The sequence below is a fragment of the Tachypleus tridentatus genome, chromosome 7, assembly GCF_004210375.1.
Source record: "Tachypleus tridentatus isolate NWPU-2018 chromosome 7, ASM421037v1, whole genome shotgun sequence".
Classification (NCBI taxonomy): domain Eukaryota; kingdom Metazoa; phylum Arthropoda; class Merostomata; order Xiphosura; family Limulidae; genus Tachypleus; species Tachypleus tridentatus.
In genome coordinates, this window is record NC_134831.1 from 40,086,497 (window position 1) to 40,157,957 (window position 71,461).

The window sequence follows — 71,461 nt, forward strand, 5'->3', positions numbered from 1 at the left end:
CATCGAATTCAATCATCAGTTCATAGTAAGCTTCACTTTACTTAGTAGGTAATGTACTAATTTCATTTGTACCATTGCTTGTTTTCTACTTAGTGCAGGGATTAACTAGATCGTCTAAATAGCCCTAGAAAACAAATATGTATATTAAAAATTGTAACATTTTAGCTTAAAACAATAAAATCTCTGTAACAATCAGCTTTTGTGATAATAAAATGTACAACAATGTAGCTACTAAAATCAAATATTTGTTAAGTATTTGAATTTTAATTGGAAAGCATAACACAGTAATTCCAACGTGTTTGTGTTTAGTCGATTGTATTAAATAGGTATTATAATCATTCAATTTGGCTAGTTCTGAACATATTCAATTTTAGATGGATTCCAGAAAACTCGTCTATTTATAGAATAGTTCCTTTTGTTTTGTAAGGTTTGGGCTTAAGGTTATCTTTCCCCAACCTATCTTGTACTTTCCATAAGCTATCACAAGCATTATCAGAGCTTTTACCACTTTTGACAATTTCTTTTAAATACATGAATATGACAATCTAGTTGTTGAAATTAAGCGCATGCATTACATAATACAAACGGTAAAACAGCAAATTGTTGCAACCTCTTCCCCATAGTATAGACTTTCTCTTAATTTTCTGTCATTCTATAATTTCTTGTCTTAATCTTGCTGGTTTTATTTTATTATGTGTCTCATTCCTCTAATTTTCTGTCACTTATTATTTCGTAGTCTTCTTTGCATTCTTCTTACCTCTGTTCAGTCATTTTCTAACACATTTTTGAACTCATTTCGAGCACACGTCACCATCTTCAAATTTGGTCTAGGTTCTGTTTTATTTCTAAAACAGTTCACCTCCTGACACCCGTATTGTAACGGTTTCTTTCATTGTATAAGTTATTTTTGATTATTTGATAAGAATATCCCGTTCACTTATTGATAAGGACTTATTTCTTACTGGTAGGCCTAAACTTCACACAAACAAAAACGTTTCAACACAACTCCTGAAATCAATGATATGCTTAACTCATAAATATAATTCAAGTCACTTATTTCCTTGCAAAACGTCCTGTCATATCTATGAGATAGCTCAAAGTGGTTGATTAACACACTCGTTGATCGATCAGTAATTGCAACAGACTCACTAACTGACCATAATCATCTGAATGACTTGCTGGTTGAAATAATTTCTTTTAACTCATTCAATGACTGAAAATTAGCTCATTTGTTTTGATGCTTTGATACACAGTATTTGTTCCTCCGTCGTTATTTGTTATTAAGCACAAAGCTACACATCTGAGCTCTACTCGTCACGGGTATCGAAACCCGATTTCTAACCGTATAAGTACATAGATATTCTGCTGTGCCACTAGGGAGTTATTTTTCCCATATTTCGCGGAAATGCGTGATATCACATTCAGGCTTAGACATTCCCGACATTTCTAGACATCATGCTTATAACCCCCTTTAGTAACAAAACATTTGGATCTTAAAAACAAAGACTAGAACGAAACTGTACGTATAGGTACGTAATCATTATTAGGATTGAAATGACAGCTAGTTTTACTTCTCTAATCTTTTTGTTTTACTTAGAAAAAACTATTAGTTCATCAACTTGTTATTTTTGACTTGGTACATATATACTGATGATTGTATTAAATAATTTTCATTCTCATTTGAAGTTTGCAAATGAAGGTTAAATACGATATGTTATGTATTCCCAAAACTATGTTGCATTTTTTATTAAGGTGCATTTAACTGTTCCCACATTGCAGATCATATCATAAGTGTATGTCTTTTGCCAACTATGTGTGACGACTCTTGTTTTTGGTTTAAATTTTTGTAACTGTTATTAAGGGCAAAGAGATGTATTATTATGAAATCTTCCCCCTAAATGTTAAAATAATATTATTGATGAGAAAGGCTATTATTTTCTATAACTTTGCTCAATATCTCTTTAAAATTAATTTGGTTGTATTTATTTTTCTAGTTAGGGTACAAGCATTCCTGGATATATGTCGTAAATGGTTTAATCATGATATTCACCTTTGCCTGCTGCAGAATTCTGATTTTTCTTTACATGTTCTGGGCATTTGGCTTCCAACATAACAAGAGCATCCTTCAAGTAGGTTCTGTTTTATTTTACTTCAAAATTTATTTGTTTACTTTATGTAAATCCTCACCAGATCATCATTAAAGCAGTTTTATGCGAAGACTTTAAGTTAGGGTCTTACTCAAATTTGTTTTATTTTAAATATTTTATTTTTTTCAGAGGAGGCTACCAAAGAAGAATATATAACAACTAAAATGTTACTTAACAGTAATATAATACACAAGATTACTAGTGTGTTTTGAGCCTTGAAATAGTGCACCAAGGCCATTATTATGTAATATAAAGACAAAATTATTTTATGCGATATTCTTATTTCATACTTAAAAAATATCGAAACTGAATTTATCATTCGTTACAGGTCATGTTTTCTATTCCTCTACCCTGTAAGTTCGGCTGTATTGTGATGCTTCTTCCTCAGGTTTATTGGCTAACTATATTGGGAAATGGAGCTTTTAAATATTTTAAGAAGAATCCAAAAGTGGGAGACGAAAAAGAAGAGTAGAATGGAGAAACAACTCCCTTTTTAAACACTTAATTCCATATATACGTGTGTTATTAAAGTGGTCTATTATTTCAAGGTTTTCCAAGACTGGTCAGTAGGTGAATTTACACTCTTTGCAAGAAACTTAGAAATGTTGCCGTGTTAGTCAAATGTCCTCGGTTCAAGTGGCATTCCGAGAGTCTGTTTTCACTTCTTGGAATTGCAATTTAAAAAGTAACGTTAAAAAGGATTCTATATTAGTATCATGTTCTTTGGTTTACGTATTTGTTATACAAGATATAACAGAGGCGTTAGAATCGGGCACCCCATTCTACATATTTGATTTCTTTAGGAACTTTGAAAATCTTGTCGTAAATCTTGCATTCTAGACAAGTATCCACACTTTGCAACTGTTACACACATACTTTAGAAGAAACCACGTGGCATTGGAAAGAAAGCATTCTTCGTTCACATTGAACAGTATTTATAAATTATGTAAAAGACTAGAGTATAGTCCATCAAAAACGACGGGGCGAGTACTTCCATTCCCACCCTTGGAATACCCTAGTCTCACATTTCATAGCTAACTCCTGAAATGAGTTCGTGGTATATTTATAGAATAATAATCTGTTAGACTTACAACTAATATATATAAAAACCAATGTATTTTGGTAACATTACGTTCCAACAATACTTTAATGTCACGTCTCTCAGTAACAAAATTATAACCTAATACTGCTGTTAGTGTATGTACTGAAAATATAAAATGAAATGTATGAACAATATAACTGGAAATATGTTTATTAATTTCTTAGTTTAGAGAACTGTCTTTTTTGTAATTAAAAATGTTGGTGACATAACAGAAAATGGCTTAATTCAGAAACGACTTAATTTTAAAATTGAATCCATATTTTTACTTCCACAATAAACACTATACACTTGGATCTAGGCCAGATGATCCCACACTATGTATTTACTTTAGGCTTATTATAACAACACTCACTACACTTATAAGGTTTCACGGAATCTCCCCCCTTACGGCTCCATTGTGCCCCTGTTTCTAAAATCGTAATGAGCAGACAGTAATCAAACTATTCTACTTGGATAATCCATTTTAGCTTTTATGACTCTTCCCATTTCTAGAAATCAAAAGTGACACAACGTGATAAACACTAGCATTTATATAGGTCAGATACAGTTATGCCAGCCTTCATAATTAACAGTTTCAGCGCGAAATAATATCAAGAACTCGAGTTTCATTCTGCAGTCGCTGCTTTTTAATTGAGTCAAGGAGCAAACAATTTTGGATTGTTCTACCAACATCACAAATTTAAAAATGTGTTTACAGTATGTATTGAAATTTCTCAGTGAAATGTATGATGCTCATTCTTGTAAGATGCTTCTAAATAATTAGTCAAATGATAATGTATCGAGATTTTGTGTAGAGTTTTATTTAATAAATATTTATAAAGACTTTTTTGTTTGATTTTTTTGTCTTTAAACGTAACCTTCCGTAATAGGCTGTCTGCATTGGGCCCATAACGAGTATTAAACACAGATGTTTAACGTTATATCCCATCGAGCTTACCATATAAGAAAGAGTGATCTCAGCATCATTAAATTGCTTAGTTATACAAAAATAAACACGTTAAGCCAAAGTTTCTTTCTAAGGATTAGTTGAAACTTTGAAAAGTATTATGAGTATGTGTTTTATATTAGTTTCAGGCAAAGAAATATCAGGCAATTATGTACAAAACAAAAAGAATCACAAGTATAGACATATGAAACCTACGGGGTTTTAATTTTTTTTTTAAGGAAGAGAGGGATGTTCAGAAATACGCAATGCTCACAACGTAAGAAGGCCTATCACGATGTAAGTAGGCCTAAAAGTAAAATCAGGTTCCACATTAATTAGCATGCTTCGCAAATGAAACGAACTTAAAACTAAAAAAGCTAGAAGTAAATGTGTCCTATATTTAATACCTGCATTCAGTTGTGAAAATACAACTTCTGTTGACGTACCATAAAAGCAAAAACATATACTTAATAAATAATAAAAAGAGTTCCTTATAGTTCAAATATATTATTTCAAATTGGTTTCTGAGTATCTACTCTTGTCAAATTCTTGTAAGTTTGTTTCTGAATTTCGCGCAAAGCTACTCGAGGGCTATCTGCACTAGCCATCCATAATTTAGCAGTGAAATACTAGAGGGAAGGCAGCTAGTCATCACTACCCACCGCCAACTCTTGGATTACTCTTTTACCAACGAATAGTGGGATTGACCGTGACTTTATAACGTCCCTACGGCTGAAAGGGCGAGTATGTTTGGTGCGACGGGTATTCGAACCCGCGACCCTCAGATTACGTGTCAAACGCCTTAACCCACCTGGTCTACAATGATGAGATCATTCTGATTAGTTAGTACATTGATAAAAAAAATCATCCAACAATTCTCTATTAAAAATATTTTGAAGATAGTTTTGTATTTTTCAAATCAATTTTTAAATGTTTAAATTAATCACAGTAACTAATAGATTTAAAATATCCTTTCTCTTGACAAATAAATCAAAATAGAACTTTGGTTGCCATTTTATTGTCCCCCACTAGTATCACAGTGAGTCTACGAATTTACAACGTTAAAAGCAGGGGTTCGATTACCCTCTGTAAACTGAGTGTGGCTTTTCTATAAGAAAACACACAGGTATTATATGAATAACTACCCAAGCCGACTGAAATGCCTCTTCACAAGAATGGTTCATTAATCGTTGTAATTTGTATGAACAGAACAGTCACAGTTAACTTTTATTTTATTAGACAAAAAATATCTTTGTTAATAAAGCTGTATGAATTTATTATCTATCTGAACTTACATTTATTTCCTTAAGCAAAGTGATACTTTTCCTGCGCAAAAATTAACCGTATTTACCATTTTAATTAATGCATAAAGTATACTGCCTTCCCTTCATAAAGTCCCCACTAGAACTGCAGTATGTCCATGGATTTACAATGCTAAAACTAGAAATCCGATTTCCTTTGGTGGACACAGCACATAGCCCGACGTGGCTTTGCTATTTGAAACCCCACACTTCTCTAACATATCACATTCTTCGGAGTTTAGAGTAGCTAAAGAGACTGGACACAATTAAAACACAGTGAAAATAATCTTTAGTCAACACTGACAAGTCCCCACGATGAAGAATAGATTCTATATGAGAGTATAAACTCTTTCCAAACTCTATTTAAAACTTGTTAAAGGATTTGAGAAAACCAGTTAATTTTACTTGTTAAACTTAAGAGATAATTTTATTAATTAAAAAAAACTTAAACTTATTTGCTACACTGATGCCTTAAGGTTGAGTGTGTTTTCTCAGAGCAAAGCCCCATCGGACTATCTGCTCAGTCCACCGAGGGGGAATAGAACGTCTGAATTGAGCGTTGTAAATTCAAAGACATACCGTTGTACCAGCAGGGAACCTTCAGATTAAGAGAGCCTAACTTAAATACTATGGCCTAGCGCGTTACGGCGTGCGCTTCGTAATCTGAGGGTCGCGGGTTCGCGCCCGAGTCGCGCCAAACATGCTCGCCCTCCCAGCCGTGGGTGCGTTATAATGTGACGGTCAATCCCACTATTCGTTGGTAAAAGAGTAGCTTAAGAGTTGGCGGTGGGTAGTGATGACTAGCTGCCTTCCCTCTGGTCTTACACTGCTAAATTAGGGACGGCTAGCACAGATAGCCCTCGAGTAGCTTTGTGCGAAATTCCAAAAAACAAATTTAAATACTATATTCTATAATACCATACATCAGAGGACGCGTGCGTTACATACGTCATTTTTCGAAATTTTAACAAAACATTCAAGGACATATATATATATATATATATATTCTCAGAACATCACCTGACATCACAGGACAATGGGTAATGCAATTGAAAGAAACCTCATCACTTCTTTGACTGAGGATTTACTTCAAACCTACACAAGCATAATCATTCTAAAAAAAAATAACAAGTGAATTTTAAAAATCCACATTCTAAAACATAGAAGACAGAAAACACCAGAATAAAAATCGTCGTTCTAATCCCATTGTCACAATAAATTATAAGTGTAGAGTTTTATAGCTATCCAAATCAATTTGTTTGATTGCTAAAGAATAAAAATGTGTATATATATTTAGTGCAACCATAAGAACCAGTAAAACACAATAATTGTCTAGATTTGGTGTTATAAATAGCATATTTAAAGTTCCCGCGATATGGATTGACACGGCTGCATCACTTCGTCATATCCATAGAGTTAAATCTTTAATATTAGTGTACGCACTCCTGTCTTAGTCAATGAGAGACGTTTCGCTGACATAGAGAATCCTAGATGAGACTCACAACAAATACGCATGCACAAGAGGACTGTAATATTGCTGCAAACCTATCGTCAAACACTTACCCATAAAATAAATATACGTAATTGTTGCATAAAAATCACAAGCATCTATAGATGCACGAGTAGAATAATTGTGGTTAGTCAGTGGCGTTTTCACTTGGATAACTTAATGATTCATGGGTGTAAGAAATGGAGAGGGCTGCAGAGAGAGAGAGCATTGAAGGTACGAGGTTATGATGATTCATTTATTAATTGTTTCATAGCAGAGCTAATAAGCTATAATCAATCTAGTTAGGAATCTCTGTCTCGGATCATAGATAAGACAGGTGATTTTCACATGTCCAACATTTATTTCTTATGAGCACTCTGTAACCATAATTTAAATCTTCGCAAACAGCATTTTCATTATACGCTATCGTTATTCGAATATGCCATTAAGAAATGACAGTTGACATCTTAACATAATGGCAAGTTCTTGCCAAATACTACGCAGTTTAAACTTTTACAGTTTGTTTAATATCAATTACATCTTTATTATTAAGGCTTTAGGCTATTTCACGATTGGTAAACTATTATTTAAGATATGGGCAAAAATTCTAAGGATCCTATAATACTATTTTTGAAAGCTTTTGAAGGCTGTCAGACAGCTTAGCCATTTTATAAAATGACAGGTCACGAACCACGTCATTATTTCTTTTACTCAGATTTCTTACTGGTCTACACATGTAGGTCTCCTACTAAGCAGTGCTAAAAGTCAATATACATTATCAGTACAGTGTACAATATATTTTTTTAAAATATTCGTAATTTTAACCTTTAATACCTTTTTGTCCATACATTTTAATAAATATATACTTACTCGTGAAAAGAGATGCATTTTCCCTTTTACTGCCTATTTGAACAACTGTAACAAATGCAACTCTCTGGAATCTCAGTTATTTAGAAGACTAACTGTAGGTAGTGTATTTGGTTTGTTTTGAATTTCGCGCAAAGCTACACGAGGGCTATTTGTGCTATCCGTCCCTAATTTAGCAGTTTAAGACTAGAGGGAAGGCAGCAAGGCATCACCACCCACCGCCAGGTACTCTTTTACCAACGAATAGTGGGATTGACCGCACATTATAACGCACCCACGGCTAAAAGGACGAACATGTTTGGTGTAACGTGGATTCGAATCTGCAACACTCAGATTACGAGTTAAGTGCCTAAAACAACTGCCCATTTTGTTAATGGCGGTAGATTTCTCTCTCGCTCGCTTTTTAATCGCAGGGTCAGTGATAAATTTGCACTCCGGTGGAATATAGTTGAATGGAATGCAACAGCTTGTTGTAGAAACACAAGTGTAGAGGATGAAGTTTCGAAAGTCTTTCATCTTCAGATCATTGTGTGCGTATATGGTATTGTCAGTATTTATAGCATTCTGGTGGGTTGTAGAGAGCTCGTTTTTCTAACATAGTGGGAAGTCTAAAGAATAACTAAAGAGCTGTTATGGACCAGCCTCTATTAACAAGATCAGCAACTGCAATAGGAACTTTACGAATATTTGCACGTTGCTCTAATCACTTGACCTTCTTACTACGCTGCAGAGAACACACTCTTCACAATCCACCAGAATGTTATAAAGATTTATAATATTATACATACACCAGATTTATAATATTATACATACACTAACCTTCACAATGTGCTATAAAGATTTATAATATTATACATACACTAACCTTCACAATCCACCAGAATGCTATAAAGATTTATAATATTATACATACACTAACCTTCACAATCCACCAGAATGCTATAAAGATTTATAATATCATACATACACTAACCTTCACAATCCACCAGAATGCTATAAAGATTTATAATATCATACATACACTAACCTAAAGACGAACGATTGTGGAGACGTCTTCATCTAAACTTCTGTTTCTAAAACAGGCAGTTACCGTACATTCAACTAAGTGTCATCGTAAATACTCTAAGTAATCAATATATGAAACATTACACACTCTGGTGTTAAACATACAACTCAACTGTTGTAAGCTATATTTTGTAATGTTGTGATTTGTTTTTGTTAATTAGACGAAGCCATGGTATTTTGATGATGTAACGTTATGTAAAGTTCAAGTTAATCCTAGGAGTGTCTATAACAGTTATAAGTTATAAATATATGACGTTCCGTAAAGTGTCTAGCTAGGTGAGATAAAAGAGAGTTCTAGCCACGCTTTGCACAAGACGATTGTGTTCAGCCCATCGCGTTGCGAGCCTTTAACGGTTCGTTCCACAGCCTGGCATGCTAACTGTCAAGCTGTGCTCTCCCGTTGTATATTAATATAGTATTTGAAAATCTTACAATTTCCAATAAAATTATCAACACAGTAATGCTCATGATAACCATAATAAAACGTATTTTAACTAATTATTGACTTTTAGAGTACCAACATAGATTAATAAATATATTAAAGTACTAATCAACGAATATTCTTACGAAAAAATCTAGTTACATAATTCATTATTCTTTGGTTTTAAAAATCATAAGGGAACTTGATATTTACGATGATATAAAAAGGAAAGTGAGTGCATGAAAACAAAGTATGTACACATATATATTTAGAGAATATTAATACTGATAGAGTTAAGTAAATTAAAACAAAATTAAAAGGAAGAACTGCGTTAAAAACAGCCAATCCAAACCTCCGACTAATTAAAAATTTTTTCAACAATATGTGTGTTTTCATATAGCAAAGCCACATGGGGCTATTTACTGAGTCCACCCAGGGGAATCGAAACCCTGATTTTAGCATTGTAAATCCGAAGACTTACCGCTGTCCCACCGGGGGCTTTTGCAACAATATAATTACTACAACCTAGTCTAAATTAAAGTTTCACAATATACCATTAGGTAAGGCTATTACACTTAACTACATAAGGATTGGACAATATAATGGAAAGTGCGACATTGTCAGCAACAAATCACATATATCGAATATATTTTTGCAATAAACAACAACAAACTATATATACACACATTAATATATATATATATGTATATATTCTACATAAATAAAAAATGGTCCCTTATAATAATTTTAACGCTAGGTAATGTAATAACTCTTTGGAAGTGAAGAAACTGAGAATGTATTTTTATTTTTAAAGCAATATATTTTATGTTGTCGTATGTAATTTTGTATTTAAAATGAGTAGTCAAAAGAAGGTGAAAAGGACTAAAACACAGGGTGATGAAAAAAATACTTCAAATTCTGCAGCAAGTGTTCAGGTAAAGAATTGGGTATTAAACTACGTCGTTAGTCTGCGGCTAAGCCTAACTCAAGTTGAACTTGTTGAATTTGGTTTAATGTTTGTAGTTCTGTTTCTGTCACTACGAAAACTAACATGTTAATGTTATCGTAGTGGTAGTTTGTTAAAATAAAAATAAAATATTCAAAGCCAGCTCTTATCATTTAAATATGTATAAAGCCTTCTTTTGAAACTTTAAATTTGCTGAATCCACTGTATCCGAAACTGAAATCTTGAAATTGAAGCAATTAATTACATAGGCAAGCCACCATATTAAAAATAAAACTACCATAACTGTAGAGTACTCCTATCCTGCTGAAGATTAACAACTTGTATAAGTATTAAGTATAATTAACTATTTTTTTATTGAAAATGAAGAGCTTTTGAACGTCTTTCTCAAGATTTGGGCTGTTTGATGTAGTATTTTGTTTCTGGTTTCCACTTATCAGACAGAAACATCAATTTGTAAATTTTTCCAACTGCTGTACAAAATTGTTTTGTCTAGCAGTGACAAATATTTTGCAGCAAGTTGTTTCCTGCATGATTCAGGTCAATCAGTGCAGTTTAGTTATAATAAAAGCAAGGTCATTCATAATGATTATGGCAACATTAATAATCTTGCTGCTGAAATTATAGGTGGTATTTCCTATATATTATTGTCGAATTAGCATATTCCTTCTAGAAAGAGTAAATAGCTGCAGTGGCATACCAAGGGGGTACATCTGTCCCTGGGCACAGCATTGGGGCTGGGGGAGCACCAAATTAATGCTACATAATTAGGAATTATGGCTTACATTTTGTCATGAGGGGATGCAAAAACTGATTTTGTCCCCGGGTGCTGAAAACCCTAGCTATGCCTCTGAATAGCTGCAAAAACTGTAAACAATGTGTAAATAAAATATATTAAGTACAAATTGAAGGAGATCATCAATTCACCATATAAGGTGCTAGTTAGAGCTCATGTGAAATATTCTTAATCTCTGTAATCTTATTTAAGGAAGGATGTACAGATTGCTGAAATATTTTAGTGTGTTTTATTAGAAGGGCTCATGATATATTTGAGGTGTTAAATGTGTGGAACTCACAAATCTATATGAAATATTCAAAAAGTTTTCAGACAAGGAGATTAGAGGATAGAAATTCAATGCATGTAAATTTAAAGACAACTTCAATTAAGGTCATATTGCTCATCTAATAGTGAGTGTACGGAATAGTTTGCCTTCAGGCATAGTAGCTGAGTGTTGAAAAACTTTAAGAAGAAATTGAATGAGTATTTTAAAGATTAGGATTAGGTATGAAAAAAGAGAAATAGTCTACATGTATCAAATGACTCTGTCAGACCTTGAAAATGAAGTGGACTGGTTTTGAATTGTAATCATTTTGGTGGTTTGCAGATTTTGTTCTATTTTACTTATTACATGAAGATCAACACTTTTAGAGGAGTTTAAGAGGGAAGCCATTTGATTTCTGTAAAGTGGATTTGTAAGGACACTAAAGGAGCAAATGACCCATAGATTATGTTGTTTTACAATTTTTGTATCTTTTCTGCCATATCTAGTACATAAAACATAACAGTATATTAAAAATAACATGTTTGTATTTAATCCTACATTTACAGGAATGATTGTAACTATCATTTTGTTTATTTGAAATTGTTTAAAAAAGAATTTATAAATGTACTCAAAAGAATTTTGCTATTATATCAAGTTGATGACTGGTCAGTTCTAAATTTTTACTGCAAGTAGAGATAAAATTGGTCTCTTTGCATGCTGACAGTCTCAAAAGTTTAGTTTTATGTATTTCCACTGGGATTGTGTTTAGTGTAAAACTTAATTTATCTGCATGATAATTGCATTGATAGATTCAGTTAATGACATATATGTTATGAGAGTGTGCTGCCATATGTAACTAAGTTTAATAATAGTTTTTATGATACTTTCTAGGTTCCAGTTGTTGATAGTTTTTTGTTAGAAGAAGAAGAGGCTGAAAAGGGGGATGCTGTTCAGGAGCTAAACATGTTTAAGAATAATTGTATTAAAATTAGAGAACATGCCAAAGAAATCCTAAAACTGAAAAAAACAAAGGAGTCTGAGGTAAGAGATTTTAAAAATCTCTTTAAAAATGTGACATTCTTTCTTACTATACCTGATTTTTGTAAAATTTTTAGTGACATTTCAGAAATGAATTTATGAGAAATTGTTTTGAAATATATATACTTATATTGAAGGATTCATTTGATGTGTATGACTTTTAATAATCTTTTTGAGCTTTTAGTGCTGTTTTCAAACTTTTCTACATCATGAACTTTTTTTTTGTGATAATTCACAACTTTTGATCAATATAAAAATTTAAATTGAGCAAGTTGGACATTTATTTCAAGTAGCATTTTGCAAATAAAACTAAAGGACTTTAGTATCTCAAACTTAAATGTAATATGCTTGTAATGTGTAAACTTGTACCCAAGAATGTAAAGAAAATCTTTAGACAGTTTTTTATTTTTCATTTAACAATGAATATTGATGACTGACTGCTTAGCAGCTGATAAATGGATAAATGACTGATTGCTCATTAGATTACAAAAAATTATTAATGTAATTTATATGGTTATTTTTGCATTTGGTGTATATTACAGGAAGAACTAACTAAACATTTGGTGTATATTACAGGAAGAACTGACTAAACACAGAATTCTTGCATCTATTCTTTTTACGGACTTGAAAAAGTTGAATCGTCTTGACAAACACCGATGTAAAAATGCACGTGATGCAGTGAATGAGGTAGACTAATTTTTGAAAATATTCTATATTAACAAGTCTTCAAAATAGCACAATGTGTAGAAAGCTAGGTTTAAAAACCTTTTGGTCTGTTTATGTGCCAGCATAATGAAATGAGTTTCTGGTACATTCACATGAAAAATTAGACCTAGTAGTAAATGTAGACATTTATGTTATGGTGCTTGAAAAATGTTCACCCTTTTAACCCAAAAAACAATGCTTTTATGCCTCATTCCAGTTTGTTTTTGGTTTTTTGAGAGTCCAACATGAATAACTACTTCTTATCATGAAGGGAAAGTCAGTTTCAGTAGTTCCTTCTAATTAAAAAATTAATGTTTCATATTATCTGTAAGTGACCTTGTAAATTACAATACGAAATTGCAAACTTTTCACAATGGATAGCCAGCTTTTAGTCCACTACACTGATTATGACAAGGGAAATTACAGGCAGCCATGTTGGAATGCATTATCCAGTAGGCCAAAATACTCATGATGCAACATTGAAAAAAAAGACTAATGGTGCCTGTGAAATGGTGGCCCAGTGGATGCACAATTTATGTACATGTGTTTAAATTTATGCATATTTTTATGAAATGGTGGCCCAGTGGGTGCACAATTTATGTACATGTGTTTAAATTTATGCATATTTCTATGTACAAGTATGCCTGAATTACTTTTACTGTTACTTTTGTTATGCTGTTGAAAGTTGATTTGTAAATTTTCGTAGAACTCTTCAATCTTAAATGGAGATGATTAAAAATGTATCACAATTTTAATGCTTGGAATGTGTAAAAGTCTGTCATAATTATACCTATGTATTCAGTAATTGTATCAAGGCTATATAAATATATTTAATCATACTAGTTTTTATGTTTTATTAATTATTAATAGTAATCACATGGTAAAAACCCTATTGTGAGTGAACGGATTATTTTTAGAACATGCTTTCCAAAATATCTCATTTCAAACTGTTGTTTACCAGTCAGTAAATGAAGCAAATTTTGCAATTTATGTATAATTCTTAGACTGCCAAGAACATGATGTTTTAGTTATGTGATTAAAACTTTGACTTTATTAATTTTTAGTGTAGAGAAAATAACTTATACCTGTACTTTTTAAAGATTTTTTATCTATCTTGCTGTCTTTTTCTTTTTTGCAGTGTACAGTTATGAAAAGGTGTATGCATTTTGCTTTGTGAATTTTAGTGATTACTGGTAGTTAAAAATTAGAACTCTGGAATGAATATAAAACCCAGTACTTTATTGGAAACTGAACATTTCAAGGGTTTTCGTGATACCACATGAAGATAACCTTCCAGCATAATGAAATGAGTTCCTGAAAAGTTAGACCTACACAACCTTGTAGTAAATGTAGACATTTATGTTATGGTACTTGAGAAATGTTCACCATTTTCACATTATACAGCAACTATGATATGTGTTGAATTATAAAATGATATGGTCAGTGTAATAATTTTAGAAGTAGTGTATAGTGCACATTAACATCTGTGGTAATGCATAGATTATATCTATTAATAGAAGGTTGATAAAGTATTTCACATAAGTACGAAACATACAGGAAACCCCTGTATTTGTTTTATGTACATAGCTATGAGTTTTATTACTGTTAATGTACTGTGAAGTTTGACATTTGTAGATATTAACAATTTTAGCTTGATTTGAAACAGAATACATTTGTTTAAGGTAAAACAAAAAGTGGATAACCTTCACCTTCAGCTACAAAATCTGATGTACGAAGTGATACATCTGCAAAAAGAAGTCACCAAGTGTTTGGAGTTCAGGTTAGTTGTTGCATGACTTGCACACACTTTGATTTGATTAAAGAAAGAGGTCACTAAGTGTTTGGAGTTTGGGTTATTTGTAATGTAACTTACACACACATTGGCATAGTTTAACAAGAAGATAATTTGTAATTTGAGTTATTTATAAGTTGTTACAAGCTTTTTGATGCATTTAAAAGTTTAAGCATGAAACAAAATGACTGATTGATTAATCATGTGAACAGACAGTTTCAGAATTTGAGTTTGCTCTTGATTTTTGACTGATAAAGACATGGTAACATGCATACATCTGTTGTTATTGAAATAGTTTTTAACAACTTTTTGTCACTTTACTTGTATCATTATGTTCCACTAGTAGTTTAAGAACTGTGATAGAAATATCTATGGAAGATTCATGATGACGAGAAACCCACTTAAAGTTAAAATGTATCTCAGGATGGGTGGTATGGATATTAACACTTTTACCAAAATAAAGCAGAGAATAAGTGTTAAAACCCATACCAACTGCCCTGAGATACACTGTGGAAAATAGTTTGTCATTCAGGTTGACTGACAAAAATGCTGATGTTTTTAAGATTCTTTATTACAGGGATTGTTTTGTAAGGGTGAGTGGTGATAAGGGGACAGTGAAATAGAAGAAAATTAATCTTGAAATGGTTGGTACTAAGTACAATTCATATTTCAAGTTTATCATTTTGTAGTCAGTTCCAGCTATACAGAGGGTGCTATATATTATACAAAACTGTGTATATCATAGAAAAAGATAAGAAACCTTTAGTATATTATAAAAGAAATACATGCTAGTATCTTAAACTATAAAGGAATCAAAAGTGATTTGGAAGATGGTTTATGTCAGAATGTTGGTTTGTCTACGGTTATTGGAAAAACGGTCTTTAGATATTTTTATTCCTCTGTTTTTGTTTGTAATGTTTAAGCTAAAGTCAGACTTTCTGAGTGTCCTTGTATACTATTTTGTTCTGTCAATCCTCTGTTTAGTAAGTTAAAAATTCTGTTACTTAATTCACTCAAGGTTATTTTATTATACAGGTCCAAAGATGAAGAAATAGACCTTGTACCAGAAGAGGAATTCTTTTCAGAAGCTCCAGAGGCAATCACCAAGCCTGTACGTTATCTGGATGAAAAGTATATTTCAATTTAAACTTTTTACATAGTACAAAAGAAGTGGCTGTAAAGAGCAAAATATGTGATAAAATGTACTATTACTTAAAATAATTTCCATTTGTTTGTTGTCATTATATAATACACTTGTTTTGGTGAATATTAGTAACAAAACTGAAACACAGCAGGTAATGCTTATTAGACATTTTAAAACCATTAAGTAATGGTTTTCAAACCATTTATGTCCTCCTAACTTTAGTTTGCTCTTGATTTGAAGTTACATGCTGGACTATTATGATAAATTTCAGAATTCATAATAATAGTGTTACCAGCATTTTTAATTGTTTCCAAGTGATTTTAATTTTGTACTTTTACTGCAAATTATTAACATGTTATTTTATAGCAATTAACAATTGCTTTGTCACAGTCAGCAAAGGTTTGAGAACTGACTTTAAAATGGAAGTCAAATATCACAATATGATTGGTAAAAATTTTAAACTTTGTTTCTAACTGGCTTATTATATGTCAGAAACAAGAAGAGTGCACAGTACTGTTTTTATTATACAGTGCTAACTGATATTAAGTGTTTGTATTTCATCATGAACTTTTGATGAGTGAAAGCTTGAGTATGACTTAGATTACCTGATGAAATATTTGTGTATTGTTGAATGATACTCGTAAAGTGACTGAATGTGGCCTCAAGCAGTAGACACATGATTAAACACTGGAAAAATTATTTTTATTCTTAGTGGTAGTGATAGTAATATCATGATAGAACAGACACAGCAGAATTTTGGGAATAAAAGTTACTTTTGTGATTATTAATGATATTTAGTGCATTTTTTAAAATGTTTTATTCCAGGCATTTATGAAACTATGCATCTTAATCGTATTATAATTGGACATTATTGAACTAAATTAATCAAAAATAATGTATATGTATGAGAGATTTTTCCAGTAGATAATTTGTGTACTGAAAGTAGCTTTATGAAAAAGCATCATTTATATGCAGCTCATAATAAAATTGTTTTAATGTTTCTGCAGTTAATGTTGGTACAGGAAGAAAACACCAAAGAGAAACACAGATTAACCTTGGCACGTCTTGAGTGGGAGCTTGAGCAGAGGAAAAGGTAATGATATTCAGGGTGTAAAGATTTAAGAATAAAAATTTCCCTAATCAGTATGATAAACATTAATGGAATTTCAAAATGTGTTACTTATCAGAGGAATACACATTATTTTATGCTAAGGTAACTTCCAAATGTTTTATAATATTTTCAAAACAAAGGTATGTGATTCATTTTGCATGCATCTCTTTAACTGACAATTTACTTTAAACTAGCGTTGTTTATACGACTTCTCTCAGACTGCATTAGGCCTGTCATGTAATTTTGTCTCCCCCCTTCACACACACACATACACATCAATATTTAGTCAAAATACAAAGAAATTGTATTCTGTGATTAATTAAAATATATTATTGTAGAGTGTGTTTTCAGTTTAGTATTGTATAGTAAGAGGAAGCTTTAATTTTGCATAAAGGGAATGGCTTAAAACTAGAATCTTTTTGAAAGTTTAGTAAATTTATTGAACAGTATAAAGTGAGTTAATCTAAAATCACTTGTTTATTATTGAGTATTAGTAAGGTACAGTGAAACTGAAATAATGAGATGTTATTTGGTTGAGTCTGTCAGTTATTTAATTTGTTGGTGTGGTGTATTGAGTTTTTTTATTTATTAAGAATTTGAGATGCAAGAACATTAGCAAGTAAGTGAAGTTTTATCAGCTTCTCAGTGACCATTAGTTAAGCTGTCTTTTAGAACTTGCAATTTGAAAATTAAAACTTATCATTAATTGTACTGGACTTTACTCATTTGTTTTTCTCAAATTAGAACCCACCTAATGATACAAACTGTTGTAAATTGTTTTTATGGATGGATTGACAAAACTCTGATAATTATTAGTATCTTTCACACTGTTTGAATTAAGTTACATGATATTCCTATGTTGGTGTAGATTTTCTTTTGTGTGTGTGTGTGTATAAAGTATGAAATTACTTCATTGGTTTTAGGCTTGCTGAAAAGTTGAAAGAGACAGAAAACATGAAACAGATTTATCAACAAGAAATAGAAAAGAAAAAAGAATGCCTTGATAATCTCAAACCACGGTTGAAAACTATCTTGGAGGTTTATAATTTTGAATTCTAAAAAATCCATATCTTACTGAGGAGTATATTATATACTAGTATCAATTTATAATAACCAATTTAGATTAATACTGTTGTCTAAGTGTGAAAATATTTATCATCTAAATTTTATTATCCTGGTAGGATTAAACACAATTTATTTGTAATATTGACTGATAAGTGTGGTTGTTTAATTACACAGGCCTGGGAATTTAAAGTTCATAAATGTTGTTTCAGTTTTAATAATAAATTTTTCCATAATTCAGCTACACAAATTTTAAAAATAATACTAATTTTTCTTTCACTTAAGGATTTTTTTACAAATTCAGAAGAAAAAACACCTAAATGAAATTATTATTTTGTTTACCACAATAAACATTTTTTATTATGTTTTGTTAACAAAACTACAAACAAACTGAAGAAAATGGAAAAACATCAATGTCTGATGAATATGTATCTTCATTCATGCTAATTTTTTTTGTGGCATTTTGTGAAAAATCTGTATATGATGGAGAAATTTGGATAACATTTTTGGAGTCAGTATACAGGAATTATTGTAAAACGTGTAAAAAATGTTATGACCTTAATACCATTGCAGATCTATGTTAGTCTTCACTGAGTTCCATTTTATGCTTTGATTTGTTTTACTGACCACGAAACATTTGAAACTTGTTATGTGTGCTGTAGGCAACTGAACCACTTCATGAAGAACTTGGTATACCACTTCAGGCCACACAACCTCATCATAAAGGAACAGAATTTTTGCCTCGTCCCCTATATGTATTATATGTACAAGCGTTTGCATACAAAGAAGTTTATGGTAAGTAATAAGGCCTTTGATAAGATGGGCCAGATTAATGTCATCTTCATGCTATATGGTAATTGTGATATCTCAGATTGCTGACCTTCTGCAGTTATTTTTAGCTAGTCCATAATATTATTATTTTTTAATTAATTGTGTAGATTTCTATTATCCACTTTCCATGAAGCAGTTCTTCTATGATCAGGGACAGGTGTATATGTTGAGCAGTGTATCAAAGCATCTGAGGTTTGAGATTTTATATTGTGGCAAAAGTGAGAACTACATCCATTGTACACTGTGCAGACAAGGCCATTGTGGAGACAGGTTCTCCTGAATAGCAACCTTCCTTCCAGTCATTATTCCAAAATTAAGGATTGCCATGTTGGTGTACTAGGCTTAGGTCTCTTAACTCAAATGTTTAGTAAATGTGCACCTAGTGTGTTGTTAACCCTTTCTCAACAGAGTTAATGTAAGATGCATGACTTTGTTGACACACTTGCTGAAGTTTTGTTTGTGAAAATATCAAGTCTGTTTCGTTATTAGTTTTAATGCAAAGTGATTATCATGTTATTAAAAATATTTTCTCTCCAAAATCTTAAATATTATTTATATAATCTTCAAAACATCCTATGTATATGACGTTTGTTTTTAGTAAAACTTTATATTTTGTTTGTTTTTTTCTCTACCCTAATTAAGTGGAAGCTGGTCAAGTTGACAGACCCACAACCACCATAAAAATCAGGAAATACAAATTATGTTTTTTTTCCCTAGAATGATTAAGATTATAACATGAAAACACAAATGTTTAGTCTAAATAACTTAAATTCCGTAACACTGCACAATTATTAGTTTTATTATATTGACCTTCCAGTCCTGCCAAGCTAATATTACATAACATGCACATACACTTGTGTTACCATATCCCATAACATAAAAGTATTGTCTGTATCACAACTCTTGTTCACTCTGAATTACACAGTTATTATTTTTTTCATTACTCCAAAATTATATCTTATTTTAAACATAACTTATATATTTCTAGTATATATGAATATTACTAAAGCATAATCTAATTTTACAGCCTTCATTCTTGACTCACTAAGATATAAATCAGAAAGATAAACCCATTTACTATGCTCTCTTGTCACTTCTTGTCTTTTGCAGAGTGTCAGGAATTCTCTCTGATGTTTGATTTGAGATTCTTTATGTTAGATAGAAAACATTTTGCTTTACAGATTTTTATACAAGGTTGTCTCCTTCTACTCAATGTTTAGATTATTTAGGCTACAGATTCACTGTTACTATTACAAAGCTCATGTTGAACAGCCTAAGTGAATAATTTTTAGGTAGTGATACCTTAGTTTTAAAGTTGTAATAATTACTACTACCATCATTACTACAAAAGCCTGCCATTGTTATTTATGTATTTATCAAGCTTACTCTTGAACTTTAAAATTTACTGAATGCAACCTGTTCGAGAGGCCAACCACCCTTTTAGAAAAATGAAACTGTTTTAGCTGAAGATGGTTACAAACTTGCCAAAAATTTATGTTTGTGTCCCCTCGTTCTATAATTTTTGCCATTAATTTTGAAAAAAAAAAAAAGATGATGCATCAACACAGTCAGTTACATTTAAAATAGTAAACACCTCTAATTCTTCTGTACAAGTACCATCCTCTTAAATCTGTTTCAACAATTCAGCATCTTTCCTAAGGTGAGGAGCCCAAGACTGGACACATTACTCCAAATGTGGCCTAACTAGCAGTTTATAGAATGAAATTATAACCTTGTTTAGACTTGTATTTAATATTTCTATAAATATAACTGCAAATCTTATTTGCCCTACCACACTGCTTGGATGGCTTTAGAGACTAATCAACCGTTACACCAAGATCTCTTTCATTCATGACACTGTTAAGGTTATTCCCATCCATATTATATTTATAATTCAAAGCTCTTTCATTCATGACACTGTGAAGGTTATTCCCATCCATATTATATTTATAATTCAAATTTTGATAACCCACGTGCATTATTTTGAATTTAGTACAACTAAAACCAATCTGTCATTTATTTACCCAACTCACTTGGTGATTTAAATCCTTTTGTAAATCAGCAGCATCCTCTTCACAGCCAGCAACACCCAAAACCTTAATATCATCTGTAAATGTAAGTAATTTATTGACCATTCATTCATCTATGTCATTGATATAAATCAAAAAAAGCATTTGTCCTAAAACTGAGCCATGAGGTACACCACTTGTGACATTAATCCAGTTTGACTGAACTCCATTTGTAACAACCCTCTGCTTTCTTACATCTAGCCAGTCTTCTAATTTATTCTCCACACCCACATATATTATCTGTTTTTACAAGCCTTTTGTATGTAACTTTGTCAAATGCTTTTTGAAAATTCAAATGCATCCTCATCTACATATGTAGTAACCTTTACAAAGAATGTCAAAAGATTTTTAAGACAAGGTTTTCCCTTAGTGAAACCATGTTGACTATCCAATAAACTTGTAAACTTTGTTAAATGCCTTTTTTAAAGTGTCTTTTAACAGCCTTTTCAAAACTTTTAACTGATGTAAGAGTAATGGGTGTATAATTTCTGGGGCAATTTTTATCACCTCCCTTAATTAAAGGCTAAGTTATACCCTAACTCATTATATTCACAGACAAATCTTCAGTACAAATACAAAAAAAAACACAAAAAACTGAGATTTGTATGTACAAAAGTATTTAATGTTTAGTAAAATATTACAAAATTTCATGAAGTACAACTCACTTTGTTAAAAGTTATATTACATGTATTTTTATGATTACCATGTGGTTACATGATTGGTCCAAATGAACAAGCCCAAATACAGAGATTTAAGACTGAAAATTAAAATCTTCTTGCATTATTGTCATCTCATTTTGTACCTTGAGATACCCACATTATTTTATTTTTCTGGATTTCTTGAGAAAGTGGTAATTTAATCCAAGCTCCTGAGGAACTGGCTTATTGTATGAAATTTAGCATAATACCTAGATAGATAACTCTTTAAAAAAAATCATGCAACATTGTAAAGAACTTGGAAAGAAAATGTTTTACAATAGGCCTATTTTTATGGTGTCTAATACTTGATATCTTCAATCTGTAGTTGAGTTGAATACTTTTATTGATTGTTATAAAATGATAACTATATGAAAAGGATATTAACCCCATGTTTATGGGTGGATAAAAGAGCACATGTCACAACCTTTTTTTACAAATTTACATTCAAAATTTAGTTAACTTTATTATCAGTGTGTGTTAACAATCTTGGCATTAAATTGAAGTTTACAATTCAAATTTTGATATTATATGTTGTTATTTCAGTATCAAAAAAAGAACTTTAATTCATAATTTACACTTTTATATCACATGACACTTTATTTCTAATTGCCCATTTCAAATTTTGTCCCTACTTTTATATGATCTTCTAAATTTGGTGCAACTTGTGTATTTAATAGTGTGTGTAATAATAAATTGTAGGGTAGGTTTATAGTTTTCATGCTACTTATTTTACAGAGATATTAATAAGAAAGTCAAACCCAAATTAATTCCCAACTTATCACATCTTGTCTTTCAAGTAAATGTCACTAATTCTCTCTGGTATTTGATATCAACCAATAAAAGGAGAAGTTTATATGAGACTACTCATTTTGTTGACAGATTGATTGTCTGCTGTTGTAGACTTTGGCTTGACCAGCTTAGCTAATGGAATTTTTAAATTCATTTGTAGCTTAATTGAAATGCTAGTTAAATTACAGTAACTTAGGACATTCTGTTTTGTGTGTGTGATAATATTCTATGTTCTAAATTGCATGATTTGAAATAAATAAAAATTATTTTTTGGAATATCAACATTGTTACAAAAAGTAGGGTTACAGTTTTTTTGTCTTTTGAGGTAAAAAAGATGGGAGTTCTGGTGTAAGATTCATATTTTTTATTTATTCTTATAAAAGTAACTAAAATTAGAAATTTATTACATTAATTAATTTTTCTTGTGTAGCATAATATAAAAGTAACTTGGATTTTGAGATGCATTTGTAATTTGGTTCTTTGTGCTGGTGTTTCAATCTTTTATTTACACAAAGTGGTTCTGCTGTGATAAATGGCATTTGACACATTCTAAGTGCAGCTGTAAAATAATAAGTCTAAATTAATGAGGTTTAAAAAGTCTGTTAGCTTTAGATGTAAGAATATAGGGTATAATGATCTGTTAGAGCCAGGTTAAGACTATTTTATATTTATTTCATATTTCTCAACTTCTCAGACTAATCAGTCTGAGACATATTGACTGAATAAATTTATATACAAGTCTTCAGTAAAAATTACTTTTTTAATTTGATTTTTGGATAGAACATATGTTTCGTGTTTACTGAAAGCTTCTCAGTGTCGTGAAGCTATACATTGTAAGTTCAGAATCCTACATTGAGAGTGTCAGTATACTAGATGAATCCTATGCACATACAATTAAAATAATATTCTTTATTTGATAGACTGAAGAATGATTTGCTCTAAATCCAGTATAAATTTACACCATTTTCCAGTCAGTTTATTTGTTTTATTGGTACAAACACAATGTAGCTTTTTTCAAAAAAGTTTATACGTCTTGGACTGAGCATTTCTGGGAATCTAAGCTTAAAATAATATATGATAAAAAGTGTTTTGATTTTTAAAAAAAATATTGTGAAAATCTGGAAATATTTTTCTATGCTTTAAGTAGATTTCTATTTGTCATAATTGGCTCTAATTACATGAAGAGTTTTAAATAGATATTTTTCACTGGACAAAAGTGACATTTTTAATAGTTATGAACTTGCAGCTTTAATAAAGTATTTGATTGGTATGGGTATTTACAAAAGAAAATAGTAGATAATGATTTATTCATTTAATATCTTTAAGTTGTCAGTGTCTCTGTTTGAAAGTGTTTTTTCTATTTTTGGTTTAGATAAGCAGTTAGAGGTTAAGATGGAAGGTAACGTGGAGGAAGCAAGAGCTTTACAAACAACGACTCAGGAAAACACAGGTAAGTAAGCTTTACTTCCAAATGCTACATCAGTAATTGATACACTTTGTAAAAACATTCATTGTTTCTGATACAGTATGTTACGTTCAATTACCTCAATAGCTATTCTCGTTCAGTGCTGCCATTTATGTGCAAACATTTTTTTATGCATGCCACAAGCAATTTACCTCTCCTTAATTGGAATTGACATATTCCAGTGATTCTCTCATGTACAGCATCATTACCCTCATCTAGTAGGAATGTGACGTACTCTATTGATGCACTTGACTCATTCTATTCAATTCAACTGAACTATCGCTTCTTGTTTGGAAGTACTTGTATTCTAACAAGTGTTTTATTTTAATATTTGTCTATATATTTGTATTAATTTCTCTAAAGTTTTTTAGCTTTACTTTATCAGGAGATTGATCATTCAATGAACTGAATTTTGTTGGGCCCTGCCTCGAATTTGGGGGCCCACACATTTGAAATAGTGTGCCAGTTTTGAAAAATAAGACATTATACTGCTATGGATTTTGTATACTTGTATTTCTAATATTATTATGTCATTATTTGGGTTCCATAACAAGTTTTATTAGATTGGTTGACACTTCTAGTGAAATTTAGATTAGCCATTAGTCTTAGTTTTATTTTTTATCATATACTGTATATTTAGGCTTACCGTGGTGATTTTTATTTTAGGATTATCTGTACTTTGTCTTACTGGAATACTTTCATTAATTTCACTGTATTGTTTCTTTCTTCCAAATGTCATGCCACAAACATATGTTATTGTTATTATACATTTCCTTAACTTTATATTCTCGTGTCTATTTTATTTTCATTATTATTTTTCTTTTATCCTTTTCCTATTCACTTGGCTTATGTGGAACCCTTTTGTCAGAGCTCACACAAACTTATCTATGTACTTGTTGTTTGGTTACTTCTTTCTTTCAGTCCTTAGTGATATTCTTTGTTACGTATTGTTCAATTAGGCTTCATGAGTATAATTTTGAATTACCTGTAGTTCTACTTCTAGATTAAATGATAATTAGGTTAAATATCTTGTTCAGTTAGGCTTAATAAGCTTCTATTATTTTCTGTTTACCCATAGGTCTGTTTATAGGTTCATCGTTATTTTAATTATTTTTCTTCAACACATTACATCCCATCCATATGTTTATTTCACTTCATAATTTCTTAGCATTTCCACTCTATCAACTAATTTCAATTTTATCTTTCTTTATAGTTTGCATTTCTTTACAATTAATTTAGTTTATAATAACTTTATACTTCCTGCTTTAAATTACATTTGATTTATAATTTACACTTCTTATCATATTTTTTATTCATTGTCTCCTTTTTTTCCATCTTCAAGTTTGGGTGTCTTCACGCCTATCACACACCTTCCATTTTCTCTGTATGTCTTCCCTACCATTGGTTGAAGGTACTTTGTCTGTGAAGCACTGGTACTACATCTCATATGTTTATATTCCTTTCTCTGCTTTGGATAGCTGTTTCTTTTTGAGGTGTTGTTATCTACCTAATTTCATCATTTACACTTTCATAAGACTGGCTGGATAAGTTACCTTTTCGTATACATCCCTCTTCTTTTTCAGGGGCATATCCCTCTTTATTGGTACCTACTCTGTGGCAAGTGGTGCCTGACCAGATACACTTTAAATGATCAAATCTGCACAGTTAAGTCATATTTATTTGCATATTATAATTCTATGGCCACACAACAGTTACTTTTTAACTCTTTCAACACAGAATTGTTATATATGACTGACTACATGACTTTTTTGTGCTCGTTTAAGGTCTTTTTTTTAGATTTAATAACTTCTGACTTTCAATACAGTGTGTATATCTTCACTAAATTTGGTAGTATTTAACTTAATATTATAGATCTTCGACATACAAAAATAATATTTTTCAGTGAAGTATTTCTGATAAAATAAAGATTTTTCCATAAATATATTGAGTATTTGTTTAAAATAGTCCATGTGCAGAATGATATTCATGTTAAAAATTAAAAATACTTATCTCAAAAATCTCAAACTTCCTCTGTATAATTTCTAAGACCTCCTAAATACATTTCAAAAGCTTGCTTTTTTTCAGTAAAACTTATTTTCTCTAACCTAACTAGAGATTGGAAAATCTGACTGACCTTGTAACTATAAAAGAAAAAAAATTGAAATAAATTTAAATTACCCCTTTTTTCTTTCTGTAATGATTTTGTATATTGTAATATAAAACCACATTTGTTTATTCTAATTACCTCCAGATCATGTTACACTGTTTACTTTATTTTTACATGTTAGTTGCTTTCATAATTACATATAAAGAATAAACATGAAAAACAAGAAATAAAAATACTTATCAAATCTTCTTTCTTTTGGTTGTAGAAGAGAGTTAGCCCTGATTTTTATACAACTCATAGTTTTGCAAGTAATAATTTTTGCCTAATGAAATTATGCTCTATACAATATATAAACTAATAAAAAGCAAAAAGTAGACAAATTCCCTTACCTCTCAAAAATATTTTGGCTTTCTAACCATGCAACAACAGCCATTAAAAATTCATCCAAGCTAGTCATTAACTTTCTCATGGGAATGATGTTGGTACTATGAGTGAAATTAACATGTAACCGTTAGGGAAACCTTGAGTTTCTATTTGTTATATGTTATATATAATTAAGAGTAAACTATTAATGAAATATGAAAGAAAGGATGTAGCAGAAGTGGTCTGAATTTTTATTCAATAGCTCTGTAATGAAAAAAGTTGAAGATTATGATAAAGTGTTTTATCTGAGCAATGACAATTTTATATAGGGTAGTTTACATTTCATTTCATACATTTTCAAGGAGTGGTGGATAAAATAGAGATGATGATGCCATACACAAACTCATTTTGTGTCAGTTCTACAGATTGCCCACCTGTATCTTTATATCCAAACTTATTTTGTGTCAATTCTCTAGATTTCTCCACTTGCATCTTTATATTCAGACTCATTTTATGCCAGCATTTAATACAGTACATTTTATCTTGATTTTTAACATTTAAAGATGTATTGTTTTTCAAAATTTTTCTCTATTAAATTATCTGTTTAATCATATGAGTGATCAACTTTTAAAATTTCAATTTTGCTATAAAATTTTTTCTCTCCTTTTGAAAATAAATTGTGTATGACCTTAATGGTGTGGGACTTTATTGTAGTAAATAGTAATGTATCATAAGTTATTAGAACTAGATTCTTAGTGATTGATAAATGTAATTTCACTTCTTTAGAAGAAGATAGTGGAGAGTCAGACCAAGAAGATGTTCCTAGAGTGGTAAGTAACTTATTGTCACAAAATATTTTTCCATTTTGTTCTTGAAATACTATGGAATATTATAAAATATTTTACATAAGTTTATATGTGAAAAAAGGTAAAGTAGTTGTCTTAGTTGTTTTTAGTGTTGTTTTTCAGGTATCAGGTTTTTAATGTTGAAGATGAAAGTTTACTTTGATCAGAAACAAATTTGCTTTGAATTCATTATTATATTCCTGCTTCATCAGTAAGAAACATCTCCATCATGTTGATTAACTTAGGATATGAAGTTTCGTAATAAAGATACAAGTAGTGTTTGTGCAGAAACTGTGATGAGAGAGTTAACTGTTGCTATGGGTCACAGTCAAAGCCCATGTCTGAGTTTGTTGACTTGTATTCAAAGTTTTATTTATCTACCATTTTATGAATTTATTTCAGTACGTTTGGTATCAAACTGTAGATTATGATCCTAATACTACTATACATGAGTTACTTTCTTTTTCTTATCTTAAAAGTAGTTATTAAAAAACATAAATTTTTGTGTGTCATGTGGTATGTTGAATGCAGTATTGGCTCAAATTACATGTTTGTTATGTTGAAATAGTAAATCTATAGTTTTATACAAATTAGGAACTCGACTTACTGATATTGACAAGCAAGCTAGAATATAAAATAAGAACCTCCTGGCTTTTCTGTTTCTGATGTATTGCTACATTTATTGACTCAAACAAAGTGGTCACACCCACCTCTTTCTACTTTTGGGAGTGCTTATATACACCTAGTTCTGTTTTTGATGTGTAAATAACCAATCAAAAGCTCAGTTCTCCCCTAATGGTTTTCTTAACCATTTTAAAATATACTGACACTGAACTCTTTATGTAGAAGATTCTAAGAAGTGAGGTTAAAATTTCATATTTTTGTAGACCTGAATACAACTTATTTAATAAGCTTGTGACATTATAGTGTAATTCTGTGGTGTTAATATAGTAATTTATTAATTTGGGTTGTTTCAAATGCATATGTAAAACCAAAAAAAAGAAATTATTTCATTTCACATCTTCCACATCTGAAAGTTGACAAGGCTTAGCAACCTATAGCAAGTAGGAAATGAGTACAAATTCTGTAGCTAGAAAAGTTCTATAGTATTTTATTTATTGTTTGATGTTTTAAGAAAAATAACAAAAATTTAAAAACATATTTGTAAAAAGTAAAAATGTGTGTGTGTATAATAACTGAAATGTGAGTGTATTTTACAAACTAATCCACTAAAAACACAACCAAGACAGGTCACTCTGTAAAAGCCTTTTTTAAATTATTGTATATATGTCATGTCAGTGCAGCTTCTGTAATATTATATAGGCACAGCTGAAAAGGTCAATTTAATAAAAATAATATATATATGTATATATTTTAGTGAAATTAAATAATTACATCAAAATGAAGCCAAATAACTAAACAAAATCGTGAGGAAGGACTGTGTTAAAAATGGCACATCTTGACCTTTGATTAATTATAAACATAAGTTTTAAGCCATAAACAAAACACATTAAAATGAAACAAAATACTCTGCATATTTTAAAAGAAGATCCTAGGGTACAAGTTACAATGTGGGATTATAAAACATATCTTAGGTTTTGGAGGTGACTGCAGAAGTAGGACCCACATTGCAGTAATGACACACTGTCTATCAGTCTTAATCTCCAAACTAGTCTCACATAAGATTAGAAATTTAGAAATTAGGAGAGTGAGATGTTGGTGCTCAAGCCCACATCTATATTCACCATTCGTTGCCTGCAGACAGTTGTGAGAAGGTAACTGCTCTCCCAAGTTATAATAATAATTATAAAAAGACAAACATGAAAAGATGAAAAAAAAAAAAGGAAAATAAGGTACTATCATTTGGTGGTAATTAAAATAAAACTTACCTCTTGAAGTTACCATTCCTGCCCCCAAAACAGTAGAGGCACTAATTGACACGACATCAGTAAAGTGATAGTTTACTGTGATTGCCATGCTTTTACATGTGGCTCAAGGTGTACATCCACATAAAGTAGTGCCAAATTCTTAAATAATCTTATTTTTTAACTAAAATTGATTATTTGTAATTTTTAGTAAGATTTCTCTGATTTTCCTTTCTTTGTATTTATTTAATACACTTTTGCCTTTATTACAGAATAGTTTAATAATTTTATCTAAAATTTCTTTATTAATTTCATGAACTACTAATTTTTGTATCAGTATATCAACATTATTAATAAAATATTGTAATTTGCTACAAATTTTACAATATCTGAATAACTGGGTAATCCACATTACATTTTTTCTCCTTTTTATTTTAATTTAATTTAATTTATTTATTTTCATCCTTTTATGTTTATCTTTTTCTTATTCTTATTTTAACTTGGGATAGCAGTCACCTTCCCACAACTATCTGCAGGCAGCAAAGGGTGATATAGATGTGGGACGTTGTGAGCTTGAGCACTCACATCTTGCTCTCCTAAGTTCTAAATTTCTAATCTATTGTAGTTTGTACCCTAGGATCTTCTTTTAAAAATATGCAGAGTATTTTGTTTCATTTTAATGTGTTTTGTTTATGGCTTAAAATTTATGGTGATAATATATATATTTTTATACATATAATGTTATGAGATTTTATCTATTTATCCTAAACATTTATGTTTTTGTGTTATAATTTGTGGTAATACTAGAATGAAAAAAGCATAATTTATATTTATTGCCTAATTTTTTATGGTGATTATGCAGTTGGTAATTGTAACTTGTACAGAAAATCAATAGTGAAAATTCCATATAAAACACAAGCTTGTTTCTTAAAAAAACATTTGATAATTACCTACAGGTTATAAAAATTTCACTTGTGAAATTTTAAAATTTTGTGATGCATAAAAGTATTTTTAATCTTAAAATCAAAATTACTTTATATGTCGGATAGTCAACATTTGAAAAGAGATAAACCATGTGAAAATCGTTATTTAAAAACCATAAAACTTAATTTTAAAAATCTGAAATATTGTGCACAAAAGAATTGTATTGTTTACTGATAATCTACCAGATTTATGCTTACTAATTTAAAAGTTATAGCATGAACACTATAACAAGCACAAAATGGTTATGATATCAATCCCTGTGACTGAGCCTGATCTGAAAGAGTTAAAATAGCTTGATTAATCATGCTCAATAGACAGCAGGTAGGTACTGATTAAAAATGTATCATGTATGATTTTAATGAAATCTTTACAGAAGTTTAATTGACATAAGACTGAACACTGCTTAAGTATGATTGGTTAGTGTACAGAGTGTAATATGTTTTTAATCACCAGGCACATTACTCTGAAATTAAATTTGTTTTTTATATATTTAATCTTACATTGAAGGAGTTAATATGTTTTTTAGAAGCACAGACGACGGCCCTCTGCGAAAGGAACTGAGTCAGTTCCCCCACCCAAGAAAGTTTTAACTAGACATCCACTAACAGTCCGTATTGTGGTTCCTACTAGTGGTAAGCAGGAATAATGGTAGACATTATCTCTCATTAAATTTACTCTGTTTTAATGTGATTAGTTGAACATTGGAAAGTATTTTAGGGAAATTTATTTGAATTTATTTATGAATAACTATTCTTAGAAGCTTTCAAATGGACTTGTTCACATTAAGACAGTGTTAGTAGTTTTAAGCAAATGTATTAAATGTTTTAGTTTAGGGTGATGCTGTTAAGGAGTATTGTTTTCTTTGATATAAGGAAATTTAGGCACAAACAGTAATATGAAGCATTTATCGATTTGTGCTAAGAATGAAGATTTGTCTCATAATCATACTAATTTCATATTTTGTTTGCATAACCTTGAAACATGTTTTTGATTGAAAAGATGTGTAAAAGTTATTGTTAATGGATTGCCTCTCATGATCTGTCAATGAAATTTTTTTGGATGAAGTTTTGATCTGATGATGAGGTGTGCTAACTGTTTAAAACTTCCTTGACAGATGCAGTCCATTAAAACCTTTCAAGTAACATATAGACCCTCCAAAATGAATTGAAAAGTTTATTTTTGGTAAAACTATATATTTCATCTGTTAGTGAAATCATCAATGTACAATCAAATGAAAAAGTGAAAAATATGAAATGCATCATGGTTTTCAATTTTATTATATTAACATTTTCAACCGTAAACGTTTTCATATCTATTTTATTTTAACTGCGTGGTTTTGTAGCCTCTGCATTGACAAAAGTGATAAATCACAGTAAGAGCCCTTTAGCTATCTGTTTTTTAAAAAAAATACAAGTAAAACTGTGACCCACATATTCTTTGTGAGAGCAATCTGTAACTGGACTAGTATTCACTTCTGTTTTACTAAATTAGCTGTTCAGATAGAAATTCAAGTAGCTTACATATATGTATTTTAGAAACACACACACATACATTAGGTACTATAATAGAATGTCTGGAAATTATTGTAATTTATCTGACTTTACAAATATATATAGGTTTAAAAAATTCTATAAATTCTTACAACTGGGAATTATGATCACCCTAAACAAATACTTTTGCTTATTAATGGTTCATCTCCTGCTGATATAGCAGTATGTCTGCAGACTTACAATAATAGAACCAAGGTTTAGATACTTGTGGTGAGCACAGCACATATAACCCATTGTGCAGCGTTATGCTTAACTTCAAAAATAAAATCATTCTAATGATTTAAGTTGCAAATTTAAATGATGGCTAAGTTGTATTATAAAAAAGAAAAATCTCATTCCAAAACATACCTCTGCAGACACCATGACCATTTCTCAATCTCTAGGATTACCACTCTTTGCCTATTTAAGCATTAAGAACATTTGCCCCAGTTTTTTTTTTTTTTGTTTTTTTTCCCTCCACTGGAATGTCTTAGACAGATTCTGATTTGCACATTTCTCTACCAGCTTCAATGCACCTTCTATTGTGGTACAGGATATAAGCACCTCATTCAAATAATCACTTTTCCTCAACAAAGCATTCAGTATCTGTTTCAATCAAGAGGAGTGTTATGATTATTTGCTATTTACATTGTGATTTTGAATTGGTGTTTATACAGTTATCTTTTTGTTCATATTTGTAAATTACTTTAAAAATAACCTTACCAACTGGTGTGAATTCCTGAGTTAATGTTTCTACTACAGAGGTCAACCATACCTGTTCTCTTCCACCTTTGCTTTCTGGTGTTTGTAAACAGCCAGGTGAGGGGTCACCTCAGTCAGAACTGTCCATGATATGATTCATTGTGAGGTGGAGACATGTCAGGACTGAGGGTGTTTCTCCAGGGGGTTCTCAGCTAGCTTTTACAAATGACCCAGCAATGACTGACAAGAATTTAGACTCTCTATTTTCAGCTCCTTTTATTAGGTTGGCCTCAACGAGAGATGATTTTGATCAGCCACCTGCGGCCCCTTTTCTTCAGTTGGTTACTTAGTTTTGTGAGGTTGTGGAGGGGCTTGTTTTATTACATTTGATTCTACTGCTTTCATGATAGCAGAAAAGATGGAAGTGACTACTTGGATTTTCCTCCTCCTTCTAATATTTCTGTTCTTGCTGGGAGATTTGCTGCTCACTTACATGATGGAATAGCTATGCCTTGTCATCCACATTTATCGGATCGGCATACTTTGTCTTATTGCTATCAGGAGGAAGCCTATATAGGTTTCTGAGATTTGTCTTACTCTCATGACTGTCCTAAAGTACTTATCTTCAATTCAACATTTGTCTGAAGCCTATCAACATTTCCATCAGCAATTTCAGAACAAATTGGGTATTTTTATGATGTCCAATCATCGATTTTCCTTGACTCAACAATTTTTAGATCCTCTTCATTTCACAATACAATTTTTTCTCAACCTGCAATGGCACTTTGCACCAGGGCTCTCTATGACCACATTCAGTGTCACCAACACTTATCTCCATATTTCCACAGCAGAATATTCTCAGAGGTTTCTCCACAAGGGTCAGATGCTGCAGTTCTGGACTCTACCTTTTTGTCTTGCATTAGCATCTTATGTCTTCAGCATTTTTCTCATTGCCAGGTGGAGGAGGAGAAAGGTTTTGAACATAGATGTTGCTTACTTTCTTGTCATGATTCTGGTGGTATGAAAGGCATAACTGTATGGCTACAGGTTGGGTTCCAATCAAAAGCATACACATATATATGGAACATTGAGATCCAGTAGCCTTAGCTGCCAACATGAGATATAGGTGTCATGACCTCTTAATTCCAATCCCATGTTGGCATAGGTCTATACTAGCAATTACTCCTGTTCTGTACCACCTTTAATATAGGAACTAAGTTCTAGGTGAAGAGCATACCTGTTCTGGATGTAGTATGGTTCCCCCACTCTTGTACCATTTTTTATGTTGGTACACTCCTTTATGGATCACATCTGTGCCAGCCTCTCCATCTTCTTAGTGTTAGATTCTAGATATAGTATCAGTATATGATAAGTATGGCTTGGAAGTTAACATTTTCCTAAATTAAAAGTGTATTTCTATTAATACTTACCTCTAGTGACACTCTTCCACTCTGCCTCCCCACTGACAGCTGATTTACATCTTGAAAAGATTATTTCAATGAGGTGCTCATGTACTGCACTTAGATAGAGGGTGCATTGAAGTTGGTAGGGAAATTTGCAAATTAGAATTTGCCTAAGGTATTCAAGTGGGGTATGATAGACTGGAGCATGCTTTCTCAATGCTTAAATAGGCAAAGAGTGGAAGCCCTGGAAATCAGGAAATAGCTGTGCTGTCAGTGGGGATAAGTATTATTAGAAATACATTTTCAGTTTAAAAAAATGTTGACTTCTGTTGGTTATAAAGATGTCTCTCAGTCTTGTAACAACTGTTAGAAAAACTCTAAACAGACTGCCAAGTAGAGAAGCATCTTTGGTGGGTTTGACAGATTTATTGGTACCTCAACAAAGCAAGAAAGTCAAAGGTTCACATCTTAGATTATTGTTTGTAGTTGTGTTTAGTTTATGTTTCTAAATGCTTGGATGTTGACTGCCATATTAAAGAAGATATTGTGAGAGAGAAGTTAGTATGCAGACACATTATGTGCCACAGATAATGAAGATTGAGAATCTTTTAAAATATTTTCTTCATAAGTTAAGAAACTAAAAATTTAAAAACATAAAATTTCGAATTGTGAGTTATGTTTAGATACAAGGTTTATTGTTGAAACATTTCAACACAATTCTTTAAAAGGACATGACATGCACACTTCACAATTGTACAGAAGGAGTTAACTACACAGTTTTGTGTTACAGAAATCAACAAACATCTTTCTTTTAAGCTGGAAATTTTTAATAATTAACTGGTTATTCATAATTGTTGTTTTTTTATTTTTATACTGGCCAAATCATAATATCAAAATACTTCAAATCTTTCTAAGGATTTAATTGTGAAAGTTCTTTGTATTCCTTCTATTAAATTGGTTAATTTTTAGAGTCTCTTATGTAATTATTGGGAAAAAAAGTATAATAACCTAACTTGAAAGTCTCCCTAAGTAGTAGAAGTTGAAAGTTATAGAACAGTCAGAAACTTATATTTGAATACTAGTGTTTGTTGAACATTATATAGCAGCCAGTACTTAAGTATGAATACTACTCTTTGTATTTGTTAAATGTTGTATAGCAGTCAGTACCTATACTTGAATACTACTGTTTATCTTTGTTGAATGTTGTAGTCAATACCTATATATGAATACTACTGCTTGTGTTTGTTGAATGTTATATAGTAGTCAGTTCGTATGCTTGAATACTACTGTTTGTGTTTGGGATAGTTCAAACTGTTCATACAGTGATTGTGTTATTTCTTAGATGGAGCAGCTTTGGTGTTACAGTTTTCTTTCTTGACAGTTTTACATATTGTGACAGTCAAAGTAAAGTTAACTCAGTTACACACTACAGGAGGAATTGCAGCAAGGTAAAATATTTTTATAAATTCTTATTATTTGTAGAAAGTTCACTAGAATCAATTTGTTTTTGTACATTAAGTGTCTGATACCTCACAGAAGGTAAGTCAGTTCCAGAAAGATTAATGATTATTAACAGCAGAACAGATGTTTGTAGCCATAAAATAAAGGGTAATCAAGTTAATTCTGAGAATATGAAGTGACCATATTCAGGTTCAAGGTACAAAGAGTGTATTAGAACAAGAACTAGAGTTATGTCAGAAAATTAAAGCATAGGTTCAGGGCAAGACAGTGTAATTAGAAAAGGACAGTTAGGGGAGATTGGACATCATAACAGGAACCTGAGGGGAGACTGAATTCTATAAGTGACAGTTTATAACTTAGAAGAAACAATTCCTTAAATCAGAGTAGTAGAGAAAAATGAAAACTGGAAACTGAGAAGAAACAGGGTTTTAGATCAAAGTAACACAAGAGAAGTTGAGTGAAAAGTGTAAATTGAGAAAAACAGGGTTTCAGATCAAAGTAGTAGGAAAGATGTTGGTGAGTGAAAAGTAGAAACAGAGAAAAAAGAAGGTTTTCAATCAAAGTAGCAGAAGAGAAGTTGAGTGAAAAGTAGAAACTGAGAAGAAAAGAAGGTTTTCAATCAAAGTAGCAGGAGAGAAGTTGAGTGAAAAGTAGAAACTGAGAAGAAAAGAAGGTTTTCAATCAAAGTAGCAGGAGAGAAGTTGAGTGAAAAGTAGAAACTGAGAAGAAAAGAAGGTTTTCAATCAAAGTAGCAGGAGAGAAGTTGAGTGAAAAGTAGAAACTGAGAAGAAAAGAAGGTTTTCAATCAAAGTAGCAGGAGAGAAGTTGATGAGTGAAGAGTACAAACTGATAAGAAAGGAGGTTTCAGATCAAAGTAGCAGGAGAGAAGTTGGTGAGTGAAAAGTAGAAACTGATAAGAAAGGAGGTTTCAGATCAAAGTAGCAGGAGAGAAATTGATGAATAAGAAGCGGAGACTGAGAAGAAAGTAGGTTTCTGATCAAAGTAGCAGTAGAGAAATTGATGAGTGAAAAGTAGAAACTGATAAGAAAGTAGGTTTCAGATCAAAGTAGCAGGAGAGAAGTTGATGAGTGAATAGTAGAAACTGATAAGAAAGGAGGTTTCAGATCAAAGTAGCAGTAGAGAAATTGATGAATAAGAAGCGGAGACTGAGAAGAAAGTAGGTTTCAGATCAAAGTAGCAGTAGAGAAATTGATGAGTGAAAAGTAGAAACTGATAAGAAAGTAGGTTTCAGATCAAAGTAGCAGGAGAGAAGTTGATGAGTGAATAGTAGAAACTGATAAGAAAGGAGGTTTCAGATCAAAGTAGCAGGAGAGAAATTGATGAGTGAAAAGTAGAGACTGAGAAAGATTTCAAATCATTGCTACATGGTGTTTTATTGAGAGATTGTTATTTGTATGTGACTATATAGCTCCCCAACAAAAATAATTGTCAATGGATATAATTAAGGAGCTTCACTGTCATTTATTTAGGCACATGCTTTTATATTCTTTTAGTGATGATAAATCTGAATGAATGAAGAGTTATTGATATGAGGTGAATATCTCTATGTTAAGAAATATGGCCCTGACAATTGGGTGTAAATGTGGTTTGTGTGAATTTTCAAAAACAAAAATAATAAAAATTATATGGGTACTTTCCATAATTAATACTTGTTATTTCATCATGTCTCCAAGTGATATGGAAGTGAAGAATTAATGCATTATACAGTTTTTCTAGGTTGGTTAATGAACTTGTTATCTGTTGTTTACATGTTATATTAGTAGGACTCTTAAAAAAGAAACTATTTTAATATATCAAAACATCTGCTGAGACAAAACCTATTTCACGTTACCCTTGCTACATAAAGTTGTGCTTTTTTTGTAGTGAGATTCTGAAGCAGGATACATTACTGAAGTACTTATTTCCTGAAGACAGTGGAGAAATCCTACCAAATCCAGCTAACTTGTATCAGCTAAGAAAAGAAGGGTAGGCACTTACAATATCCAGTGAACATTATTTTGTAGGATTAAGCTGTATACAAGTTATGGTAATCCAAGTATTATTTTTGGATAGTTTGGATATTTTCTTCGAGTGACCATTGTATAATTTCAGGATAATATAAAAATAATTTTCTACAGTTTATTCTTGTTTGGTTTGAAGATAATTTAAGTATAATTTTCTGTAATTGAATTGTATGTGCTTCCTGTGTAATAGGTGTATTATTTCATATAATCAACTTACATGTGCTTTCCTCATAATATGTGGCTCAGTTCCTAGTGCATAACTTTATATGGTATCTAGGTAATTTACACATTGTATTATAGGATAGGCTTTGTAAATATTTTCCTCGGTTAAGCTTCATTTAGTGTTTGTAACATTTTATACATGCAGGATATAAATTTGTTCATTTTTTAGTAAAATTTTATAATTGTTGTGCTAGGATTGAAGATATTCATCAAATCATAGAAGAGGCAGGTTATCCTTATCACTGGGTCCAGAGAGTAGCAGGTTTGGAATTCCTGTTTGTGCCTAATTATGTTCATTCACACATGACTCCAAAGATCAACACTTCTACCAGCTCTTCTCACATGGATCAAACTATAAAAGCTATAAGGTCTCGACTCTCGGCTAGACTGTCCCTGTACAAATTGCTTCTTTCTCTAGGTATGTCACTTGTATAGTTTCATAAATTTTACTGTTATGTTTCTGTTTTCAACAGGCATAAATGTTTGAGTAAATCAAATCAAGGACATTTTATCTATAGACACCTTTTTCTGTGCATGTTATGAGTTTTAGTGAGTAACATCTGAATAAATCTTGTGTATAAATTTACCTAATAACCCAACTTTTAATGTTATGTAAGTTTTAAGTTCTTAATTATATAAGGCAATACTGAAAATGAAATACTCAATTTATCATAGTATGAGAATCATGATATTTGATCTTTAGGTATCCTCTCTTCTCTACTTTATTTACCATGCCTCTAAAAGTATGAAACTTAAACATAAATTATTCATTATAATGTTTTTTATCCCTTAGGCAAAACATAATTTTATATCTTTTAATCTTATTTGGTTACTGAACTATAATTTAGAAAATGAGACCCCTCTTGCTAACTTGCCTGTCCCATTCTTTTTTCAGGAATTACCAATAGTTTCTTTGAAGATCAATACTATATTGTTTTTATAACTGATAGAAAGCCAACATTTTAAGCTACCAAATGATCTATACTATACTTTACATACAGAGAATTATGTATTTTGCTTCCAATTCAAACCTTTTCCCTGCAGGAAACACATTGACGAATTTAGCTGAATTTTGAACAGCTCTTATTAAATAGCTAGCTAGAAAAAAAAACAGGAAAATTATTATAGTTATGGAACATTGTCCATTTTTTGCATGTTTTTATTCTATGTTCCCTGGTGCATTATTTAGTTGAATAAAGAACTATTGGATGCAGTAATACAGTAGTATAAAAAAAAAGTAGTGTTAAGTTTCATCTATAGTTGACAGGAAAAAGAAATGAAGATTCAGGTAACTACTTTATTTATTGTTTTGATGTGTATTCTTTGTTGTTATAAAAGTAATTCAAATGTAAAAATTAGAAACTTTTTACTTCGTTAGATTATGTAAACAACAAATGATGATGATAAAATTTTACATGAGGTATGTTTAGGAGTAGCTTGCGAAGTTATCCTTGCTTTGTAGTCATAAGACAACTAGTATGGGTGTTAAAACTTTAATTAAAATAAAGTGAAGAACTATGTTTTAACCTTAAGTCATCTTCAGGTTAACAAAGAGAGTTTGCAGTTGACAATTGTGAGAGTGTAAGCAGGTACGAGATTGTAAGGGGCATTTCAATCAGATGTTTTGTGTTTGTTTGTATTTGTTTCCTTACTTAGTATGTTGGTGTTTTGTATGATTATTTGAGTTGCAGTGTTTGAAAACATGCAAAGGTATTTTCTTGTGTTCTTTGAATCTGGTTTCCATTTTTCTGCTTGTTTCTCCAATATAGATGTCATGGTAGTTGTTGCATTGTATTTTTAAATAACATTGTCAGTATAGTTTTTACGTAGTATGGACTTTAGTTTTATACCTGGAATAAATACCTTGGAATAAATTTAGTGTTTACTGGAATGTTATGTTTTGTTGTAAGTTTTTTTCCAAATGTTGGTTATTTTGTCACTAATATTGGGAATGTATAATATGCAGCAGTGAAAGATTTTATAGTTTGTTGTTTCTTTGAACTTATTACTGTTTGTTTGTTGTTAACTGTGTTGTTGGGCTAGGTGTGTGTGTATATAATTTGTTTCAACAGTTTCTTGAAGGAAATCTGTTGATGCTGATGAAGTGTTGTTTTATTTCGTTGATTTCATCGTTAATTTTATTGAGTGAACATAGTTTTGTGGTTGTTTTATTTGGTTTCTTAATATGTTGAGTTTTTATTTTGTTTCATGTGCTGCATCCCAGGGAATGTATAATCCAGTATGGGTGATTTTTCTGTGGGTTTTTGTTTTGAATTGTGTGTTGATTCTAGTGATCTTGAAGTTGAGAAATGTTATTTGGTTAGTTTTCTCGTATTCACAGGTGAACTTAATGTTGGGTTGTATGGAGTTAATGTGGTTGAAAAAAAAGTGTGTGTTCTGTAAATGTGAATCAAGAAATTTTATCATCGACATATCTGTAATAGTATATAGATGGGTGTAAGACTGAATTTAACTCTCGAGATTCAATCTGTGTCATGCAAATGTTGGATAGAACTAGTGATATGGGATTGCCCATACCTAAGCCATTTATTTGTAAGTAGTTTCAGTCATTGAACATAAAGTTAGTTTTGGTGGTAGTGAATTCTATAAGAGTTACTAATGTGTTGCTGGGGATGTGTATTAATTGGCTGGGGACTTGGATGTGAAGTTCTAAAGTTATCTTGCAGGCTTCTATAATTGGGACTTTTATGAAGAGAGATATTGCATCAAAACTGTCCATTAAGGCTTTGTGGTTTAGTTGATTAAGAATAGATTTAAAGTTAAAAGAGTCTTTGAAAAAGGACCTGGCTGAAATTACTTATTTAGAAGGTGTCCACTCTGTGTATTTGCTGAGGCTGTAGTTGAATTATTAATAGGTCAACATTATAGGTCATAGTGAACAACTGGGTTTGTATTGCTTGGTAGTTCATGGGTTCAAATCCCCATCACACCAAACATGCTCACCCTTTAAGCTGTGGGGATGTTAAAATGTGATGGTCAATCCCACTATCTGTTGGTAAAAGAATACCCTGGGAGTCAGTGGTGGGTGGTGATGACTAGCTGCCTTCCCTCTAGTCTTACACTGCTAAATTAGGGACAGCTAGCACAGATAGCCTCCGTGTAGCTTTGCACGAAATTCAAAACAAGCAAAAACAAACGTTTGTGAGTGCCATATAGTTGTGTCTGTGGGACAGTCTTGCATAGGTAGGAATAAAGATTTTCTGAGATTATTATTATTATGTCTTTTTTGTGTTTTTTTTTCATTTTTAGTAGTGTTTTGTTTAGTTAGTTTTCATGTAATTTTGTTGGAATTGTGCATGCTGACTTAAATTTGTTCATATCTGATAAGATGTTGTTCATTTTATGAATGTATTTGTGTTCATTATAACTATTGCATTGCCTTTATCTGATTTTGGAATTTTGATATTGTTTTCCTGTTTTAGGTTGTTTTCTAATATTAATATCTTTCTGTGTAATGTTATTTTTAGCTTTTTTCTGTGAAATTATGTTGATGGTTTTGTGTGAGAATTCTTTGAAAAAAATTAAGATACTGTTTTGCAGTGTTTTGGGGAAATAGATGTTTTCAGTTCTACCTGGAAAGATAGATTATTGGTTGTTGATGGAATTGTCATCAAAGTTGTTTCATTTTTGATGGCTGTTTTCTGTTGTTTTGTTGATGTTTTTGGTTTGTGTAGAATGGATCACCAGTCTTTGGCTATGTCTTCCAAACAGGCTTTCATTTTGATGGATGGAATACTTCTTGGTGTAACTGCAAAGTTGAGTCTTTTGTTGAGCAGATGCATCTCTTCAGTGCTTAACTGTCGGTCGGATCTGTTAATTATGAGGTTGGTTGATGGTTCGTAGACTTTGTTGTTGTTGACACCTTAGTTGATCTAGTATTTTATTGAGGCAGGTCTTCTTTTCCGTGTCCTTCTTACTGTTGATTAGATTGATGTTGCATTGTATGAGTCCATAAAGTTATGGTAGAATGCAGCAAACCAATTGATGATCAAGGTTTATTTTTTGTTTTTACAAGTCATTCTGTTCTTTGTATTTTGAGTTTAACATAGATTTTAGCAGTTTTTATTTATAAGTTATGGATAATGTTTGTACACTGATTAAAATTCTTGGATACTTTTATTTTGACAAAATTAGCTATTAGCTTTTATTTCAGCACTGTTAGATGAAGAAATGTTATTTCTTCTGTTGACAGTTTTTTTTATTCAAGTTTATTAGTTTCATTATATACATACACCCAACAAAGAAACAACAAATTATAAAACCTTACACTGCTGCATACCATTTATTTCTGATATTAGCAACAAAATAATCAATATTTGGAAAAGACTTACAACAAAATGTAACATTCCAGGTACAAAATTAAAATCCAAATACTATGTAAAAACTACACTAATAAATATAGCACCAATATTATTAATAAAATACAGTGCAATAACTGCCATGATATTTATATTAGAGAAAAAAGCAGAAAAATGAACATCAGATTCAAAGAACACACCTTTGCATGTTTTCAAACACTGCAAATCAAATAACCACAACATAAACATATAAAACACCAACATACTAAGTAAGGAAACAAATACAAACAAACACAAAATCAAAGAAGTGCTACTTATACAACAACTTAAACCAAAATTGAACCAGTATGAAAGAACACCTTTATTACCTATATTAATTAGTAACCTAACATCTGACTGCAATGCCCTCTACAATCTTGTACCTGCTTACACTCTTATTGTTACTTCAAGTGAGTTTCTTGTCATCATGAATTTTCCTTGCATTATTTAATTTGATAGGGTAACACAACTTTTGCATTCACAAAGTGATTTACAGCTTATAGAATACGAATAACAACCATGTGTGTGGTTCAAAAAACAATAAAATTTAAATAGAAACAGATGTACACTGTTAAGAGGTTAAAGCTACTTAAGGTAATGTAGCTACATGTTACAAATTTAAAGTTATTGCAGAAAGTAAAAATGGTAATTTATTACCATTAGTATAAAAATATAGGTTTGAGTGTTGTCAACAGCAAAAAAAGACACAGTTAAATAGATATTTTTTATTTATTAGTATAAAAAAAATTTAAATTTAAAAATTAGAAAGTTTTTAGGTTAGACCAGTTAAAATAAAGAATGATGACAACAATAATAGAACATTTTCTTGAGGTGTAGTTGTGAGAAACTTACAATAGCTTGTGTGTTATTTGATTTAATAAAATAACACGAGTTACACATTTTCCAAGTGATTTACAAGTTATGTGGCACCAATATTAGTTATCAGTATCACTGATACAAAGAAATGTAGTTCCATATTACAGTTAGAAGTCATTCTAGAAAGAAGAAAAGGGTAACTTAAATATTTTTTTTATGGTAGTTAGGTTGGTCAAATTGACCAATCTTGTATAATTAGTGTATAGAAAACAACAGTTAAAATACAATGTTTTAAATTTACTTAGGAAATTTTAGAGATTATGGAAATGGAATTTGAGAATTTTCATATGAAGAAAAGTATTTTTAATTTTAATGTAAAAATCACTTTGTACTGTAAGCAGTCAACACTTTGACTTGATATATTCATGGAGGAATTGTTAGTGAAAATACATAATTAAACATTATATTGTTTTCTATAAGTAACTCTTAATGCTTGCTGAAAGTTTGCAAAATTTCATGAAGGTCTACAAAATAAATGTATTAGAAGTTATGTTTTGCAACTCTTAAAGGTCAATTTGGAGTTAATTTTTAAGATACATCGACCAATCCTGTAGTGAGATAATTAATGTACACTACCAGTAATGCAGATTTTGCACGTACAACTAACCATAATGGCATTTTATTGAATTTTTGTAAAGGTTTTCATCACAATGATATGATGGATTTGAAGAAAAATACATGCATGCATATATTCATATAATATATACTTAGAGAGATCTTTACAAGATAATTTAAAAAATAAGAACATTTTCCATCTTTAGAACAGTTAAATGTTCCAGTCTTACCAGAGATTGCAGCCTTTTATCCACCTAAAGTGATTGCTAAACTGAAAGAATGGAGTAAAATTCCATGGAGTGACATAAAGGTAATGACCTAGATCTGTGTCTACCACTGTTAACCTTGAAAAATCTGTCTGTAGTATAGTGAATGTGAGTCTTCCACTTTTCTTCAAATAATTATTATTTGAAACATACAAAATAATTTGTCACCTCTAGTTCTTAGACCCAGATATAAAATAAATAAAGTTTCAGTTGATTTTGTTCATTTCTGCTATTCCATTAGTGGTGTTTGTTTTTCAAGGTTCACTGACATTTCAGTATCATGGAGATTTATTCTCTTTAATGGAACTAAAATACCAATTTTTATAAAGGAAAAAGAGGACTGTGTGGAATTACTAGAACTTGGAGTTATATCAGAAGAGTGGATGTCCTTCAGAACTGTAGTAGAGAGAGGATCAGGTCAGTGGGTCATCCCTTATAATCAGAATAACTTGTCACATTTTTGGATTATAATATTAAAATATTAGATTTCAATACTTCTGACAAGTAGAGCACAGATACCACAGTGTGTAATTCTGTGTTTAACAACAAAGACATTTATCTGTGAATAAAGATCGAATTCGTGGCCATCCTTTATACTAAGCTTAACGTACAGGAAATGGTAGAGAGGGGGCCTTACTTAGCATTTTGTACAATAAGTATAAAGTGGTTTAGGAATGTTTTAAAATGCACACGATTTATTTTTTCAGAGTGGATGGAGGGGCACTAGTTTAATATTTTTGTTTTGGGAATTTTTAGGCTTCTGCTGTGTTTTACAAGAAACCACTGCAGAACTGACATTTTTACCATTGTTAATTTATGAAAGTTTGATTTTGTTAAATAAATGAAGTTTTAAAACTTCAGATTTGAGATCTTAATTGGTGCTAAAAAACTGTCTTACAGTGAATTACCAGAAGGTAGTTCAGGCACTACTTTTAATAAATATTTTACCTCTTTCTACTGAGTAATGGTTTACTACATCTTGTATTATGTAGCAACTCTGTGGGCTTTGGTGTTAGTACCACCAAACTATCCAGAAAGGGCTTCGTTATTCCTGCTGTCTTTGGATTGGAAGCAGCTTAGAACAAGTAGGACTGACAAAGCTCTTCAGGTAATGTATGCTTTGTGGTGGGGGTAGTTTTTTAAAGGGTGATCAACTTAGTTCCAAGCTCTGTTTATTGAACAAATTATGAGAAGCTTTCTGTTACCAGTCACTATAAACTAATGTTTAAAATTACTTTTTCATACTATATCTTCCACTTGTGTCATAGCAGTAGATGACACAAAACAAGTTCTTTCCAAATGTGTAATATTCAATCTCTAATACTAATACATAATTTAATTCATCGAGCTTGTAACATAGTGAGTTCCTTTTGTTCTTTCCATGAAGAAATACTAAACATAAAGGTTGTTTTAAAAAATTAGTTTTCCTGTACAATTAGTTGACAGTGTTATCAGGAATTAATTAAAAGCTTTTTACATTCCACAAATTAGTAAACAGGTTGATAAGAAAGAAATAGTTTATTATATTTTACTATTTACTGGTACTCATTAGAACTGTCTTTAAACCAATGTTTCATTTAAAAATGTTAAATATAAAATCAAGACTCCTATACTACATTGCTTTTACATAATATATAAATTTACATCTCCAAGGTGTACCTTTGGCTACATGTGCTTTACATTGTTTGAGCTCATGAGCAAAACACAGCATATAATTAGTTGTCCATTTTTCACTGCTGTTCACAGGACTGTGACACAAATGTTACTTGTAAACACTTCAACATTCTGAGGAGTATGGATAGCAGAGAAATTCTATGCCTCAAGGGAACTTTGTGGCTACGTAATTAAAACTATAATTTTCATCTACCTCAGTAATTATGAGCTAAATAATAGTATTGGAAATGTTAAAATATTTTCAATCATTATCTAGTTAATCTGAAACAAAAATGTCTTAAACTTTGCTTCTGTAGTACCTGGTCAATATAGCAGATTTTCTGTTTATGGTTGTCCCACTGGCTTATAATCATGTTTTCCAATAAACTTTATTACAAAGACAATGACCTATTTCTCAAGCTTATGACAATTTAAGCTGAACTATGATTTTAACGGATGAAACAAAATGCCTGTATTTCATACAAAGTGTTAAGTGAACATGTTGGTAAGCATGGAAAAATGCATCTTCCAGATAAAAATCAATGAAGGGCATGGCTTTTATTTTTAAGAGGATGGAAGTAACTTGTTAAAAGTTTTGTAGCAGTAGTTAATTATTCATACAAATGATTTGCAGGTAATTGAAGGCCAATGAATTTTTTTTATATTTTCTTGTTACTGATCTTGGATTTCTTTTTAAAAACCCAGCAGTGGGCAAACAAATACACTCAAATAAAAGCATGAATATAAGTAGTGAATGTAAAACAAGTACACATCTTTTTGTCCCATAATAAATTAAAATGTCACACTTTATATATTCAGTAGTTTTATAAAATTCAGAAGTTAAATATCATGTAAATAATAAATAGAACTTATATATATTTTTTTTAAATACAGACTACACATTCTTTAAAAGTTGATGACAATTTCCATGCAGTTTGGTTGCATGGTTAGTGTTAATATCCGATTCCTATATTACTGCTCCTCAGGAACTGGAATACGAGATCAACACATCAGTTGTTAACTTCATACCTCAGAAAGTCCGATACAATTTGTTAGCATGCCAGCTACATCATTTACTAGCAGGATTTGATGTGTACCTTGAGACAGACCCAGATGCAACAGAAGGACCAAAGGAATTTTCTCAGGGCAAAATATTTCTTAGGATAGCCAGGTAAGAAGGTATTTTTTGTTTTTTATATATATACTGTACCCAAACAACCATTTCTTACTTTGTAATATAACTTTTTAAACTATACTACTGATTAAAGATTATTTGATGCATGGATTTAGAAAGTTTTGTTAAGTGCAGTATTATTATTTAGTGTATTTTCAAACAGTTGTTCTCTGTGTTTTAGGGGTCGTGACCGTAGGAGACCTTACAAATATGTTGCCAAACTTGGATTGTTTACTCATCGTTAGGGAAACATCAAATGAAAATTCTATGTCTTGTCAATTGTGATTGACTGAAGTATAATTTGTCCCTCCCCCATTTAAAATAAACGTGCATTTTATATGTTTTTTGAGTATCATGATTTTCTTTATATATCCCATGTTGTTATACTAATTCATCTATTAAAACAAGTTTACAAAAGCAAATTTTATTAAAATACAATACATATCAATAATATCTGAAATTTGTTTCAAAATCTTGAGAGACTAATATGTTGAAACAAAACCGAGATAATGCAATTACACTTGATTCTTCCAAGTATGTTGCAATACTGTTATTGAAATAAAATATTTTCTATTTATCTAACTCAAGAAGAGTTTATCTACTGTAAAGGTTCATAAGTATTTTTTTCTTTGTGGATTATTTTTTATAATTAGTTTTCACAGTTTTCTCACATAGCTCTTTACCCACATGCAACATCTTTTAGCATAGCTCACATATAATGTAATTCAATAATGTAATACAAGCTGTATGCTCCCAAAGTGATTTACAACTTATAACAGTTTGAATAATAGTAGTTAGTGGTTCAAAGGACAATAAAACAAGATTTAAGTTTAAAGTTACTTAGGATAAATGATTGTAACATCATGTTACTATTTGAAGTCATTCTGGAAAGGAAAAAGGCAATGTAGTGTTCATGAGGTCACTCAACTTGATTGACCTTGTATAGTTAAGGTAGAGAATACAACAGAATAAAGTTTTACTGAAAATAATTATTTGAAATGTAGTTAAGAGGTTTTTAGGTCTAATCCAAATAACAGTTTTTGTAATCATAACACAAGAACCATTCCAAACTTGTGAAAATAACCTACTTCTTTACAAGCCTTAGTAAATTTTGAGTAAAAGTACTTTATTACAAAAATTTTTTTTTATTTAGTAAAAGTTCTAACAAATCCTGTGAAGACAAACTTTCTGCATTAAAAGTTATGGTGCAAATACATACATGAACTCGTGCATTTTATATAGTGAGCTTGTGATAAGGATAATTGGTGCTAAAAGTCCAGATTTTCAAACTTCTAAAACCTTTTCTTTATTATGAACATGGTATTTTGATGATGTAATTAGGGTAATATGTACATTTTTATTCTTTTTTTAAAAACATTTTGTATTTTCACAAGGAACAAAAGTCCACTTATAAAATTTCAGTGAAATATTCTTGTACATTTTATCAACAGTTTTTATTATTATAATGACATATTTATTGCAAGCTTTTACTTTTGTTTCTTTTTCTTTTTGGGGGAAGGAGAGAGTTGTACTTCTGTTTTACAGCAGTTCTTTCTTTTCTGCTTAACACAGAACTCCTGGAATGAAACCCTTCCTTACTATGCATCTCTTCTTCACCAGTATTATGTAAGATTTTTCCTTGTTTTGCCACCCAACTACTAGTTACTGCTACAGCCTGTAAACGGACAATTTCTTCTTCACTATCACTACACAGAACAAAGAAACTATTTAAACTGTATTGTATTTCCAGGAATTCATACTAAGATTTAAATAATAAAACAAAAGTCATGTTAAATATATTATCTTACATTGCCTAATAAACTAGTATCTATTGTTCTAGGTGATGTGATATTTCTGGGTCTGTGAAACAGATATATCTAAAACAAGAATTTGACCCTTATTCTAGCATAGGCTCAGCAATTTTTATTGAAATTAGTAAAAACACTTTATTCTTGTACATAAAGATACTTGATATATAACACAAGATGTGAGAGATTACTCTTTGTTAACAAGATATTCTGTAAAAAAGCATATTTTTTGTGAGAATTGATAAATACAAGTAACATTACACTGTAATTCATCTGCTCTAGTGAGTGTTTCACATTAATACCTTCATAACAGTTTTGTGAAGTTTGTTATAATGTGGTTTTCACTCAATTTTAAAACCATTAAATCATTTTTGTTTTAAACATCACTTAAAAACTGCCACATTTATGCTATTATCAGTTAATTTACTTACTTTGATGTACATTGCACAGCATACACATTAGAGGCATCTAGAGATTTCTCTAACATTCATTGTTTTCACATAGAAGGAAGCCTCTTTTACAATTTAAAGCATACCTGATATATTTTAATATTATAAAGTGAAACTGTGAATATAGAAGACATATACAGAACTTCTGATAAACTACATTATTCCATTGTTGCACAGGTTGTTATAAGATCTACACAACATTTAACTAGCAGAAAACTTGAGGTCCATCATATGCAAAGTCAAGAGAAATACATCTTAGTGGGAACATGGGGAAATAATGGTCTGTATATTTCAGGTTCAACAGTACAACAAGAATACAAACAGATATCATGCTGTAAAAAAACATGCACAATACAGCAGCATGAAAGCAAATTTTAAGGAACTGTGCTCATGTTGGTTTTTAAATGTTAAAAATCTTGACTGGAGTCACAGAAATGTTTGTTCTTTTTAATTTTCCATTACAAATAAGATTTTAAACAAGTAGTACAAGGATAGACACAGGAGGGGGGAATAATTAACTTTGTAATATCTTTGGTCAAAGGCTCACTGGTACTTAAAAAAAAAATCTTTTTCAACTCTAGGAACATGCTTCAATACAGAATGAAAGGGTACTGACCAAACATATGCAAAGATTTAGATCCAATTAATTCTTGAAGGTTATTTCTGAAGCCAGTCAATACTACCAGTGAAAAGCTTGTTAAATGTTTTAAAATTACCTTATATTTAGTACTTTTATAAGAAGATTTAGTGATGAAATTGAGACATCTGAAGGAAAAAAAAAACTCTTTCCAGTTGGTGTAATTCTAGTAATAAATGTCAAGGACATAGTTAAAACTCTCCTAATCATAAAGAAAACCTGAATTTATTTTTTTAATAAGATACTAGACTACTGATTCATCTCTTGCTTTAACACAGTTTCTTCATAATATCAGGGTAACTGTTGAAGAGATGTGGTTTATCAGTTAAGCTTTGAACATTTAAATCATAAAAAAATACTTAAGAGGTTTATATTAGAGGAAGCAATTATTTTGAAACGTTATACAAAATTGGTAACACTCAGTAAAAAAGAGTGTTCCTTGAATATAATAAAAAACTTAAATTTATCATTGTAAAAGAAATAATTCTCAGAAAATAAGCTTATATTTCTTGGCTATAGTACCTGCTTGGTAAACTTCTCTTTGGTGCTTGAGGAAAACTTGTGTTATTTGTTGTTTCTTCCACATCACGCAAGACTGTATTTGAGTCGGAAAATAAATAAATTCCTAATCAAAGAAAACATACAAATGAACTCGGTTGTACATCTTACATTCTGTACTCAGATGTCAATTTATAAGCAGTTACAAACATACCCAAATGCTTTCTGAATACAGTTATCTTGTAATTTTTTTATGAATGAAACAGGTAGTTTAAACAACATCAATGTATCTATTTTGATGAATACTGTAGTATTAATAAACACCACCACAGCTTTTGTGATGGTAGACTTTTTCAAAAATATCTTGCAAAGTTTGCAAAACTGAACAAAGTAAATGATTGACAGAAACATGGACCATAAGAATCAAGGAAAATGTCAAATATGTTAATAGTAACTAAAAATACGACAGTTGTTCAGTTGCGTGGTTGCTTACCTTGGTTTGTTAAGTCATTATCTTCTTTCCAGTTTAATTTTCTCGGTTTTTCTTTCAATGTACTGTGGCAAAAAATATAAATATTGGTATTTTAGTGTTTCAAAATTTAATGCTACTTTAGAGGTATGTTTTACTATCACTTAAAGCATCAAAATAATGATTGAAAAGTCTTATCATAAAGAAAAAAATTTGGAATTATTATATAACAAAATGTAAACTTTTATTTTGTAAAATATGTTCATTTAATTCCTTCAAATATTCAATTTATTCTTGAAAAATAAATAAGTCCTGAAAAGTGATATTAATTAGTACTAGGATTAATATCTGTTAGCAGAATATTTTTGTGGCATTAATAAATTTAATCATAATTTTGATTAACTGCTCAGACTTAAATAGCTATAACAACTGCAGCCCAACTGTACAGTAACAAGGCACACTGGATCCATTTTTAAGGAATGTCATTAAAAATCTCGCTGGTTTTAGTTTATTTCAAATAAATGGAACTCTGGAAGAAAGAAGTTTGTTTAATTGAATTACAACTTTGTACATGTCCTACTAATTAAAAGTTGTAACACATTAATTCTTGTCATCTATCTCACCATGTAATAAAGAGATAAATCAGTGAATTAAACAGCATTAAAGATATCTTCTGTTGTAAAACTATCAACTCACCTGTCAATTAAAGAAGATAACTGCTTGGCCACATACGATCGACAGCCATTGCTTATATCTAAACCATTTTCTTCATTATTTCTACAAATGTACATAAAATATGATTTAAAAATGTAATTCTCAAGTATCAAGTTGTTTTACAACTCTGGACAAACAAACTGTAAAAAGTTATTCAGTTAGCAACTTCTAACTTAATATTCATCAGTATGGCTGGTCATAATGCTGATTTTGCTGCATAACACTTGATGAAAAGCCAAAACATAAATTGTGAGCTTCTTAGTTATAGTATTCAATAGGTTCTAGGGAACTCTTTACTGACAATTATACAGGTCAATTTCTCCACTTAAACCTATGTTAATACCCAAGAAATAGAAACTCATTACCTTCTACTGACTTAGACAGGTTTATAATGTTTGAAGCATTACTTACTAACTGTTCAAAATATGATGTGATGCGAGATAACAACAGTTTGCTGTGTTTGTTAAACAGTTAATTGGAAATATCTGTTGTTCTGAATAACCTTTAACATGTGTACAATCCTGCAACAACAGGTTCTTAGTCAACCTCTAGATTTTCCATTTGTTTTATACACAAATTGCTCACAAATATCCTTCTTTATTCTGTAATTTTTTAAAACATTAAGTTATTATAAAAGAAGTATATATTTTTCTCATTTGAACAGTCTAACTGAAATTTAACAACATTCATTTGAATGATATCTTTATAAAGATTTTTACAAAAAGTACAAGTGAAGGAACAGGGTTGTTAAGTAACAATGTTATGTGATAATCCAGCTGCAGGGTTTACATGTTTTGCTCTTCTTTAATTTTTCAGCCAACAATAAAGAGAACCAGCAATGGTTAAAAGCAATCAGTCATAACTTCTACAAAAGATAATTAACTAGAGCCATCCAAGAGCATTTTCTTAACACTGACTTGATAAAGTAAACACTCACCTTTAAAAAGATAAAGTTATTGGGATGTTCACTACAATCCTTTTTCATTGTTTTGTAAATTATTTTGACCAGTGATCAGTGAGTTCATTTCACTAATTCCTTTGCTACCAAGTGATTACTCCTTTGAATTTAGAAGGTTCAAACTACAAGTTATAATTTGTTTTGCAATGTCAATTAATAAGGCACCAGGTAAAAGTTTAAAGGTTGCTTGATTGTTCCTAAAACAGCCTTGCTTTTCACATGGTCAATTCTATGGAGGATGTTCAAGGGTTAGATCTCATCAAAGCATGTTTATGTTGTCAGAAAGAACAGCAGCAAATGTGGTATAAAGAACCTTTGATTTGGATTGCATAATTTTTGTTTTTTAAATCAAAGGTTTAGGTAAAAATTAAAATGCTATGAAAGTGGAATATTTTAAATAAATGTTCTTGAAAGCAATTTTATTGTGTTTTTAAATACCTATTTCAAGTAGTTTGGATCCCCTATGCAGGGTATGGGCAATTCAGCCAGTATCTAATAAATTTGAAATAAACTACACTGCAACGTGTATATATTAGTTGGACAAGTTACAAATGGTTAGGATTAAATCTAAGAGAAGTTTTAACACCAACCAAAACACAGACTCTCTTCTTGCTATTTATGAAGTTTGCCACAGCAATTTTGTCATGTCACAGTTTAGATAGTATGACCACCCTTAATTTTAAACCACTAACCACAAGATGGTGACCTATTGCTATTTATATATACATATATATAAACACGTTACTTATTTTGAATTATTTAATTATTTATTATTGTGTATAACTTTACACTTTGATTTAATTTATTACTTTACACCAATTAATGAGAGAGTCTGCAGTTAGATTTATGGTTTCATATATTAATGAATTCATAATTAAGGGTGGATTTAACATTTCTCATTCTATATGCCTGAATATTCAAGTCAAAGGATAAAGGACTTTAGAAATTGTAGAGGTTTGGTTTCTTCACCAATTGGTCAGGAAACCTGCTTGTAACAATGCTACTATAGATTTATTATTAATTTCTAACATAAAAATGGTTGACAAAGTGGGAAACTTAGGAACAAGTGATCATTGCTCTATTAGGGTTGAATTTATACTGTATGTGGAGAATGGGTGCAAGTTTAAAAAAAACAAACTATTTCTGATAAGATATAATAAAAATATATATTGTGAATGGAACAACTGAATTGATGAATTTTGTACAATATTTACAACAAGAAAAGAAAGTGCATGTAAAATGCCAGGTTGGTTTACAGAGAGAACAATAATAAAACTAGAGAAAACTATTAGACATTTAAGTTTAAATTCACTACGATAATAAAAAGTTTAGAGAATTATATAATATAAAGAGAGTTGGTGAAACAGAATATCAAAAAATATTGGCTGAAAATATGAAAAGTAACAGTTTTCTTAAACTATTAGAATGGGAGTAGGTCCTTTGGAGGGCTAATAAAAGAAAACTCATTTCTGATTATTATGGGACTGAGGCATCGCTAAGTATGTAAATGCCCTGTATGATTAATTGTAGCAATAAACAGAGAAAGATGCCATAGGAGTAAGCATATTTTTCAAAGTAATGATGTTTAGAAAATAACATTTGAAGGAAACATTGAAAAACGTGCTGCCCTGTGAGCAATCTGAAAGTGCAGTATAAGTGAATATGCATTTTTTTGAAGCAATAATGTTTACAGATGGAACAACAATACCTTAAGCAAACAGCGAGAAATGTATCACAGTACAATTAGCCTGTTGATGAATAACTGATGCTACCAAAGATCAAATAAATACAGGACAAATAACTTAGAACATTACTTCAGAGAAATGCACCAAGGGACTCCAGTTATGTGTTTAGATTGAACAAGCAAATGCTTTCAGAGTTATAGGAAATCACTGAAGCTATAAACTAAAATTGAGGAAATGTCTCATGAATGTTGAACTAAATAAGCAGACATCAGCGAGCTTGTAGGGCAATATACAAACTTAGATGTTGAACCTAAAGACCTCGATTAATAAGATGACGCTATAATTGGACCATTGTTCTCGTATGGTGGAGGAAATACTTTATATATATATAAAGAGAAGAGCCCATGTTTAAAAGAGGATTAATAATTAACTGGAGAATGTAAGAGTCCATAAACAAAGTTTGACAGTTTAATGGTGTGTCAATAAGTTTTTTCATGAAACAAACTCAGAGCAATAGTAAACAGGAAACCAGGTTTTACTTGGAGTAGGCCAATAATCAACCTTCTACTAATAAAAAAAAAAGGGCTTGGAAAATAAGCCCACAGAGTTAGTTAGTTAGCCAGCTAAGTCAGACAGCTCAGAATCTCAACAGAAGAACAGGAAGATGTCTTCATACTCAAGCTCTTTGTACATATTAATGCCATTGTTCCTTAACATCAGTCACCATGGTAACAGAACTGTCTATAATAAACCTTAGCAAGTTAGACTGTATGTACGTGTGTAGTGTTAAATGTTTGAAAGTATAAATAAAGTATTTTATTGGATGTCTTGGGTTCAAGTCTCTTTTGTTTAAACTGTAAAGCCTTGAGTTAGTGCCTATTAACTCCATTTGCAATGACACCCACACTTAAAAATATATTTTGCATGTGTCAGCAGGGAGTATTAGTCAAAGCTCCAATGACTAAACAAATTCAACCCACTCAGTCTGCCTGCAGGTCAGCCCAGGAACCCATCACATGACAGGATGACTATGTCATAAAATTATTCTGATTTTCTTCAGCTTTTATAAATAGAAACTTCAATAATATTTTTCATTCTGAACAGTTACTAGGTGGAAATATGATAAGCAAATTAATTATAACATTCTGGAAGAATATGGGACCTACTGGTCCATTTTGACTATTCCATCCTTTAATTAATCAAACTAAATTAAAATAATTAAAATATTAAATACATAATTCTTAAAACCAGCCCTTATCATTTATACACTTATCAAATTTTTTTCTTAAACTCACTTAAATTTACTGTCTCTTCAAAATCAGAAAGAAACCCATCCCAAAGGCCAACCACTCTATTAGAAAAATGACAGTCTTAGCTGAAGATGACTCCTACACTACCAAAATTTATACTTGTGTCCCCTTATCTAGTTGTGCTATTTTCACTGTGAAATATGAGAAAAAAGTGATGCATCAACACTTTCCATTTACAATTTTAAACACCTCAATCAGATCTCTTAATTATTAACTTTAGAAAAACAATTGAGTAACATAAAAGTATGATAAGGTTCCTGAGCCAGATAGTACTTCCCCAAGGGTACTGAAAATGGGTGAGATCTGAACATGTTAGACATCTGTCAAACCTTTTTTTTTTTTTTTAAGTCCCAGGATAGTAAGCAGGTGCCAAAAGGTTGGAAGTTGACCAACGCTAATATTTTTAATAAGATGCTAAATATTATCCAATTAATAATAGATACATCAGTTTTGCATCAGCAGTGCAAAAAATTTTCTTAAAGTCTAAACACATGCTTGGTAAATTGATTTAATAAAGTTTAAAATTCTATAAGGCAGTCAGCATGACTTCATTAGGAAAAATTTTGCTATACTTATAATTTGACATTCTTTGAAGTTACTGCTCTTATAGATAATAAAAACTGTGTGAATTTGGTGAATATAGATTTTCAGAGGCATTTCACAAGATACCATGTGTAAAGCTTGTAAAATAAATTAAAATGCTTGATTCATTGGATGAAAAAGCATTTGGACCAATGAGAAAGGTTGCTATAAATGGAGTTCAGTTAAACTGGGTAAATGTCACAAGTCAGATCTTGGTGTCAAGACCTTAATTTGCTCTTTTTGATTTACATAAAAAAATATAGCTGAAAGAACAATTAATAAAATTACTTAAATTTGCAGAAAATATTAAAATCTTGGGTGTTGCTTTACAAAAAGATGCAAGTTATTTAATTTTTATACTGAATTTATGACATATTAAAGCAGAGTCTGATGGAGATACAGTTCCAGCTCCGTCACAACAAACCGACTGGAAAATTTTCAAGATACTGTGCTTTTTCAGCATCTTTGCCTCATGCTCTAATTTCATTTCTATTTTGAAATTCAAAACATATTTTCTTTTATTTTCATACTATTCAATAAAAAATAAAATTATATTTATTCAGTTACTGCATTTGTAAACATTACAATTATTATCACACTCTTATATTGAATTATTAGTAAAATAAAAAAATGCCATAGAATATGTTTCATAATTGTATCAAAATGTATGTTTTTAATAAAAGTTTTGTTCAAAATTCATTTTATGTTGATAATAAATTGGATAAATTATTTATAATTGCCTATTTCTTTACACATATGAGCAGTGTTGAACAACTGTATTAACAATAAATTTCTGTCAAGAAAATATGGAAAATAAAATTGTAATGTAATTGTGGACTACATGCTCTATCAATAAAATGTCAAATGCAAATTTTTTGCTTGATTTTTTGTGTTTTTACAAGGTACTGTAAAATATATTCTTCATAATTTTTTTAGTTACAGGCACACTAGGCCTTATATTTAATATAAGTATATGAATTTTAAATTTCACATATAAGTATCTGTTTATGACTCATTTAAGGAACTATGTTGTCTTGGGCTCCTTATGTAAGGGAGTATACTGAACTGTTGGAAACAATACATTAAAAGGCAAGTAAGATGGAAAGATTCTCATAACAAAAACCATTTTTTCTTGAAAAACCCAGTTAGAATAGATATCACTGACATGTTTAGGACTATTGAACTGAAGGAATTTATACATCGTATTTTTTGTATATGATAGTGAGAATACTATGACCAAAAGATACAAATATAATTTTTGGCAGAGTATGGGTCACTTCCAGTTATAATACTTAGTTTTCTAACAGGATGGTTGACCTTTCAAATGGGTTGTCATTGGATGCAGTGGATGATGTAAATTTATATGTGTTTAAGAAAACAACTTGCTAAATATTTAACTAAAAAGAGCTAGCTTTAAGTTTTGTTTTTTATTAAAATTACTTTAGTTTAAAGGATGGGGACAACCAAGATGGGCCAACAAGTCCCTTTTTCTCCTTAAATTTTATGCTATGCTTTCAATGTAAATAAGACTGGTTTGCACTTTTAATATACAGAAGAGGAGGACAAAAGTGTTAGCTGCTTCTTGTCTTTACAGGACAAAAAAAGTTGATGCAACTTGTACATCACTCAACAAAGTAATCCAAGTTAAAAAATGTATTTTCAAAAGAATACAAAAGTAAAGTAAATATCTGGAAGACATTAAGAACAATACAGTCATGAATAATAAACTATAAAGGGTACATGAGCCACATGCTTATTATTTAATGAAATATAAATTTCTCGAACACTTAAATGGTAGTAAGAAAGCTAAAAACCCAACAAATGTTTGGGTTGCAGCTTGGCTTGTTAAACAGTTCAACTACTCTTTCAGTGATATCTAACATCAGATCTTTGATGCCCTAATTATATTCTTCTATATCTCAGTCATAAAAATTTGCTTTCTCTCACTCTGTAGATACTGCTCAAAAGTAAAAATCCAGTAAATCTCATTTCTCAAATTATAAAAAAGCATTTCCTATTTAACAACTAGATAGGAGCTTGTAATAGTGGATAATTTGGTGAAAAGTACAGACTCTTCCATGTTATTACTTCTCTGTTTCAAGAGGTTTGAGCTTATAAATAATTCAGCCTGATATTGTAGTGTCTGGTTAATTTTGTTTTATAATTTTCTAACGTCATTTAGGTAAACATATTTCAACTAAGTTTGTTTTTTATTTATAATAATTATAAGGAGTAATTCTGATGAGCTGAAATGCTTTCTTTAGCCTTGTATGCTTACACTCTTAATTTTAAAAATGTTAACTCAGCAAAATAGTAATATTTATTAAGAGAACCAATTTTAGTTTTGAAGTTACACTTTCTCCAACTAAATTCTAGTACTTTATTAGCTTTATCCCCAGTTTCATTCAAAGTGACACATAGGTTTTATTTATATGAAAAAGTGATACTCCTCTGTGACAAAAATACATCTTCTGTACATATACCTCAAATATATATTGTTATACTTCTTAATAATAGAAAAATATATTACATAAATGATACACAGTTCTTAATATTCTAAGGTCCTCTAAGTTCACGACCACCCTACAGGTCCATACCTAATACTATTGTCATCCTCATGACCAAATATCAGTAATGGTCACTTTTTCACAACTATTCTTCACCTAAAGTTAACTCAAGCAGGTCAAAATGTTGTTTTTTTTAAATAAAAGTTTTTAACACTCATACCAGTGGACTGTATCTATATTCTCATGTTTTGTTTGTTATTTATGTACAAACAACTTCCTACATATTTCCCAATTTGGCCAGAGAGGGAACACAGCAGGATTCACAGACGTCTAGGCTGTATGGGTAACATTTTCTTTTGTAAAGGTGTCCAAGTAGAGCACTCTTCGACTTTCTTATTTCAAGTATATTATAAACTAAATATCTCATTAATAATAAAATCCAGGCTTATTAATTAATTGTTTTTATGTTATGGAACATTTTTATTATATGTTTTATTTAAGTAACAAAGGGAGAAATCACTTTCCACAATATGATCTTATGATAAAATAGAAGAGTTTAGTAAGATTATAACCATATTTAGTACTCATGATTTTCAAGATGCTTACATCTAACCTATCATTAGAAAGAGATAAACACTACACCAATAACACATATCAAACTTGTATATTTCTGAATTTTACCTAACCTTATTTCTTAAATCATTGGATTGTATTTCTTTTCATTCATTGCTCATTTTGGAGAGAAAACTCGTCAACACGAATTCCTTGTTCCAAGCTAACACAAAAATAAATCAGCTGTCCCAAATAATATGATGCAAAGCACCAGATTTTTATAAAATCACAAGTTTAAATCTTAATGAGCTACAGCCCAGAGATTTCGCAGTAAGTAAATTAGCATTAACTTACAATTTTTATATCATTAACTGAAATTAAAAAGCACATTTGTAATAGCTTATGAACGAAAAAAGAAAAAATGGACTGGCTAACCTACAGACAGCGGAAAATTCCTTCTTGAAGTTGAAAACTTTATTTTTGGCGTTCCTATTCTGTTTTTGATCTTCAGATTCTAAACACGTCAAAGGAGAAAAATTCGGATCAATCGCTTCTTTTAAACGGATATTTGTATCACTCACGTCACTGCTTTCACACTCACTCGACATCATCACAATATAAATATATCGATCTTCTCGGTTCAGATTTTTAAACAGTGAGCTTTATAGTCAAAGTACGCACTACATACACTACAGTAATCAAAACACTGTAGTCAGTATACAAACTGCAAATCCAACCAGCATACCAATAGTACTAACATTAATTGTTTTAACGCTAGTAGTGAATACACCGGGTAAGGAACAGAATTTTATAAAATTTAATCTGTTGTTTCTTTACAATTATTCATCAGAATTATCAACATTTCTAAAACAAATCGGTGATACTTTCGTTTTTCGAAAATAATTTCTGATGTGAGGCAGGCACATCACATAGTACAGAATTATATAATGCTTTATAAAACCTTTGTTCATACTCGGGACAATTAACAAATTTACGAGATAATCACGTATTTTAGATTTTACGAAACTGCTAGCAGCCGTGTTAGAAAGTTGAAGCGAAAGAAAACTTCCATCCCGGACTAGGTTTTAATTTTTTACTTTTATTTCTAACAGATGTGAATATATATACATACAACGTTACGGATTTACTGTTCTATATTTATTTTACTATAAATGTTTGTTTCAGTTTAAAGCATATAACTTATGTTGTTAAATATATATTGCATAAGTTCCGCCTGTTCTCAAAATTTGTAGAAGATTCTCGTGACTAAGACTCAACAATATATGTTTCACCAAAACACTAGCATATCTTCGACTGTTGTTGAGCTTTCGAGAATTTGGCCTAATGAATATAAAAAGTAGCCGTCGCAAGACGTCAACAGACAGTAATAAAATATTTTTGGTTAGTTACAGTCAGTATACCATAAGCCTCGGAAGCTATAAATGTGGTAAACGCTTACTGATTGAAAACTACACATATTTGACCAGGAACATTTATTTCAAACATCACGAATCGTTCAACTTCAGCGAATTAACTTCGAACGCTAACATTTCTACGAGGACATTAAATATGTATCTACCTCCGTGAAAAGTAAGCTTATAAGTCGTGTTAGGCCAAACAAGATCCAAGTTAGTTAGCATTCCCGTCATTCGTCTTCGAATTCCTGTTACACCAAATATGCCCGCTCTTTCAGCTATGGGACGTTATTATGTGACGGTCATTCCCATTATTCGTTGGTAAAAGAGTAGCCCAAGAGATGGCGGTGGGTTGTGATGAATAGCTAGCTACGTTTTCCCTCTCGTTTTACACTGCTAAATTAGGGACGGCTAGCATATAGCCCTCGAGTAGCTTTGCGCAAAATTCAAAACAAACGAACAAAACCAAGTTTCTAAACTTGTTGAAATCTTATTAACTAAAAAATATTACAAGATTGGATTATCTCTAACGTATATGATCAGAAGATCTCTGCAGCTCGTTAGATTCTAACTAACATTCAAGATTAGTAGATTTCTTCTATCATCGGATTTTTACTAGTGTGTAAAATTATCTAATTCTTTTGCTTTTCTGATTCACACTAACTTCAAGATTATTAGATACCTGAAACGTTTCAGATTTTCGCTAACTATTAATGTTTAAAAAATTACGTTAACTTGTCTGATTCTTACTAATTTGTATGGTTATGAAACTTTTGTAATTTGCCGAAGGCGATTAGCAGATTTCTGTATGTGTGTGTGTGTTTTTCGTATAGCAAAGCCACAAAGGGTTATCTGCTCAGCCCACCGAGGGGAATCGAACCCCTGATTTTAGCGTTGTAAATCCGGAGACATACCGCTGTACTAGCGGGGGGCAGATTTCTGTAACTTGCTAGATTCTCACTAATTTGTATTATTAGCAAACTTTTGTAATTTGCCGGAGATGTTTGACAGAGTTCTGTAACTTCTATGAGTGAAATGTATCTTTGTATCAACGTAAAATTAATTCGCTTGTCGTGGACCTGAATTATCGATAAAATATTTAGTTGTAGGCTAAATAGAAGACTTAATATTATTCATTAGTTTGTAAAAAAATTGTATATAAACCAATTGTAATAACTGTTATTATAAATTGCATTGTTGTTTATATATTAAAATATATTTATGTAAAGAAAGTTTGGTTTGGTTTACTTTAAATTTTGCGCAAAGCTACACGAGGGCTACGTGCGCTAGCCGTCCCTATTTTGGAATTTTGCGTAAGACTACAGGGAAAGCAGCTAGTCATCACCACCCACCGTCAACTTTTGGGCTACTTTTGTATCAATGAATAGTGCGATTGAAGATTACTTTATAATGCCCCCATGGCTGAAAGGACTAGCATTTTGGTGTGATGGGAGCTCGAACCCGCGACCCTCAGATTACAAGTCGAGTGTTTATATTAAGAAAAAATTGTGTGTATAAATCTTGTTGGCAAATATTACAAATTTAATACATATTGGCACTTATTTAACTTCTAAGTTTAAAATAAATTTTCCGGTTGTTTGAAATCATAATCCGTAATGTATGTAACATAATAAATCGAAACTAAGCATTCTATAACCAAAGTTTATCAATTGCCTGAAATATCGATAATTTATACATTTAATACTGAACTAATGTTAATTTACAAACATTTTAAACATTCACTAAAAATATAATGAATGAATATTAATTTAAAATAATATTTCAGTCGGCTTTGCATTTTCAAACAATTCTGCCAGTGATGAATCATTGTATGCCTCTTTTTAAATGGATTTTACATGATTGTTTAATAATTTTTAAAGACAAATTATTTCCAAACAAATATTCTTCTCTAAACCAAAAATCGTTATAATTTCATATTTATGTGATTGTACAAAATACATTTAAATTACCTATATCATATATAACAACAGTAAATTTTGTTACACTTAGAATACTACATAGTCCATACCAAGCGAAAATGGTTTAGCTTGTTTATGAATTTTGCGCAAAGCTACACGAGGGATATCTTCGCTAGTTGTCTCTAATTTAGCAGTGAAAGACTAGAAGAAAGGCAGCTAGACATCACCACCCACCGTTAGCTCTTGGGCTACTTTTTTTTATCCACGAATAGTGCGATTGAGTGTGACATATAACGCTGTCATGGCTGAAAGGCATGGCATGTTTGGTGGGAAGGGGAGCGAAAATAATGCTCATAGTACCCAGATTATATTGGTACTAACAATGTAGATCACTTAAATCGAGAACCACAGATAAGGGAAAGAGAAAGCAAATATCGCGAGGATGACACAATAGTTTGAATTTTGACAATTATTTACATAATTATGCTTTAATCCTGTCTCACAAACTTCTTTTCTTTTAGCCATGCATATATCTAATAACAATTTTCATTTACATTTCTTGTAATTGAAAATTTGGCTTGTACCGTTAAAACAAATAGATGAAAACGAACCAATATTCTGACCTTACAGTCACTACTTAATAGTGTTTACAATATGTACTATGTATAAACAGATATGCGTGTATAGTTTAGACTTATGCAGAATTTAAAGTTCTAATAAATTATTATGAGTTATAATAAACTGCGATTAATTCTGAATCAGCAAACTTAAATTTCAAAACAAACAAACTCATGTTTTTAAGGCAAATACTGGAATTTAGCATACATTATTAGTTAGAATAGTTGACATTATGATATTTAAGGTCGTTAAAAAGTGTACGAAATAAATAAGAAAAATGTATGGGAACAACATTTATTCAGTTCATCAAATGCTTTTTTTGCCCTAATTATTTGAGTTTATACTATGAGAAAAAATGTTATTTTACAAACTTAACAAATATGAAAATAGATTTTAATAGCGCTAACTCATGTGATACTTTCACCATCTGGTGGAGGAATGTGTTGTTTTTGAAAGGAAAAGTAAAGGACTTTAAATCAATGTAGTGGTAGATTTCTATTAAGTATTATTTATCATAACCTTATTACATATGTTAACATTCATATCATTCAACAGTGTAACATTTCTTCTTATCATTGAACAGTTGCTGTTTAAATGATTTTAAGGATACCGACCAGTCGGTAACTATCTGTTAATCAGAAGTGCGCATGCTTACCAGAACGCCATTTTGTAAACGACTAGGATTGGGAGGGGGAGAAATTTGTGGTGTTTGTCACCATTAGCTACCACGTCAAGATTTATTTGTCTTATTTTAAGTTATTGGAATTTGAAAGTAATATGAGAAATGTAAGTGTTTGTTTTTGTTCAGTTAAATACAATATTTTTTCATATAATTTCATGTGAGATACGATGATTGGTAAGCCAAATAGTTTTTGTACTGTTTCAGTTATAGGGAGTATAGTCTATAGAGCAAGCGGTTTAATATATTGTCTCGAACCTTGGTCTTACTTGCTAGTGTCAGTTGTTCTTTCCTGCGGCATAAAGTATTATTAGGCCTGCTTAAGGTTATCATAAGATTAACCGTGTTTTACTCAGCTTTAGACTGTAAGACTATTATCGTGTGATAGTAAACTTCGTTGATTCTTGTGTAATATATTCCAATATACAAGTTTTAAATATGAGGTGTTTCTTGTTCCACTACAATGGTGCAACTATAAGATGTATGTTAAAAAGTGGTATTACTACTTACACAAATCCAAAATCACTTTAATGTGAAGTTAAGTATATGAACAACATTAAAAATATACTTAAAAACTGGAAGGTAGAGTCTATAGATTAACGTTCTAAGGAAGTTCTTATGCAAACTACATACATGTGTTTTGTAACTTCATTAGTTAATCCTGTTGTTATTTGAGCATTAGCATTTACAGAAGAATAAACAAAATGAACATAAGGCATTTGCTTTAAGGTTATGTAGTAATATTATCCCAAACAAACTTAAATCGTAACACATCAAAAAGTGACTTTGAATCCAAATAAAAGTAAGTTTAGGCAGTAGGTGAAATAATGTGCAATTATATTTTGCATAGATGTGCAAGGGTGGATGTTCCTTCTGTAGGATATGCTTGATATTTGAATTGTTGTAAGTTAGTATTATAAAACCAGTCACCTTGGCAAGGTGATTCAACCAAAACAATTGTGACCTTTCAAAACATTATCTTAATTTGTCTATAAAAACTTTGAAAGGCTCAATTATAAATAAATAGCACATATGACATTATGGAAAAAAAGTATAATACCTAAGTTGTTTCACATTTTAAAAAAATGTACTGTAATAAATATGTAAAAATTAAAAGTTTTAATGTGTGTATTAATGAGGTAATAGTTATGCAGTCCAGTAACATCAAGAGATTAATTTTTGTAATATAATTATTTCTGTTCACCTTTGATAGTACAGAACGCTACACTTTCAAACTAATCTCATTGCTTTTCATTGCATTGTTATGAATAACACTACTTATATAGATTTTTCAGGAACTATGGAGGTTTTTAATTAGGTCTCAGTGGGTAACAATGGCCCTTGATCACAGTATACTTTGTCACACCATATTGATAAAAAATATTTATTTTTACCCTAATGCTTCCAAGTTATTATGAAAGACTTGCACCAGTGGAGTTTGGAATGTTAAAAAACATTTATTTGTTTACACTTGTGTTCAACTAGTGGACTAGTATAGGTTTCTCCAGACTGATGTAACAAGTTTTGTACTTTGTGATGTTTCATGCAGCCAGTTGTTTTGTCACAGCCATAAGAGGACAAATTAAATATGATTAACATTTATGCTAGTGAAGCTTTGAAGCCTGCAAAAGTAAAAAGAACAATTAGAACTTCCAAGGAAAATGGAAGTGTACAAACATTTGTAAAATGTTTTTTTTTAATAGTAAAGAAAAGAAGACTGTTAAATTTGTTATGAACATAATCTGCTGGATGACAAGAGGTTATTCCATTGAGTAAATATATAGATATTTAACTGCAAATAACTGTAAATTGTAGTTCATGGTACATTACAATATTGTCTCAAGTTGTTGACAGAATGCAGCAGTTATTGATTATTAGTTTTATGGTAGACAAATGTCACCATTAAACACAAGTTTTGTATAGATATATAGCCCTCCATTGCAGTCCATGTTTTATGAATTAGTGGACTTTTGGCCCAAAAATGCAATTTTCAGATATATTCCTACACATGACAGACAGTAGAACTGCAAAAAAGTGCATTTGACTATAGTTTAGACAATACCATGTCTATAATCTTACCATGAAGGCACAATTTTAATAATAGTGGCTTACAATTAATATTATTATGTAAAGTTCAAGTAGTATATTTAGTTGTCCATGGTACCTTTAAGAATCTGACCTTTTAAAGTCTAAAATTTCAAGCTTGAACTAGTGTTTCATCAAAAACTGTTTTTCCATCAGAAAGTCTATTTTATATCTGGCTGCGTTTAAAACTGCATTTGGAAATGCTATTGGTGAACAAGTACGCATTTTTCCAGGGGCAATTAGAACCAAAGGGCCTGTGTACTGTGGGATATAGTGTATAGAGGTTATAGTATGATGAATGTATTGTGGGACAAATTATGTATCAGTAAATTGGCAAATCTTATAACAGTAGAAAAATCACTTTATTCTACATGTTTGTAAATACTTCATAATCTGATTCATCTAATCATATTTATGTTACTTATAATGTCATGCTTCATCTGTAACTGCTCAAACTACATTATGTGACACCTTAAAGTGTTAACAAAGCCTGTAGTAATGATGTTACTAATAGAAAAAAAAATTGAAGGAGAAACAAGGCTAATTTGTGAGATGGCAAATTCTACTTTTAGTTTGATATGGGTTTGTTTACTGTTCAATTATTAATCAGTCTTATCATTTTGTTCATGTATGAAGTTTTAGTTACATTAGTCTTAACTCACCTTTCATCCAGTGCACATTTATTTTGAGTATGTATGTGTTTTGGGACTGACACAAGCTTTCTCCTAGTGATGGCATACAGATATCAATGTTGTAAAAGATTATGTAGATTTATGGTAATAAATGATCACATGAGATGTAATCTCATGGCCTAACCACTAAATGAGAGACCTTCCTTGATATTGAATCAGAGTTAGTTCATAAGACACTGTTGCAGTTTAAGTTGCTAATTATTGTTATTTATCTTGAGAAGAGGTTTAATTTTTGAACATTGTATTTTGTTCTTTTGAAATTAGATGTTTTTTTTCTACTTTAACATTGAGATTTGTGTTGTATTGTTCATTAATGTTTTTTCCTGGCCCTTGTCAGATACGGGTTTCCTAACTGTTTTTTGTAAGAGATAAAATTTATAGTTGTTTGAAAGTTTTGTTTTTAATAATTATTTTTGTGTACCTCTGGTTCTTGTAGCATTTTGTTTTAGTCCATTACAAATTTCTGAGTGTATAGCAACATTCTTTGAGAAGGGCAGAAGGATTCTAAAAAAATTATAAATGTATTGACAGGCAAGACTTCTTGAAATTAAAGCTGAAACATTATAGAAAGTTTTTCAGTAATTTTACTAAGTAAATGTTGCAAAATTATAGATTATCAGTTATAAGGTATTTTATTAGGTTTAACAACATCTATGTATAACAAGATGTTGTAAGCATTTACAATATGCAAAATGTAATATACTAGATGTATGCCTGATGTTCACATCTCATTGCTTTTGTACATGTTCTTTTCTTTCTAATGACTTGATCTCTCTGAAAGGTTTGAAGTTTGTTGATATTATTAATTCAAAATCTTTTTTGCTAGTATTAAAAGAAAGGTGATAAATAAATTAGAGAAGGGAAAACATAGGGAACTGATATAATGATTCTTGTAAGAGAAGAGATTAAAGATTTTATTTGGATATTTTCATATAACATTAACCTTTCAGGACAGGCTGAGTATAAAATACATAAGTTTATATACACATTTGTACACATTAAATATTTATGCTATAATTATGTGTACTTTCACAAAATTTGGTAGACTTTTAGTGAATTTTACAAGTCTTGTGTATATGAAAATCAGGTTTTTTAATGAAGATTTGTTTGTGAGAATATTGAGTATTTTGTTCAAGCGAAAAGTGATTTTTCACGTTATGGTTAAGAAACTATTCTTCATCCCCAAAAAATCTTAAATATTATTTGTGCAATTTCTAAAACATTCTAAATACATTTCAAATGTTTGTTTGCAGTAAAACTTTATATTTTGTCTGTTATTTTCTCTACCCTAACTATGTGGGATCTGTCAGTATAACTGATCCTGTAACTAACATACAAATTAGGAAATAAATATAATTTTTTTTTTTTTAATTTTACAGTGACTACAAATTATGACATGGAAACACAAATATTTAATCTTTGTAGCTTAAATCTTGTAACATTTTACATTTTTCCTATATTATTTTTAATGAACCTTTTAGCCATGTTTAACTAACATTGCAGGGGTTGCAGTGCTTGCAGCATGTAGACTCGTGTTACTGTATCCATTAATATAAACTGACCCTTAGTATTTATAAAGTGACCTTCTTGGCTGTGTTTTAATAGACTAGTATTTTGTAAAATACAGTCACATCTCAGTTAACATACATTATATATGTATATGCATTGTTACTATTGACAAATAAGTTCTTAAATATTTGAAATAACCAAACATCATGAGTTACAATACTAGTATCATGGAATTCCCCTATAATTTATGAAGTTTAGTAACTAAGTTATATTTTAGTCTTAAAAAAATATGAAATTTTGAGCTCACTTAAGTGTTAGCATACTCTTTTCAAATCCAGAGTGAAAGAAAGTATTTCCCATGCAAGTAATATGCAAAGGCTCATAGAACCATGAGTATAAGATATTCTGCACTTTTGATTGGCTATTCACACATCATAAACATAAGTAAGTTTACATAAACAAATGTCTCAAAAAGTGGAAAAAGGTGGATGGGACCAATGTGTTTGATATAGTATGTGAAGTAATAATTCTGCAAATAGAAAAGATAGGAGATTCTTGTTTTATGTTCTAATTTGCATAAGTGAATACTGTGTTCATTTGAGATCCACATTCTTCAGGAAGGATATCAACATGATAGGAAGAAGAAATGTACTGTCAGATTGGTACCTGGTTTAAGTTAAGTCTGAAGCCCAAGAGCTTTGTACTTCCTTATTAGACTGACAATTAATTAAAAAGGAGTTGATCTGAGTGCTCAAATTTGTTAGTGTCAAGAGATTGGACACTCTTGTGAAGTGTGGTCTGTTAGAGTTGTGGAATGGCAATGTTGACCATAGAAACATGAACTTTAACAGAGATGGGTTTGAGATTTGGACCATAAGAAGTACAGTTTTTTTTTTTTTGTTGGAGTTCTAAACGTGTAGTTTGCCTTATAATGTGGTTTGTACTGTCAGTTTAAAATCTTTTCAACTTTTGTTAGATAGGTATGTTGATATGAAGTCTGTATTTTGGGTAGATGCTAATTATTATTGTTTTTTTTTCTGAATGGCAGGCAGTTGATTGGCCAGATAGCTGAATTGACAGTTCACTCTGATTTTGATTTTTATGTTGTGATTAGCTCTTCCTGATTAACTGATTATCAATTGTTGCCTCACTTCTACATGTACATAAGAAAGTATATAATTCAAAGGCAGTTCTACTTTTAAAACTGTCATGTTGTCATGTGTAGGTTATATATAAGTATAACTATCAAGTATAGATGGAAAGATTGTATGTACATTATTTTAGATTAATAAAGTCAACAAGGTTATCTGGTGTACCAAAAGAAAAAATTCAAGATACTGTGAAAGGATGTTACACTGGTTTAAGTTTTACTATATCTGATTTGTTCTGTGATGTTATATCAGTTGTGTACCTTATTTACCTGTAATATAAATTCACACAAGATATTTTAGTAAAAGTTTAATTATATACTACCTTAACTTTTTCTAATATTATGAGGAAATTATCAGTTTTATTTAAGGTGTATTTAAAGTACGTGAAAGTTGATTGTCAGCCAAGTTCTGTCAATTTATGTGTAAATGGGTTGATATTTTAGGGTCATGAGTAGTTGAAATGAAGTTGTATTTAAAGGATTAGAAAATAATAATTGAAGATAAATGTTTATTAGTTGGAATTTCAGGAAACTTTTATCCAAATTGTGTATTTTTACATGTAAATTGGATTTAAAAATTAGTAACTATAGTTAGAGTATTTTGATAATGCCGTGTACTTTACTGAGTAAATATGTTTTAGATTATTGTTGTATAAGACCATTAAAAAAATACAAGGTGAAAAAAGATCATCCAGAGCAAAAAAGTTGACTTGTTGTTAAAACAGTGTATCTCTATAAATCTCAATTAATAACCCCAAAAATTTATTCATAAGTGGAGAGTGAACAAATTACCTATGCAGTTTGGGAATTGGTAGGTTATAATGTACTTCATAAGCTATGAACAATAACTTTTTTGCATCATTTGTTATGATGTTTGAGACTGCATATCAGAAGGAATTATGTTTGTATGTGGGATACGTTGATGATGATTTAAATGTGTCATTTTCTGCTCTCATTAATGCAGCTGCTGAAAACATTACAAATACAATCAAATAAGGACTGTTATATGGATTGGATATTAATCAAGCTCATGTGCAGAGTTATACAATGAAAGGTCAGATAAGTGAAATAGCAACAAGCATTTTAACTGAACTTTCAAAATGCACCTTTAGCTACTGTTCTGGTAATGAGCTGAACTTGATAGTCCAAGATATTGTGAGTTCTCATTTGTATTTGTTGGAATTACAGGAAGTTCTACAACAGGTGGTTGCTTTTATTAAATAGTCCTCTTGTAAAACGGCATTATAGGAATAATTTACAATGGATGATGCCCTTCCTGCCATTTTATGATTTCTTTGTTCAGTGTGATGGATTTTGTGAGGCAATGCTATGATGTCATTTGTAGCTCAGTATGGCAGTTAGTTGGATTGACTAGAAGGATACTGTGTTTATAAAAGCTCATCGGTTTATTAATAGCATGCAGAAGCTTAGTGTTTTATTGCCTGAAGCTGTTTACAGTAGCTCAGCCAGTCCACATTATAACACAATTACCTAAAGTTCAGTGCAATTTTCCAACCCAAAAATTGAAGGCGTGGCTTTACTTCTGCAGGATGCTGACATTGCAACACAGTTTTACATATTTGTTTTATCCACTTCTAAATTTATAGGCATTGGAGAGCATGCACTGCACAGATTTGTAAATGTTGCATAAACTGTAGAAACTGAATTTGAAAATATATACCAGTTATTGTTTGCAGCTGCTGTTGAATTAGTTTCTGTGAGATATTGTACAGATGATGTGCAGAAACTAGCAGTGATCGAGAAATCTCTATGCAAGTAATCTGCAACTGATATTGATGAAATGTATGACATTTATTGAGATGACTTGGTGTCATTAAAATGAGAGGACTTTGAAAAATATGAAATAGAATGACTGCACAGTGTTATCACCAAGAACTTTCCAGGTTCATCAAAGATTTTCATACATTATTTTTATGAAGCAGTGTACAAAACATCTGTGCTTAAGGACATTTGCCCATCAGTTTTCACCCCACTCAAAATCTATATGGTGGTTCTTGTAAAAGATTGTTTTCTGCCCTAAGGAAGCTGGAAAGTTACTTGCACCTGCATCATCCCTTAAAGGCCCTACTCCACATCTTAACAGTTTCCTTACCCTTAATTTACTTGAAGAAGTTCTTATGATTAATTTTTACATTTTCAGGCAATTTTTTTCCATATCCTAATTTCTATTTTGATATGATATCGTACTTCTCTCATAAAAAGCTTTCTCAGCTTCATTTCTGGCCAGAATCCTGTCAGTTCCAGTTTTCACTTGATTCTCCCACTTATCCTGATGTGTACAAGATTTCTGCATACTAACATGCAAATGATTATGTGGCAATCTTCTACATGTGAGAGTGTGCCACTACTGTAACAACTTGTGTCCTCTCTAATATCAGCTGTTAATCACTTCTTAACTGACAGTCTTACAACTTGGGTGTGTTTTAACTCATTTTCTGACTGGATTGTTTGCTTATTTGCCAAATTTTATTGTTTCATTTTTTGGCCATCTATTTTTTCTCTTAATTTTAATTTTAAAAACAAATTATCATTTTGAGAATTATTCTTGGAGTCAGACTTTTTTCTTTTAACCTGTCAACTCCATTTATCATATGCATGGCTTCTATTTCTATGGCTGTTACCATATAATTGGTTTGCCAACCCACTTCAAAGGCATCTGAGTCCTTTATTAGCTCAGGATGTAACAGGTGGTTGGCTGGGATTTGGCTACATGTTTATGGACTTCTGAGCACCTACTGTCAGTTTTAGTGCTCTCTGTGAGGTAGTTTGGGATTTACTTTGCAAGAATG

At 30.8% G+C, this 71,461-nt stretch overlaps 3 protein-coding genes across 5 annotated transcripts in view; 2 read left to right on the top strand and 1 right to left on the bottom strand.

The window, feature by feature from the left end:
• Window positions 1-10,031: 10,031 nt before the first annotated feature.
• On the top strand, window positions 10,032-46,758 carry thoc5 (THO complex subunit 5). Its single transcript, XM_076511235.1, has 19 exons — window positions 10,032-10,252; window positions 12,216-12,365; window positions 12,939-13,049; window positions 14,750-14,847; window positions 15,895-15,970; window positions 17,011-17,096; window positions 18,038-18,152; window positions 18,839-18,971; window positions 23,936-24,013; window positions 27,285-27,328; window positions 30,719-30,824; window positions 35,169-35,274; window positions 37,172-37,273; window positions 37,728-37,951; window positions 43,529-43,632; window positions 43,918-44,005; window positions 44,581-44,696; window positions 46,228-46,412; window positions 46,597-46,758. The coding sequence occupies exons 1-19, from the start codon at window positions 10,172-10,174 to the stop codon at window positions 46,658-46,660; spliced, it is 2,067 nt and encodes a 688-aa protein (XP_076367350.1). The 5' UTR covers window positions 10,032-10,171; the 3' UTR covers window positions 46,661-46,758.
• A 65-nt stretch (window positions 46,759-46,823) lies between these two features.
• LOC143255495 (uncharacterized) lies at window positions 46,824-59,527 on the bottom strand. 3 transcript variants are annotated; one of them, XM_076511239.1, is made up of 5 exons: window positions 59,020-59,527; window positions 50,973-51,053; window positions 50,301-50,362; window positions 49,832-49,934; window positions 46,824-48,090 (listed from the first exon to the last, which is right to left on the bottom strand). In XM_076511239.1, the coding sequence occupies exons 1-5, from the start codon at window positions 59,193-59,195 to the stop codon at window positions 48,084-48,086; spliced, it is 429 nt and encodes a 142-aa protein (XP_076367354.1). In that variant the 5' UTR covers window positions 59,196-59,527; the 3' UTR covers window positions 46,824-48,083. The 3 variants fall into 3 exon arrangements, with proteins under 3 accessions (XP_076367354.1, XP_076367352.1, XP_076367353.1); XM_076511237.1 differs by having other exon boundaries at window positions 46,824-48,121; window positions 59,020-59,526; XM_076511238.1 differs by lacking the exon at window positions 50,973-51,053 and having other exon boundaries at window positions 46,824-48,121; window positions 59,020-59,337.
• Window positions 59,528-62,980: 3,453 nt separating this feature from the next.
• Window positions 62,981-71,461, top strand: part of LOC143255496 (serine/threonine-protein kinase Tao-like) — a 53,098-nt gene continuing 44,617 nt past the window's right edge. The window contains exon 1 of the mRNA XM_076511241.1: window positions 62,981-63,322. The gene's annotated coding sequence lies outside the window, so the exon portion shown is untranslated. The remainder of the gene's footprint in view (window positions 63,323-71,461) is intronic.

What these genes read in the sequence shown, in the direction of transcription:
- LOC143255495 (XM_076511237.1), bottom strand. Translation starts at nt 59,195, where the DNA reads ATGATGTCGAGTGAGTGTGAAAGCAGTGACGTGAGTGATACAAATATC. An exon ending in TTATCTTCTTTAATTGACAG is followed by an intron (nt 50,363 to 50,972) that starts GTGAGTTGATAG and finishes TTTTTGCCACAG; the next exon opens with TACATTGAAAGAAAAACCGA. An exon ending in TAATGACTTAACAAACCAAG is followed by an intron (nt 49,935 to 50,300) that starts GTAAGCAACCAC and finishes TTCTTTGATTAG; the next exon opens with GAATTTATTTATTTTCCGAC.
- thoc5 (XM_076511235.1), top strand. Translation starts at nt 10,172, where the DNA reads ATGAGTAGTCAAAAGAAGGTGAAAAGGACTAAAACACAGGGTGATGAA. An exon ending in GGTTGAAAACTATCTTGGAG is followed by an intron (nt 18,153 to 18,838) that starts GTTTATAATTTT and finishes TGTGTGCTGTAG; the next exon opens with GCAACTGAACCACTTCATGA. An exon ending in TGTAGTAGAGAGAGGATCAG is followed by an intron (nt 44,006 to 44,580) that starts GTCAGTGGGTCA and finishes TGTATTATGTAG; the next exon opens with CAACTCTGTGGGCTTTGGTG.